This window comes from Vanellus vanellus (assembly GCF_965231255.1).
Source record: "Vanellus vanellus genome assembly, chromosome: 3".
NCBI classification, from domain to species: domain Eukaryota; kingdom Metazoa; phylum Chordata; class Aves; order Charadriiformes; family Charadriidae; genus Vanellus; species Vanellus vanellus.
Window position 1 is genome coordinate 107732262 of NC_138907.1, and position 72089 is coordinate 107804350.

A 72089-nucleotide genomic window follows, 5' to 3' on the forward strand; every position below is an offset into this window, starting at 1 on the left:
GTCATTTTGATGAGAGTTTTTGAATACTCTGTTGCTCTTAGATATTTCACTGATGAAATGGCAATTGATTACGATATAGCAGTTGAGGAAGCATCTCTGTCCTGACAGACTTCCTCCCTTTTTTCAGCTGTTCATGCAATGGGCAGTCTGTTCGGCAAAGCCTGCTCACCAGGAACAAAGTGACTATTATCTGAGTTTTCTGCAAAACAAAGGCTTAGGAAGACTGTAAAGATTCTGTAAGAGATCTGGTTATTTTGGTTCTGTAAATTTTGAAAGAGAGGTAGAGAGGAGCTCTGGACAGGCAAGCTTGCTTTGTAATGTAGATTTACTATCTAGGTATTGACAAATTATATTTCATTTTTTGAATAAAGGATATATGACAAAAATAATCTATTTTCCAAAAAACTAAATACATTATTTGAGATATATTTATTGTGGAATTTTTCTTCACATTCCCCGTCAAAATGTCTTCAAAGAAAACCTGATCCTTCACTTTAATGGCATGTTTACCACTGACTTCAGTGATAGCACAATCAAGTTTATGGTTAAAAGAAAATTGAGAACTACTGATTGCATGTGTATATCTCTCAAAATGTTCTCAAAAGAAAAACAAACAAACAAAAATATCACTCTAAAGCAAAAAGTTCCATTGCTTACTGGAAGCAGTAAATGGCCTGGAAATCAGATAATGTCCAAAGCTAGCTAAGATCTGTCATGCTGTATTTGCAAGCTCTGGTGTCAGATTAACCCCCTGAAAAAGTTTTCCTCGGTACTGAGCAGCCACTCTTGCCATGGAGGTCATCTGAAGCTACAATTAGATTGCATGAAGGATCTTCATGGCATCTGCTGAATGCTGCTATTTCATGTTGCCTAGTAGAGAAAATACCCATGCACGGTTGAATTTATTATTTTGTTCCAAGTTTTAATTTCCCTGAGACAAGAGCTCTCTCATTCCAAATACTAATAGTGACAGAACTAAGACGAGACAAGCAAAAGTTATTACTAATGAAGGATGAATGATATAATCACATTTTTTCAATAAAAAGAGAGCATTTGCTATCACATAGATGTTATAAGTAAATACACATTCCTAATTGTGTTAGTTTGTATTAATCATTTCTTATATAACCAGAAATATCTCATCTTTCAGAACATCTAAAAAGAAACTAGGAAGGTAGACGCATCCTTAAAACTCTTTGGCTATATGAATTGATTGACCTTCTGTATATTTAGGTAACAGGCAAATGTGCTGCCAGTTGCATTCCAGTGTAATAAAGCAGACAATTTATAGAGTTCTATACATGCATCTGACTCAAAATACTGTGTTCCATCTTAATTATTGAGTATATCAAAACATCTAAGAGCAAAGTTTAAACCACTATGCTATTCCATATTATCTTTATGACTATAAATCGTTCCAACGTGTCAGTCAGACTTCCAGCAGTGTTTGCAAGAGGATAATATTTAGTCTTCCCAAGATACAAACTGCCAAAAAAACTTCTGTTTTTTTAACACAATTTATTACTGTAGTAACTTACCAGAATAATTTTGCAAAATCTATCGCTACAGTGGTACTCCTTACTTTAAAAGAGAAAACAAAGGAAAAACAACTTACACACACACACCAATGTGTTTCAATTTACGCATGAAAGAACCAGATATGTCCGCTCTGGAAACTAATTTGGTGAAATAAGAGTGTGCCAGTAAATTGAAGTATTTATAGCTCAGGCCATATGCAATCCATGGGGTTTATTTTGGTCTAGAAATAATGTCATCTCGTGGAAGGGAACTCTCTACCGCACATGTGGGTTGAGACTACTTTGCGTGCAGCAGATGGTGTGTGAACCAAACCAACAAACAGGGAATGGAGGCTTCTGTGCTTCCCTTCAAAAACAGACTAATGCTCAAAACCAAAAGGCTAGAGTGAATGTGGAGTGTTGCGGACCTGTTACTCTTATGAAAGAACACACCTTATGTCAGCGAATAGCATTACTTTTGCAAGAAACAATGCTATTTTACTACATTCAGGGAAAAATATTTACTTGGGCTCATATTTCAATAATTGCGTTAAAGGAATATTACAGTTACAAAGTAAAAAGTGAAAAGGAAAAGTGGGTTTTGCTATTTTGAGCCTTCCCATTTTAATAATGCTTTTTTTTTTTTTTTCTAGTTTCCATGCTACTAAATGGGCTAAGGCCATTCCTTAATGGTCCTATAAAGCATTGACAGATAACTTTAATATAATATTATCTGTTGCTTTCACAGGAAATATATTCAAAGACATGAAAATGGAGACAATTTGAATAATGTTCGAAAGAGAAAAAACAGATTTCGTTTCCAGATTCAGTGACAGGCAGACAGTCATCTGATAGACATCTCCATTTGAGTTAGTCATCTAGGTTCCTTTAGAACAAGCATAGGAAAATAAGCTTTTTTTTTTTTTTATGGTGAAATTCCTTTTGTTATAATCTAGATGTCAAAAACCCCCACCCCAAAATAAAAAAGGTGACTCACCAGCAGTCCTGCAAGTTCTTCTCAGATCACTACTTCAGTTGTAGATGTCTGCAAGATAGACACCTTACATTCGTGGGTTTTGTGCTCTATGCATTTGTCAGTCTGCATAGAAAGTTGATACAATATAAATTTTTAAAATTAAAGAGGTTCTTCTACTCAGACATCTTTATTCTGTCAGCATTTTCTGGCATAGTGTTTTCTGCATCATCTGTATGTAAATCAGTACTGGAAGGCAGAACTGAACATTTAACAGTGCTGACATATTTAGCTATTAAAAATTAATCTCTCTGATGTTAAAGGTGGGGGGAGGAGAAGTGGGTTTCTTGATTAAGGTCTTCTGGCCAGCTCAGAAATTTCAATTATATTTAAATATTCTTTCTCCTCCTCTCCCAGAAGTGGAGGAATGTGAATACAAAATCAGAGGAAAAAAATTTCTACTTAGAGTTATTTGTACATTAAGAAAAATAAAAGCTGACACCTTAATCCCAAAGATAAGGATAATCATATTCATAAACCATTTTTTACACTGCTCAAACAAATTTGTTCATTTACTTCCTTAGTTTTCCTCCTGGTAGTACTCTGCTTCAGCCCTTAGCACAACTAAAATTTATGGGGAAAGCCATTCATTACCTATTACTCTTCACTTCAGAAATGGAGGCAGCTTTGAAGCTTGCTATACTTATTTAAAGAAAGAAAAAAGTACTGGTGAATGTTCAGACAAAAAGGGAGAGGAGGTCTAAGTAGACATTTGCAACCAGAATTTCTTGAGTAACCTGAAAGGAAGCTGGACCCTGACCCTGACCTGCTAGATGCCTCTTCATATATTCAAGAAGGGGATTCCTGATCTGAGAGCTCATTACTTATATGAAGACAAAACCAAAAAAGGGGAAATTATAATAAGCACCAGATATAAATGGATTCTTAATTGTTTCTAAGACAAAAGTACAACAGAGGAGACATTGATACTCAAGTCCACTAATACATTAGTACCAGGTTGCACAGCCTAAAGTGATCATCCACCCAACACAAACTCAGCCCTCACGATGTCCTCTTCTATGTCCACGACAGCCCAGCCTCAGCCAAAGCTCCGTATCTCCTCCTAGCAGCCAAGAGTAGGCAACAGAGAGCGGGCTATTAGCTGACTTGAAAGGCACACCTCCATCCCTATATTCAACACTAGAGAACAAGTGCTAGCATGCAATCATCTACCTTGCTACATTGTTAGACACGCCTGGATTGGGTTTACATGGCAGCAAACAGTTCCCTAGTGCTGTTTAGGAGTTAGACCCAGGAGACTTCCAGGCAGGTAGTTTGGAAATGGTCATTTCATCTTGGAAGCTAAAAGCAGATGCAGACCATTCGGTCCCAGGCTTAAGTCCAGAGGACAGACCTTGGTACATCTCCTGTTACAGGTGCAGCCAATAAATCCAAGCCCTGAGAATCCAGTCAGGTACGTGCTCATGTGAGGGGGAAATCCACAGGGTGTTCTCTTTAATATCTTCAGCATTTAAAGTACTCAATGTAGGATTAGTGGAGCAGAGAGCAAAGGTGCTTTCTAAGCAGGAGAAAGGACACACATAAGGATTCCCATTCACATATTTTGTTGAACTATTTTTTTTTTTTTTAATTAATTACTTCAGGGGCCATTTCTTTGACTTATAGAAAAACAGCCCATTGTAGCACAGACTTTTTGTGTTCTTTATTACTGTGGATACAATAATGATGCTATAAGGATACTTTGCGTAACTTTAAGATCCAAAGAACATGACCTGTGTTTAACTTCCTTGCCTTCTTCTGAGTAGTTCTGCCTCAGGGTATAATGCAAACAGCACTTTGTGTGCAATCAGTCATAATGGACTTCTGACTATATCTACAGAGTCTATGCTCTTGAACTCCAGAAAGTGTCCTAAATGTTTTCCATCCACAAAAATAGTCTCTAGTTCACTCAGACCTCAGATTAATGCTTGAACTCTGGCCCTCTGGGAATATTTGGTCAGCATATAACCCTGCATGGATGTTAAAATTATCTACAGTTTTGGACCTGAGCAAGAATATTTTCAGGTTATGTTGCACTCACATGAGTCATTTTATATACAGTGTGTTAAAATGTTTGCAAATAATAATCTACTGGGTATCTTTCACCTTTTCTGCCCTTTCGAACTTCTTAGCTCCCCTGGTGCTAAGTGCTTGCAAATAATTTTAGTCCTTCTTCTCATAGCCAAAGCCTGGAGCTCTGCAGGCAAAGAGAGAAAGCGCTAACAAATAACAATGTCACCAGAGGAACTCACATGTTTCCTGGGTAAAATGTAAGTCACTAAATGACTTACTTCCAAACACATATTTCTGACCCTGCAGAACTCATTCTGGCTTTGAGAAAGTGCTGTGGAAATGACCTTTTGCCCCCTGAAATAATCCTCCCACCTGTGCAGACACACACACCATCACTTAATCATTTCAGATCTCCAGTTCAGTGCCTTTCAGTGATCACTATTGTGTTTGTACGTGTGTGTGTGTGTATAATTTCAAGGCAACTCCAGACATGCCGCTCTCGAGTATATCCAGACCCATCAAAGCATGGCAGGCATGATCTCAGTAGGCAATACTTTAGCAGTTTGTCTGTCCTCCCTTTGAATTAGTGAGCAGCCCTGGCTTGTGATTGAACATTGCTTGTTAGCTGCTGCCCCTCTTCGCCTCAGGCCCTCACCAGAGACTCCATGGTCCCTGTGTGGAGCAGACAAGTAGGGCAGGGGGTGAGTGGCAGAAGAGCATTTGATAAGAAATCATGAAAAGCCACAAGCTCTGTACCTCTGGGTTCCACGCTTGAGCTAGAAAGTCTGGTATGGACAGGGCTACAAGTGCAGGGAAGGACCATCCTCAGGCCAACCTTGACAGTGGGCAAGGACAGCAATGGAGACAGGTTGTTGAGTGACACACGTAATTTTACTGCCATGGGAAGGATCTGGGTGACGTGATGCTGCACAGATTCCTGACTGCTGCTGTGAAGGACAGGGCATAGACCTTGCCACAGGTTGTTGGCACCCTTACCTGACCCAGGGCACAGGAACCAGTGGTGGTTCACCAGTGCTAGGAAGAGCCACGTGCCTTCCCTCCGCCACTGTGCAGGCTTCTCTGCTCACTCAGATCTTACATTTAATTTATCAACTGTACAAAATGATCACCACCAACAAAGATCTGAAATCAAAAGTGTTTTGTCCTCGGTAAGTCAGGCTCCCTTTGCTGTGAGTTTAACATCTCAAATATTTAATTTTAATTTTAATGAAGTTGTTTTGTTTGATAAAGGTCAGTGCTGTCAAGACAGAAAAATGCTGAAGTTCAAAGTAGCTTGTTTGCTCAAAAGATTGAACTTTTGAATTGATGATATATATTAAAAGCACTTAGTGTACACAGTAAATAAACACTACGATGAAATTCACTAATGTCCCATATATATTAGGGTTCTGAAACAAATCATGGAGGCTTTCAGAAAAAATATCTGTGAGGGTGAGTGGTTTGGGATTATGCATTGCCAATGGTTTGTTTAATCATAAATACTACAACTTAGGGTTCTGTATTATTCTAAATTGCTAGGAGCTAGGAATTAATTTTATAATTTTTATATTCGTAACTTTCTGAGTAAGAGTTTTTATAAAGTAGTTGCTATGGAAGATTATACCTAAAAGTGATAAAGCAACTTTTCCTGTCTTAGGTTTTATAGAAATAGAGGCAGCAGACCCCTCATCCTTACCCTGTGATTTCTGGATCCTTCGTCTACATGGTTAGATGGCTGGATATAACTCTGTCTTCATCTCACAGAATTTCTGCTCTCACCGTCTTAACAAGGATGTTCCTCATTAAAGATGGGACTCATAAAAATCTCTGTGTACCCACATCCGTGCTAGTAGAGTTCTCATCTGAATGAATTGAACCCTTTTGAGCTCTCTCTCCTTTGACGTTTGTTTTTTTTTTATTTTTGGGTTGTTTTCTTTTGTGAGCCTTTTAGAAGTACAAACTTCAAGAATGGTTACAGTGATCCAGTATGAGGATAGATCACCCGTTACACCATTTGTTGCAAGACGTACTGGCAAATGTCCATAAAAATCTGTTGTTTGTGATCCTCAGCCTATTCTATTTTCATTATCATTTTTTTCATGATTTATGCTTGTGTGGAGAAAAATAAAATAAATAAAAAAAAAAAAACCAAACAAAAAAAGTGAGGTGGTGTCTGGTGTTCAATGCCAGAGAAAAAAATCTGATAATGTACCAGGAAAGCAAAGTTATTTTTCTAGTTTACAGCCTAAATATGTTTTTTTTTTTTTGGCATGGGACATACAGGAATTTCTTCTAGAACTCTAAGTGATAAGTAGCAGCCATGAGCAGTATTTTTTACCCCCCTGAGACTTACAGGTAGGAGATGAGACATAATTCCCTTAACTGTAACATGCCTCATTATAATGCTACTCCAGGCTATACTGTAATCTTTTAAGAAAAAAAGGAGGAAATGCTGAGTCAAGTTCTTTTTTGCTATGATAAGTAGCTCTTCTACTCTTCCACGACCAAGAACGGATGACAAATTTGTCTGTGTGAACAAGAAAAAAAAAAAAAAAGTAAATAAAACCTATCTAGTGCTTTTATTGCAAATCTCCTTTGATGTTACCTGCACAGCGCTGCACCATCGATCCTGTTTAAAGTTGCGTCAAAGAATTTCATCTCTGCACCGAGGACGTTTGCTGAGTTTCTTTTTACATGGCAGTTCAGTTACCACTTTAATAAAATAGACAAGTGAAAGAATCTAGGAACATTGGATTTGCCATTCTGGATCAGTGCACTCGCCTATCAAACCCAGCACCCTAACCTCCAGGATATGTAATGAAAATACTGAAGTTACCCTGTAGAAGTTACCTTTATACATGTTCTACAGAGAGAGTGAAAAACAGTGGCTAGTATACTAGAAATCTTACTGCAATTTGTTCTTTTGAAAGTGACTTTTAAAGACAATCAGAAGTGTGTGCCTTGAGCCTCAAACAATATAAAAAAAATAATGATCAACAGAAATGTGTACCTTAATGATTTTTATAGTTTCACAGATAATAAAGACAGTAAGGGCAGTTAAGATCTATCTGGATTGATTTCTTCTGTAAAACATGTTTTAGTTAATTTCTTGGATTATTTACCATTCTAAGTACAATATATCCTTGAGAAAATTTTACAAACAGGTTAAAAATTGTCACTGAAGGTGATCCCACTAAAACTCACGCTAATTATCCTAACCAATATGAAAAGCTATTCTTATTCTTCCTTATTGCTCATCTTAATCTGTCTAATTTCTTTTTCCAGTGACTGGCTCTCATTATAACTTTTCTTTTTCCATTTTTTATCAACATGTATATATAACTCTCTGATAAATTTAATGAATGTAGCTTCTAGAATACTTCACTATAGACCCTGGTTTTCTATATTTTCAGCAGGTACATAGCTCTTTACCAAAATCTTTCCAGGTAGTCAAAAGATTTCTGCGTTCATGAATCCCCCCAAAAGATGCAATATTCTAGAATCAACATTCATATTATTGTTTTCAGGGTTGTTTTTTTTTTTTAATTAGTTGTGCTCATAATCATTTTCAAGTTTGTGAAACTGCTGCTCTTACATCACAATGAAATATTTGCACATCATATGTTGCTATTTGTCTAGCTATATAGCTAGATAAGGGGGTGTGTGCACATATGTACACATGTGTATTTGTGAGTACATACCCTACATTACTCTATTGATTTATAACAAGGTATAGAAAATTTTACTTAAATTAGGTTTCACTTCTGTAATCAAGATGATCTTCAGTGCAGACCTCTCAGTCAGGAGGTCAGCATGAAGTTCTCTGTGATAATTCAGGGTCTTTTCACACTTAGTCATTATATATAGATACTTAATGAAGTTGTCATTACATTATTTATTATTTGAAAATTTCAAGTAACAAATTTTCTAACAGCATGATCTAACCCAGCCTCACAATTAACTTTGTGGTGGGAGGAAGAAGCAGCAAGATCAACTTGGCAGCTCTAGAAAAGTAAAGATCTCTGTGGAAAGGTTTCTGTAGAATAATCATACAGATAAAAAAAAAAAAAAAAAAAAAACAAACCAAATCAAACCAAACCAAAACAACCAAAACCAAAACCAAAAAAGCCCTCTATGGACTCAAATCCTCAATATCTGCAAAACTGTTAACACGTGTATTTTTTGACATTTAATCAGTGACTTCAACAGTAGCATGGCCGTTATTCTCCCTGATGTCTCAGACTTCAGACACAAGAGAACAGTAAAATTGTCCTCAAAGGGCTGATAACAATTTTCCTGGCCAGAAAGCTTCATATCACTTACTTTTGTCTTTTTACATTGAGTTTGGCAGCAGGGGAAATTTATGACAACCTCTGGCTCCTTTAATTCATTTTCAGTGTCAACACTCAAAGTTAAAAATCTTGATTTCAACATCAAGTCTAGAGAACTATTTAGCCACAGATTACCCTCAGTGTTATACCTATAGAAAATTTTCCACTCATGTGAGAAGATATAATTTCACTGGGACTATGTTTTTCCACAGCACTGTGAAATCTAGACTGTGAGGACTGACAAAATATAATTCCATGGGAGAGAAAGACCCCCCAACTTCTAATCAACAATATTTCCTCTGTCTTTCATTCAAAATGTCTCTATTTCTTTACCCTTTTTATACTGAAGAAAGGCACAGCAAGAAATCCTCGGAAATGCATATAAAGCATTAGTATACACTGCAATTCTACTCGTTCATATAGCGTGTTAATGGTTAATGGAGCATTGTTAATTTTTTTTTCTTAAATATTCTGATGTCACTAGATGTTTCCTTTGTATTTTAGGGAGCCTTAGCAGTAATAAAGATAGTAATTCCCTATTAATGTCCTCTGGTTTACCTTAATACTCACTGTTATTCTCAAATTAAAAGATAACTACAGAAATTAAATTCTTAAGATCATTTTTACTCCAAGTCATCTCCATGTAGGTCAGGTATTAACAGACCATTTCTAGGAATAGAGTGTTTATGAGTTAGGGTAAGACACGTGATCTGGTGTTGTCATTATGTTGCCTACGAGTAAGCATAATATTTGTACCATTCCATAAAACTGTAAATATGCCAGTATAAAGCACAAGTTTTTTTTTATAAGTAATTTAAACACATATCATAGCATCGAATTTAATAATCCCTGTTCCACACACAACTTAATAGTATTTAATCAATAATTTAGTGGAGGTTTTTTTGATCTCTGCTCCCAATATACATGTAAGCCACTTTGATAAAATAGGTTATTTGCTATTGACAGCTGTCTGTTCAAGCTTAAATTTAAAATAATATAGGTATTGTTTTCACTGTTTTCATTTGGACCTTTGTTTGTCATAATATGTGTCACTGAATCCTTTATAGATGGAATGGATAAGTCTTTTTTTTGCTATTTTCAGTAAATATACCAGAATTAATGTATCTGAACATAGATAAAGGAAAAAAAGAAAGTCTAATTTCCAATCTTAGAACGAATCTGCAGGTCTTTTGAAAAGTTGAAATAAATGGAATTCTTAGAGAATATGGCAGGTGCATGGGTTTACATTTTATGTTGCTTTATGAAGAAAATTAATTCAAAGATCACTAAATATAAAAAGAATAAGAAAATGTATGGCTTGTTCTTCTATTTTTCTAAATCATACTTCAGAAGAAAATCTTAAAGCTGCATATCCAGTTTTACTACAGAAAGTAGAAGTAACAACTTTGTAGATAAAGCAAGTTTCAGCTATGACTATTTTCTCATATTGAAGACATAATTTAGCATAAATTTATGTGTTTTAATGTATACAATTAATTTAATTCTGTCAAGAATTTTTGATTGAAAAGCAACATTTATGAATCCCTCAAATTTTCAAGCTGTTTATTGTAGAACAATAATGGAGAAATTCGGTGCTTGATTAGCACAGGACAAAATGTTGTAACCAAATATTTATTAGTACAGTTGACTCTGCAAGACTTCAGTATCTTCATCAAGCATTGCTAAACTTTTTTAGTCTGTCCAGGCCGTGAATGCCCACTGAGCTGGCACAGCTGTTTAATTTAGCTAAATGAGCGTGTGTCAGGTAATTTCCTCTGAGGGAGGTAAGACTTTGACGGTAAGCTCAAAATAATGAAACCCAGCATCCTCACGGGTGTTATTATCTTTATATTTCCTTTCCTAAAGTTGAGATGACCCAACCTTTTTTGCCTTACTTGCAAGAGTTTCGAACTAAATAATACCTAGGCAGAACAAGCGGTACCTTGAGTTACTGCGCATCTAGAGTTTCTGCCATAGTGTCACGGTTGAAAGGTGGGCGCACAAGGTGAGCATTTCCCACCTCCACTTCGAGTCCAAAACGGAACATTAGAAAAAAGATGGACGAAGTAATTATTTCCTTTTTTTTTTTCTTTTAAAGCTCAGACATAAAGAACGTTGTGACTGTGCAACAGGAACAAACGAGTTTCAAGCTTTAACACTTCTTATTGTGAAAATCACATAAGCATGCTAGTACTGCAGAACCTCTGACCTCTTACTCCTACTGCTAATTCATTTGGTTTGTCAGGGAAATGGTGAATAACGGATTTAGGGACAACAGCCATTTTTTTTTTTAATTTATTTTTCTGGAAGCAGATAGTTTCATATTGTTTTGTAACCTATCTATATAGTTATGTAGCACGCCTAGTATGCTGGAATACCTTACTCAGCTGGTTAGGCACCACATTTATTCTGCTTCAGCATTAATGGATACATAACGGTAACCAAATACATAGTTTTTAGAGCCTAGTCTGGCAAGTGTCTTAAAATGTTTTGTGTTAACTTCACAAACATCATCTTAATGATGAGAGTCATCTCATGTAACATTCAGTTATTGATTGCATCTCAATCAGTAGTCTAGTTGTCTTCTGTTGACAGCAGGAAGATGTCATTTCCAGAGGCTTACATCTCACTCTCTGCGTGTTATGAATGTCAGCATTGCTTCCAGCAGCTGTCTCCACTGTTATTAAAGGAGCCTATCCTGCATCTATTTCTATTATACAAATAATAGAACCCCTAGTTAATTCTGTATTTCAAGAGCTTGTTTACTTCCTGCTTTAATGGAAACTGTAATGTAGGTAAAGCTGTCTAGTGTGTTTTCCCTGTGTTTTTCCCTGTTAGGTTCTACAAATTCTCCTGCAATGCACAGAGCAAAAAAGTCATCAACCCTTTCCTGTTTGTTGACAGTGATCCAAGATGCCCATTTTATCAACTCTTTATTTACGTTTTTATTCAAGTTTGAACTGTACAAGTTGATCTAGAAAAGCAACAATTTTAACTGGCTCATTTCAGGTCCTTCCAACATATCAGATTTCTTCACTGCTTTTGTCTCAGAGTCTTCCTCTCCAAGCCTCTTCTGACTGTTACTCCTAACCAGATCCATCTTATCTCACGTATTTATAAAGACTTTACCAACTTGTTTCTGCCTTTCACTTCTCTTTCCTTCATCATAAAACCTAAGATCATTCTGTCCCAAGCCCATTAGATCCTTATCTTTTCCTCAGGCTTCCACAGAGGAAGATCCCTACAGGGCTTGCTTTCCTAGCAACTCTTTTTCACTGAGAAGAAGAAAAGCCAATCTAGACCTATTTGCCTTGAGTCAAACCTGTGACAAACTCTCTGACCTGGAACAGTCTTCCACTGGAGAAGACTTAATTTCTAGATATCTTAAAAGGAAGATCATTTGGTAAAAATGCTATCTTTTGTTGTTGTTTGCGGCAATTTTAATATTATCTAAGAAGAAGAAAAGCTATTGTTGTCTTTCAGTGCAAATGAGGTACATTTGTTTCAGCAAAGCCTGCAGAAGAAAAAAGCATAAAGAGAAAACATTGACTTCATTGACTTGTAATATTTAGAACTGCAGTAAGTCAAGTAACTTGGATTTGTAGGTAAGGTTTGACGTGAAACTATTGATCTGAAAATGTTGAATGATCCTGTATTTCCAGTCATTCTTCTCTTATTATTTCTTTACTTTTTCCATCCTTCTGTTCATATTCCAGAATGTCCTGGTAAAACAGGACCAATTTTGTTCAGTAACTTCGCTTCTTAGCTGGGCCTCTTCTAACTACTGAAATTAACAACATATTTTGCAGACAGTGTTCACTCTCTCAGAGTGATAAGACCAATCGTTTATAGCTGATGCCCAGGCGTGGTGTGCAGAGAGGCTCCTGCTTATACTTATTGCTGTAACCCCCAAGGCCAACCGACTTTGTTATTTGCCCCGTTGGAGGGTCGGAAGTAGAAAAGCGTAGTGGGGTCCCACCTGCAGGGAGGAGCAGACAGGACAGGTGACCCAAAACTGACCAACAGGGTATTCCATCCCATCTGCCTCATGCTCAGTATAAAAGCTGAGGGATCAAAGGGTCAGCGCACTTCCTTCAATGGCCGACGTCTGGGGAGGACTCTGTTCGTCTGCCTGTGATCCCGATCCTGAATCCAGATCCGCAATCCTGTTCCCATCCGTCACTGAGTCCAGCCTGGGACTGCCCCAGTGCCAGCCGGTGTCGTGCTTGTCATCTCAGGAGCTTGATACGGTTTTATATATATTTCATTATTTCTTTTTATTTTATTATTAATATTTCATTAAAGTAGTTTAGTTCCTTCTAAACTCATATGTCTCTTCTTCCCTCCTCTGCCTCTCTCTTTGAAGAGGGGTAGAGGGGAGCATCTGTCGGTCCCATCTGGGGTCCTTCAGGTCCCCAGTAGCTGATTTGGTCTAAACCACGACACTGATCTTCTTCTTCTTTGATTTTTCTGCTTTTATTGTACTCCCACTTCAGCATTATCTGGTTGCTAAGCTGCCAAATTGTACAGTGAGTTATTGGTTATATCCTGTAGTCTGAGTTGGACAAGAGGTTGCCAACAGAAAAATGCAAGAGCAAGTGTCTAAATTTGTGTTAATGGGCATAGAGACGCAGCCAGCAATGATGCTGTGCTCTGGGTCCATGCATGAGAATCTGTGAATCCACAAATGATATTTTTTTCAACATATCATTTACTCTGTTTTATAATATCAAGTGGAGATATTAAATGAAATCACATCTAACATAACACTTCCCACACACCAAATACTAACTCTTTTTCTGGCACAGAGTAGATTTTTCAATATTTCTTCATTAATCAATGCAGCAACAGTGTCCCTATTGTTCCGAATGAATTTAAGTTAAATTTTGTGAGATATAGCATCAAATGTTGTATGAAAATCTACATAGATACTACAAGTGCTATATTCTCCACATCTACCATATTTTTGTTATCTGTACATAGACTTATACCCATTTTTTTCTTTTTAGTTACTGATGGCAATCTGGGTTATTTCACTTGCTGCAATGAATTTTTTATCATAGTCAATGTCCCAATATCATGGTTAGGTACAAGACTTATGAAATTAGTGTGCTGAGTTTTCATTAGACTGTTTAGAATTATTTTTTTCAGGTATACCTTGTAAGTATGCAGTCAATCATAGGGTGACTTTTTATTTTCACAAAAATTGCTAGTGAAATACCAGAGAACAGAGACAAAAAAATAATCTTCCTGTGTTCTGTAGCCAATCCAAAACTGTAGAAATGTGGAAAGCAGACAGAGAAAGAAAAGGGTAGAGATGAACGAGATACCACATTGTAACTTTAAAATGTCCCTTGTGTCATACAATTTTGATTTCATATTTCAGTCTTATGGATGCCTATTTTGCAATAGTGTAACTCCAACGATGTGCTCATTCAAATTAGTGTAAATAGCATTGAATGCACATTTCTTCTCAAAATTATGTTCTTGTAATACCCTATGGTTCTGTTTAGTACTCTTTTATTATCAGTCTTTTATGTTAGATTTAATATGCCTGTTGATTCTTTTTTTTTAATATATCTGAGTTTTATCGTATCACAATGTATCTATGTTCTTTATAGCTTTGCATGGGTAGTAAACAAATGTGTGGCAAGATATGTTCTTTAAGAGATGCCTTAAGAACCACCTGAATGCTGTCTTTGGAGCCCATGCTTTTGCTATATATATGCCATAAAGAAAACCGTAATTAAAAAAAAATTATATAGCAAAATATCAATTGAGGTATTGGAAATTATTTCTAATAAAAGGATCACACAGAATGCATTAAAAATAAAAATAAATTTTATCCTAATACCACTGCAAAGATGGCCATTTATCTGAAGATGGTTCATAATAAATGAGAACATCAATGTTTTCAAATGTAGTTTCTCATTCCATATCACAAGCAAGTTTATGCTTTCTGCACCATGAGTCTTTTCTACAGATTATACAGTTAAAAGCAAAAGCATTAAGCAGGAGGAAATAGCTGGTGTACATAATTTTAATGCTTATTTTCACAGAAACAACTAAGAAACTAAAGAGAAGAAAAAAAAAAGCCAAGATATGGAAACATGTGACTGCCTGTAAGCCCATACCAATAGTTTAAAACACCTCTTTGCATCACAAAATCTAGTTTAACGTTCTGTTTTGTGTGGAAATATCTTAGATTCTGTTGGATGGATATGAACACCTTCTCAAACAAAAACCAAACAAAACCCAAAACTAGACACACACCTCCCCCTCTCCCCATTTCTTTCAGCCAGAGAGCTTTAGGCTGGTTTGTTGGCTCTTTTGCCCGAAACTGAAGGGTGACAACAGGGGAAACAGCACGAGGAAAACAAAAGGAATTATTCAAGCTTTCAAGGAAGATCTACCACAAATAGTAATATCTCTTTTGCACAAATTAAATAGATAAAAAATGCTCTTCAGCATTGTGCCTTAATTCTTAGATACATAAGCAGATATGGCCCCTTATTTTTAAAATGTGAAAAAAAATGGTGTGACAAATTCCAGCAGATATAGGGGGTTCAAGCACTTGTCACTACTTTACCATATTTCAAAGCCAGAGAGCTTTTTCAGCTGTTGCTAGTCATTCTTGTCAACCTGATGACCACAGGTCACTATGTGACATTGCTTTGTCTTTGTGGATTCAAGTGATAGCAGGAGCACAAACTGAATCTCAGAGAGTGTGTCCTAGAAACCCTTTTTTTAAAAAGAAGGTTAAACAGATTTCATATTTTGAGTGTACGCTTCTGTTGCTATTTCAAATATACCTGACCCAAAGTCTTTCACGAAGTGACGCGTTGTAAGAATTTTTTTAAATTTACATAACAGGATTAGGATTTGAAGTAAAAGCTGTTTTCATCCAGCTGAATCTCAGAATCAGTTGTCAGCTCTGTACTTAAATATACTTAATTCACAGCGAGAGATTGTTTGCTGGCATATATTGTAAAGTAATATTTTTTCTTGTTATACCTTTTATTCTTGAGGCAATAAAGCACTTAATGAAGATATTTGATTTACTGATAGGGAAGCTAGTCCATTATACAGTTGATTTTAATGAAAAATACATTCCTTTCTGATTGACAATGTTCTCAGAGAGAAGGCCCTGTTTCAAACCGCTGATTTGATCAATGTTAATTACTCAGTTGCATGGCCTGTCTCTCTTCAATGACTACAGAGGGGGACTACCCAACGATGTTCCTCTAACTGAGGTGTCTCAGATAGGTGGCTTAATAAGAGGAGTAAATCTGCGTGAAAATGTTCTCCACAGCATCTGTGAAGATGATTAATGCTTGTTTTGAGTAGCACTTCCAGGTTGACACAAAGGTTTGATCTTCATTTTGTTAAATGAACACGCCACAGGATTACTATATTGCAAGCCTTACTAGTGAGGAACACAAAGATGTTAAGAAACATAAATTGGAGGTTAATCCACAGAAGGGGACTCAATGAAATTCAAGTAAAGTATCCAAAGTTGCAGTCCCACCGCTTTCATCCAGCTGACATTATCTCTGGAGACTCCTATAAGCTCTAAGCGCTCCCGCTTTTTCAAAATAAATGGACATGCTACCATTTTGCTCCCAGACATGCACAGAAACACATCAGGCTTGTCAGGGCTAAGCAATGCAGCTCTTATCTTTGCCTATCTCATTTAAGGACTTCAACACAGTAGATGAACAAAGGACTGCTACAAAACAAACCTCACAAGGCAAGAGCAATCATTACATGATTCCTTTTACGATTAATTACTGTAAAAATACTGAAGTGGTGGATTGTCCCAGCTGTAAACTACGTACTCTCTATGCAAAGCAGATGGAACATAGAAGCAGCAAGTGAAGTTTTTATACAGTAAATATGTGAATTAAATGCTTTTACCACAGCATTCACTGCAAAACAGCAGAAAGAGGCAGGATAATGTCCAGTCAGGTTATAAAATGTGTTTGTTTGTTTCTTTCTGAATAAAAAGCTAACAAGCTAAAAAACCCTTCAGTTTTACTTGTCTCTTCTTTGTATTCTGTCTAATGCAATATTCATTATGGAAAATGCACTCTTGGGAAGAGTTTCTTTATGTTTATTTTAACATTTGGGTGATACAGTTTGCATACTGCAATACTCCCTTTAGGGATCCTCACGTGGTTTTACAGAAAGCTACTAGCACATCCTGTGTCTATTTTAATAACACATGACAAAAAGAAGAGAAGAAGAATACCCAGCCACTCCTTTAATTTTTAAAGATCTAGACAAAGATTATACTAAGCTGGCTGGTGTGAATCCCATTTCCTGATCATTTTACGGCTTTACAACAAGATGGCCATCAGAACTTTTGAAGCAATGGCTGTCCATTTCCTGTTGTGCTGGACTTTAAAAAAGTACATGGAGATTCACTACTAGACAATGAGTTGCAGTCAGGTTATAAAAGAACTAGGCAAGATTTTGTAGGTAAAAGATAGAAGGTGTAAGTATTGGCTGAGGTTTATCACATAGAATCATAGAATGGTTTGGCTTGGAAGGGATTTTAAAGATCATTTAGTCCAACCCCCCCTGCCATGGACAGGAACATCTTTCACTAGCCCAGGTAGCTCAAAGCCTCATCCAACCTGACCTTGAACACTTCCAGAGATGGGGCATCCAAAACTCCTCTGGGCAACCTGTTCCAGTGTCTCACCACCTTCATCGTGAAGAATTGCTTCCTTATATCCAATCTAAGTCTATCTTCTTCCAGTTTAAAACTGTTTCTCCTTCTCCTGTTGCTATACACCTTGGTAAAAAGTCCATCTCAATCTTTCTTTTAAGCCTCTTTTATATACTGAAAGGCCACAATAAGGACTCCCTGGAGCCTTCTCTTCTCAAGGCTGAACCACCCCAACTGTCTCAGCCATTCTACACAGGAGAGCTGTTCCAGCCCTTCGATCATTTTCACAGCTCTCTTCTGGATGCACTGTAACAGGATCATGTCTTTCTTGTACTGAGGACACCAGAGCGAGTAGTGGAGTAGAATCACCTCCCTTGACCTGCTGGCCACGCTTCTTGTATGCAGCCCAGGTGATAGGATCGGCTTTCTGGGCTGCAAGTGCACATTGCTGACTCATATCCAATTTTTCACCCACTGGTATCCCCAAGTCCTTCTGTGCAAGGCTGCTCTCAATCCATTCATCACCCAGTGATGAGTTACTAGGATGGGGATATCGTGGATGAGGTCTGGTCCAAAATCCATCAGAATAAACACAAAACTTCTTTATTTATTTAAAATTATCTTTGGAATAGACCCCATCTCTGGACTGTCTACGCCTCAATCTTTTGACTGGTAAATTCACTGTCATAATAAGGGTTTAATAATTTTTATATCAATGTTGTTTAGAGGTGATCAAATCAAACCTGTATACAGAAACTTCCTATGAAGTCTCTATAGCTGAAAATCATAGAATCATAGAATGGTTTAAGTTGGAAAGGACCTTGAAGATCATCAGGTTCCAACCCCTCTGACATAGGCAGGGACACCTCCCACTAGACCAGGTTGCCCAAGGCCACATCCAGCCTGGCCTTGAACACCTCCAGGGATGGGGCCTCAACAACCTCTCTGGGAAACCTGTTCCAGTGCCTTACCACCCTCAAAGTGAAAAACTTCTTCCTAACGTTTAATCTAAACCTGCCCTCTTCCAGTTTAAAGCCTTTCCCCGTTGTCCTATTGCTACATGCCCGAGGAAAAAGTCCTTCCCCAGCTCTCCTGTAGGTGCCCTTTAGGTACTGGAAGGCCACAATAAGGTCTCCCCAGAGCCTTCTCTTCTCCAGGCTGAACAGCCCCAAGTCTTTCAGCCTCTCCTCATAGGAGAGGTGCTCCAGCCCTCGGATCATCCTCGTAGCTGTCCTCTGGGCGCACTCCAACAGGTCCATGTCCTTCTTACGTTGGGGACTCCAGAGCTGGATGCAGTACTCCAGTTGGGGTCTCACAAGAGTGGAGTAGAGGGGCAGAATCACCTCCTTTGACCTGCTGGCCACACTTATTTTGATGCAGCCCAGGATACGGTTGGCCTTCTGGGCTGCGATTGCACATTGCTGGCTCATGTTGAGCGTGTCATCAATCAGCACCCACAGGTCCTTCTCCTCAGGGCTGCTCTCCAGCCATTCCCCGCCAAGCCTGTATTTGTGCTTGGGATTGCCCTGACCCAGATGTAGGACCTTGCACTTGGCCTTGTTGAACTGCATGAGGTTGGCTTGGGCCCACCTCTGCAGCCTGTCCAGGTCCCTCTGGATGGCATCCCTCCCCTCCAGTGTTTCTACTTCGCCAAACAGCTTGGTGTCATCAGAAAACTTGTTGAGGGTGCACTCAATCCCGCTGTCCATGTCGCCGACAAAGACGTTGAACAGTACAGGCCCCAGTACCGACCCCTGAGGAACACCACTCATCAGTGGTCTCCACTTGAACATCGAGCCGTTGACCGCAACATTTTGAGTGTGACCATCCAGCCAGTTCTTTACCCACCAAGTGGTCCATTTGTCGAATCCATGCCTCTTCAATTTAGAGACCAGGGTATCATGTGGGACAGTGTCAAATGCTTTGCACAAGTCCAAGTAGATGACATCAGGTGATCTTCCCTTATCCACTGCCGCTGTAACCCCTTCGTAGAAGGCCACCAAATTTGTCAGGCGTGACTTGCCCTTGGTGAAGCCATGCTGGCTGTCACCAATCACCTCCTTGTTTTCTGTGTGCCTCAGCAGAGTTTCCAGGAGGATCTGCTCCATGATCTTTCCAGGCACAGAGGTGGCAGTAGACAGTAAATTATCCATGGCCCAGCAATGTGCCCTTGTTGCCAAAAAGGCCAATGGAATCCTGGGCTGCATAGGGAAGAGTGTGGCCAGTAGATCGAGGGAGGTCATTCTCCCCCTCTACTCTGCACTGGTGAGGCCACAACTGGAATACTGTGTCCAGTTTTGGGCTCCCCAGTTCAAGAGGGACAGGGAACTGCTGGAGCGAGTCCAGCGAAGGGCAACTAAGATGATTAAGGGCTTGGAGCATCTGCCTTATGAGGAAAGGCTGAGAGAGCTGGGACTCTTTAGCCTGGAGAAGAGAAGGCTGAGGGGAGACCTTATTATGGCATACAAGTATCTAAAGGGTGGGTTGAAGGAGGATGGAGCCAGGCTCTTTTCAGTGGTTCCCAGTGACAGGACGAGGGGTAATGGGCACAAGTTGGAACACAGGAAGTTCCGTTCAAATACACGGAAACACTTCTTTACGGTGAGGGTGACAGAGCACTGGCACAGGCTGCCCAGGGAGGTTGTGGAGTCCCCTTCCCTGGAGATTTTCAAGACCCGCCTGGATGCAGTCCTGAGTAATGTGCTCTGGCAATCCTGCTTTAGCAGGGGAGTTGGACTAGATGATCTCTAGAGGTCCCTTCCAATTCTGATAATTCTGTGATTCTGTGATTCTGTGATATCTTGATTAAAAATACTTAGTAAACAAAACATTTTGATTCGACAAATTAACATTAATCTACAGCACGTACTAATTCAGAGACCCTAAAGAAGAATCAAAGGCTATAAGAACATCTGAAATTAGAAAGGAGTTGGAGGGTTGTTTTTCTCTTTCCTCCACATGCTCTCAATGAGCATGGATGCCAATTACAAAGGTAACGCTCTGATGTTTAAGGTTGAAAGAGTTTTTCTAATACATACTGCTCAAAGCATTATTCTCTAGAAAACAAATTCCTATGTACCCACTGTGTATAACTCAATCAAGCACTTACTGACAAGGTGCAAAGAGACAGTGTTTTGATGTTTCCTCCCCTGAAATGTATTTTTAAAAGATTTTTTCTCTCTTCCCCTGAAATGTATTTTTAAAAGATTTTTTTCTCTATTTCTTGTCTCTGGCTTTCTTAGGTTTGATGCTTTATCCTTTGCAAAATGTTCCTGCCTTCCTTATTTCTTTTAAATTCCACAGTTATTCCACAGATTTGAGATATTTTCTTTTAATCCTTCTTTTGTTGTCGATCACAGCATGTGGCTTTGATGTGGAAAATGCTCATAGGTCACTTGAAATGTGGTTCAATTAGTATCTTCACTGACCATGTCTTTGTTTATATATGGGCCGGTTTTGGTTCCGTTAGATACGTTCAGCCTTTCTTTCAAAATCCTTACCTTTCCTAACAATGTTACAAGTTCCCCTAACAATGATGGGTTTTTTCATTGCTGTGAAGTCTTTGTGACTGAAATGCAATTTGTGGAACACGTTTGTCTGCCAAAATAACAGCAGACATCTGAAAGTATCAAGGGATATATAATAGGAGACATGGAACTTGCAACTTTACGACACTGCTTCAATCACCCTAGGTCAGCACTGAACAATTTTTAGCCATTTTTTCATGTCCTAAATTGATGGTCTCAGTTCATTTCTTAGACCACATGTGACACAGCATTGTAGTACACTTAACAGTAGGTTCAGTTGAAAAGAATTTTTTCACCAATGATAGAAATAAGAACATGTTTTTCACCAGTATTGTACAAAGCCACAGTGGCTTCACATATAGACTATCATGTCTGGGTTCGGACTTTACACCTTAATACAAGTATCTACTTCTTCTGTAAAAGTTTGGTGTGGTAAAAAGCTCTCTTGCAACTGGGTGAAAAGGTTACGTGTACAGACACACTAAAAAAGTGGCCACAAAAGGTTATTAAAAATCATAAATATGAGTTAAAATACATACATTAGCCTACACTTAACAAATAGTTAATACAGATATTTTTTGTTTTCTGGAAGTAAGAAGAGGATACTTCCCAGGATAATTCATGGTTCATTTGAGTCCCCGTGTAAAGTACCCTAGAACATTAGTGAAGCCAAAGCCATAACAATTTAAACTGAAAGCACATATAGTATCATTTTAATAAGATAAAATATAAGACGATGATTACCTTGTGCATTGAAGACATATATTATGCCTGCAGGATCAAAATGAAAATTCTATTGTCCTAACATGCTGCCATGAGAATTTCTCATACTTTAGTTATTACTCTCTTTTTCTTCCTCAAAAAGTGAAGACATTTACTTATCTGACTGTACGCTATTTTGCTGTATGACAGCCTTTTCCTACTGAATGTATAATAGACAGAAATAACCTCAGCTATCCTTAGGTATTCAAAAGTGAAACATCTGAATCTCAGCTAGGCACCTTTGGATCCCTTTGTGCTCTGAAGCAGGATTCATGCTGCATGATCCAGACACACGTCAGGATGAGATGAATCACCCTATGAACATGCACATTTTTCTCTACTGACTATAAAGTCTTCATTGTCTAACTTTTACATGTATAAGTTAGAAAATATGAATCCACTCTAACTCATTAGTGTGCGTTGTTTGTTGCCATCTTGATAGCCCATTAGTAGGCTTTGCATTATGCTGTTTATTCTACAGCCAAATAAATCAAAACAAATGGTGATATAACTGCACTGAATTTTATAAGGTATCTGGTATTTGCCATTTTCTATATCTCTGCTAGTTGCATCATTTTCTGTCTTCAGAAAGAAAAATCCCCAAACTTTATTTGATGACAGTATTTAGGTATGGCAATCATTTAGCAGGCCATGAGAACAATGTTTCTAAGAAAGGAATACAATGTAGAGCAACTATCGGGCATTCCTCCTTTTCCTTTCTCCCACTCTTCCCTCAGGTTTTTCATGCAAATTGCCTCTTCATAAATATTTCTCAAATATTTCCTTATTCAAAGGAAAAATAATGCATTTTTAAGTCTCTAAAAACAACATACAATTGTTTTCTTCCTCATCGTTCCTTCTGTCCTATATTTGTTACAACAATGTTCTCTGAAGTCACTACCTTAAGAATAAACATTAGTGCTGAAAAGTTGCCTCTTCGACTATGTTTCAGTGCAAGATGTAATGAGACAAAGTTGTACCGTTATCATCTTTATCTTATAATATTTAAAATGAGCTTTGAGAGAGTGAGATTTAGAATGTGAGAGACAGGAGGCATGATGCTTTTGAAATAAGTAGCTATGTTTGTCCTTTTATATGCTGCTATGATTTTACACTTTTACCTTTTATTTCTTACAGGAAAAGCAATTGACTGCCCGAATTAGTGCACGCAGAGCAGACCCAGGAAAGTTTGTACTGAGCTCTGTATCTTTGTTTGCAGAGACAGTGTACCTTGCTCTCAGAACTGAAATGCTTCAGCATGTCCTTTGCATAGAAGAATCTTCAGTTCACTCGAAATTTGAGCTGCGGACCCTGAGCTCTGACACTCAAAAAATATTGAAGCTGAGTAGGAATTCCTAGAAATCCTGCCGTGATAGACCATCCTGGCAGCTAAATGTATGCAAACAGTCCCTTCCTCCAAGCTCTTCCCTACCTGCCTCAGGAAACATTAAAGGTGGCCAGTCTCTCAACTTTGCTTCCAGACCTCTTCAGACTTTCTTTACATTTCTCTACTTATTTAACATCTATGTTCTTTGCCCATTCTACAGCTGTGGGTAAAAACTTCCCCAAACCTCAGACAAGCCATGGAGATTTTAAAACAAGCAGAAGGTTGCTGTTTAATTCGTTATCATCGCCAGCATAAGTCCAGTGCAGAGGAAACAAAGAAATGTGAATTATACCTTCCTGAATTTGCTAGCAAGCTTGAAGGAAAAAGCAGTATGTTTTCCCATACCAGCTCATTGCCAGTGTTTGTTAAATTTTGTACACAAAAATACCTTACTTACTGCTAAGTAAGAAACATCTTACAACACAATCATAAAATATTTCAATAATGTAGACCACTATCCAGCTGAACCCTTAACACTATCCTTCTCATAAAAAAGCCTCACAAGAATGCTATTTTTTGAGCATGTCTTCCAGTTGGGAAATATAATCGATCTATAAAGCAAGCATTAAAGCCATACTTTGACTACAGACTTCATTGGGATGTTAAGTCTATACTGCAATTGTTTACCTTGCTGTTTATGTCTTAGCATTTATTGTCCTTCTTAGGTAGTAAACATATAGTGTGAGGTTATACAGATGTTACTCTACAGAGTGTTGAAATGGTACCTTTTCTAAAATGCATCTTTCATGAAATTGCAAATGACATATTTTCATTAGTTTTAAAAAATTATGTATAAACCTCTAGAGATTTATATGATTACCTGACAACTTCACATATACCCTCTCTATCCCCCTCTGTTTTATACTTTCCTGACATTTCCTATGTGTATTAGGTGACATGTTATTTGTAAACATCATATTTATATTACCACTCTCTTTCAGCACTGACAATTTTCACCCAGAAATATTCTGTCATACAACCCTCAATGTAGATATGTTTACATGTCAGCTAATTCTAAAAACTTGAGGAAGCTCTCAATTACTGTATTACGAAGACACATATTTTATCCTTTTAGAAGACATTGAAAATTAAAATACTATAAACAAAACAGAAAATCCTCTATGAATCCAAGCTGTCACTATTTATATATTGTAGTACCCAGTGGCTTAAGAACCAATTATGATAAATGAGGTAAATATATGTATTAAAAAATCCCAAACAACCTAAAGATCTTAAAATCTGAACAGCTGCATCTAGTGGTTCCTTCAGAAATAACTGTTATTTTACTTGCTCAGAAACATAATCTAGTCATCAGCTTTAAAATATTTTGATAAGTGACTCTATTTTAGATATCTGCTGTAACCTAGGTATAACTGGTCCATTTCGGAAGAATTTTAACTCTTTTAAAAAATGCGAAATATAAATTCTTTTGTGAAGCAAAAATTGCTTTAAATAATTTTAATAATCTAATTCTTGGTTTTATCCTTGTCTGCTAAGCACCTCCATGGTACCTTGGAAAGACAAATTCTTTTTAGAGACAATGGTTAGAAGGGCTTAATAATACAGATGATAACATCTATCACTTTGATCTCTCTCATTCACAAAACAACAACAACAAGTAAACAAACAAACATAACTATTTTTAAAGACTTCACAGACACCCAAAGACTTTGCATATTTCAAAATAATGAATCTTTTTTTCAGGAAATTAGTGACAATTGCCAGAAAGTTTGCTTCATAGCTTGAGTCTGCATAGCGGACAGTGTAAATCCTTGAGTGCGCTTTTGAAACTACAAGTTATATTATTAGAGTTTTCAAAGTTCCTTTTGATTTAAATGGGGCTGGTAGTAATCATAGCTCACTTGACTTTCATGCAGCTACACACAGTATTTTTTTGCTGGAAAATAAAAGCGTCTCTGTGGGAATTTCTACATTTACTTTCTATGTAAATTATAATCATTTTACACAACAAAGTGCGGGCATACGGACACTTCCAGTCTTCAGTGCCTATTCGCAATGTGAAAAGTCCAGAAAAGAGATAGTCAGCCTTGAGGTAATATTATTTCCATCAGAGATTCTTTTCATGGTTTTCTGAAGAAAAGGAATTGTTACCAGGACTGGATTGCTCATAATATTATTGAAAATAATTGCACAGTAAATAAATAATAAAGGTGTTACAATTCTTCATATTCCATTTTATTTTTTCTTGCTATTCTATGTCATGTGTTATGCAGAAGATGCAAATCAGCACTGGGAAAATGATAACAGCAATTTCACTCGTTATTATACATAGTATACTTACAGTAATATGTTTTGAAGGTGACAATAATAGGATTTCAGATATAGTTAATTTCATACTAAAAGAATAGCATGTGCTAAGGAATTTTTTTTCTTGCGAAAGTTAAAACCTAATTACATTTACACTGTGAAGTTTGGGAGCTGTCTTACTGCGCTATAAAAAGAAAACAACAAATCTGTGCTCTATTATGAGCTACACTTCATGTGTCCTTGATAGTGAAATCAATGGAATATGGGCAGAGTTATTTTCCAGCAACAAATGAGTGTTCTAGAAACAGAGAGATAAGACAAATAAAGGGAAGCTATAAAATTCAGTAAGATTTTGAATTTGCACTTCCCTGGAAATGTTCACCTGTATCATATACATGCATAAACATATTTTATCTGCTTTCAGAGGAGTAACAGTCTGCCTCTGTCAGACATTGTGATAAACCATCTCAATTTGAGCCTCTATGCAACACTCTTAAAATATTTAAAAGTGGACTCAGAGTCTTAGACTCAACTCAACCTATTATACAGTGAAGGCTTTTTAGATGGGAATGCTAAGAAACTTTATTATATATTCTCCCATAGCTTCCTTATGCAGGGAAATAACTGGCAGTCTTCTTAACCGTTCAGCTCCTTATACAGTAGTTCAGACACAGATTTCCTCTTTCACTCCCTACATTCTTATTTTAAGTGATCCAGCTTAACATGCTTCAGCTGAAAGTGAAAATGCCTATACATCATATCAAAAAATATTAAATATGTTTTAGATGGAACTGGCTCCGTCAAAGGTAGACAATCTGGGAGTAAACTGTGTTGCACGGTCTGGCCATGAAGGCACACAAGCAGAATAGATAAAGGATCAATACCCTTATATCAGCAAAGAGGCAAGAAGACCTTGCTGGCCAAAGAGCAAATACTTCAAGAAAGAAAGAGTGTGATGTTGTAGGAGCACAAAATATGTAAAACAACGCATTAAGCTTGCCCATCTTTCTCACCATCACTGCATAACTGCTGTGCAAAATTTTTCTGGTGCTGTATTGCCTAGAGACAGGACAGTTTTACATTGCACCAGTGTAATACTATTTACTACATGCAGCAACATACACGCTGCCTTTCGGGGTTATTAGTCTAATTCTCCTCCACAGCAATAGACCAGCAAAATAAAACCAACCCATGCACCTAATCTTCTCCTTTACGTGAGCAGCACGTGTTACAGAAGGAACTTGATTCAACTATAGGCTCTGACTCTTGTGGCCTTTAAGCTGTTGCAAAGCAAAAAGCTGAGATGCATGAGCTCCCTTCCACCTCCCTCGGCAGTTTACAAGAAAGCCAGGCACAGAAAATTAGCATTACGGCCAGCTAATAAAAGGAACATGACTTCTGAACTTCTCCCTTCGCTGCTCTTCCTTTTGGAATAGAGAGAATCTTCAACATGTATGATTCACCACTAGCATCTGCCATTCCACCTGCCTTTCAGGATGCTAAAATGGCTAACAAAGCTCTTTTGTAGGAATAATTCTTCCTGTACCTTTTGACTGGGCAGAAGTTTTGGGCACAGAATTGGGGCCAACAAATTTTTTTGTCTGAGCAATTCAGTGCTCACAACTCCACACTGCTTGTTTTTCTAAGACATCTCAGAGATTTTAAGACTGCCTCCAGTTTGGATTTTTTAAAGTTCTTGAATTTTACTGAAGAAAAGTATCATGCAAATGACAATAAATATAGTTTTTCCAACAGATCAACCTGGCAAAAGGCAGATTTGCTCTAGTGAAACCAAAGAGAATGGTACATACTGGTATTATGAAGGTCACTTTCAACACTGAGAGTCTGGTGATAGCAGCTGAAATGCTCAGCTCCTCTCCACCAGGAGCAGAGCTTGAAATCTCTCAAGGGCTTTCAGTGCCTTCAGCAGCCCATCATGGAGGAGTTCACCAGGTTCTGGAGATGTACTGCATTGTCCACATCACTGTGGGGCTGAGGAACTAAGTTGGCAAGAGAAAGGCAATTTTCCTAATATATAATTAAAATAGTGATTTGGGCTAATCCTTTGGATAAATTGCAGTTTTCTGATTAGCAAATGTATGCAGATATTTTTAAATGCCATTTTGATAGTGCTATGCAAGTAATTGAAAAGCTTGAATCTTCTTTGACCGAGTAAACACCTTCTGCCTGTACACCCAGGATGTAACTGTTATGCTGGAAGGTACAATTCTTCCAGAAAGCGTGTTAATGGATGTATCCAAATCTCACATACAGAAGTGTTTTTCCTCTGCTTTTATACTAGATTAAGAAGCAATTAAATGATTTTTTATTTAATCATAGCAGGAACAATAAGATCCTCTTCCCAAGGTACAGACCACTGTGGCAGTCTAAATGGAAGCTCAGCCATTTAGTCTGAAGGGTTTCCTCTGAGATTTTTTGCAATTGTGATGGCTTTGGCATTGTTTTGATTGCAGTTGACTATCGGAGTATATGTGGGATGAACCAGAAAGCAAGCTGACACTCAGATAAACAGTCTGAGTTCGGTCTTGGGAGAAATGAAATTCCTTTAAGCACAAGACTGTTTGGAAAGACAGTTTAAATTTCTAAACAAGGAAACTTTGGGGTTTTCTTTTTCCTTGAAAAGTATTTGTTATAAGCTCCCTAAGAGTTTCCCTATTCTTCTACGCTAGAAGGCTGTGCTAGAAAGTTTTTCTGCTTGTATTTGCTAGCAGAAGACACTCCTTCCTCCTCAGCCTCTCTGTCAGTGAGTCTTTAAGCACCTCATTTGGTTAACTGGAAGGACATAAAGTTTTGTATTGGATACACTGAAAATAATTCATGTGGATCCCAGCCACTGAAAAAGTGCTCCAAACGCCTACTCAGAACAAGATTATCACTTGAATGAAATGAAAGGCCCGTTGGACATTTACCCACAGGTACTCTGTGATTACCTTTTTAGAAATCAGGTTAAAATGAAAATGAATGAAAGCATTTATTCACAAAATATGTAACATAATGGGACTTTCAAGGACAAAAGTGACAAGGAAGAGAGTAAACATGCTTGATTTACTTTACCAAAGGTCAGTTCCAAAAGACCTTCCCTCACTCCCATTTTCTGACACCGGGTAAGAATATCCCAAGCATTCAACAGCTCCTGTCCTAGTTCATATTCTGCACGCACACCGCAGAGAACCTTCAACTAAGGAAGGATACTATGTTTTGGTGGTCACTGCTTCTTTTCTTGGGGTTCATTAAAATTCAACTTTTCTTTTTCCCAATCAGGCCTCAACCTACACAGTAGGCTGTTTGGATCCTCTCTTTGTGGACTTCTTCAGAAGTTCTAATGACGCATTGGGAGGCAGATTAGAATATTTTGCATGCGTATTTGAACTATTGGCAAATCACTAGCCATAAAGAGAAAAAACATGGAAGAATAGAATACCTTTTCCCAGTCAGTAAGCTAACACGTAAATAATAGCATAAACTCTTCAACGTAAAATTGTAAACTGATAACCATGGTTTCTGCAAGTATAAAATGGGATGACTTCCTGTGATCTTTACCTTTGCTTTGGAGTGAGAATATACTTACATTTCTTTGGAGTGAGAATAGACTTACATCGAATCTCCAACCATACTTAAGATCTGTCATAACTATCAGGAAAATATAAATCTTCAAATAAATTCTATTTAAATAACTTTTTGCACCAAATAAATACCTGACATGCTATTAGATTCTCTTGCTATTAAAAATGATGTGGCAAGACCTTGAACATTGTCCAAGTCCTTGGAGTTAAGGAATAGAGTGTTCTGGGTCTGTGTTTCTGGAGTGATCCTCTGTACTTAAAGAATAAAGAAGAAATAGCATTAGTAAAGCAGTTTAAAAGAACGTTAGTGTCCTGGTTTGGGGTAAAACAGAACCAATTTTGTTCAGTGACTTCGCTTCTTGGCTGGGCCTCTTCTGGCAACTGAAGTTGACTGCATGTTGTGCAGAAAATGTTCACTCTCTCAGAGTGATAAGATCAATGTTTAGAGCTGATGCCCAGGCGTGGTGTGCAGAGAGGCTCCTGCTTATACTTGTTGCTATAACCCCCAAGGCCAACCAACTTTGTTATTTGCCACGTTGGAGGGTCGGAAGCGGAAAAGCATAGTGGGGTCCCACCTGCAGGGAGGAGCGGACAGGACAGGTGACCCAAAACTGACCAACAGGGTATTCCATCCCATCTGCCTCATGCTCAGTATAAAAGCTGAGGGATCAAAGGGTCATGGGCTCTTCCTTCAATGGCCAACGTCTGAGAAGGACTCTGTTCGTCTGCCTGTGATCTCGATCCTGACTCCAGATCCGGAATCCAGTTCCCGTCCGTCACTGAGTCCAGCCTGGGACTGCCCCAGTGCCAGCCAGTGACGTGATTGTCATCTCGGGAGCTTGATACGGTTTTGTATATATTTTTCATTATTTCTTTTTATTTTATTATTAATATTTCATTAAAGTAGTTTAGTTTCTTCTAAACTCATAAGTCTCTTTTTCCTCCTCTGCCTCTCTCTTTGAAGAGGGGTAGAGGGGAGCATCTGTCGGTCCCGTCTGGGGTCCCTCAGGTCCCCAGTGGTGGATTTGGCCTAAACCACAACAGTTAGCAAATCTGGTTGGGAAAACACTGTAGAGACCAGCTTAAGCGCGAGTTGAATGAGCTGGCAATTGAAATATTCACTGTGCCCTTTTTCTTTCACTTAGGCACTAACTCCATTCCACCCTACAACTGCCTTTCAGCCAATTTACACATCCAAGTCAAAGCCAAATAATGTTTTTATTTAAATAGAAGATTACTCAGAGGAGAAATTTCTCTTGAAGTTAAGCAAGTGCTTTTAGATTTATAAGATACTTGGGTTTTACATCAGAATTCTACAGTGGTTGATCTCCTTGCATAAGTGACATGATCTTTTAATTAGATTAGATTTCCGGTAAAAGACAACAAAAGACTCAGATGTACTTCCGCTGCCTCATAAGCAAACATTTGTTTGCTGTCGGACAGGGATCTTGTTGCAATCAGTTGCACCCAGATGGAATGAAACAAAGAACTGTGAATTACTGTGAGTATGCAGTGCTCAGCATAAGAAATTTCTGTAAGGGTCTCTTGCTGCATGCTGATTGCTTATGCTTTATGCTGCACAAACACAAGACCAGAAGCATCTGCTACTGTTTCAGACCTTTTGCTTATGTATGAACCAGTGATGTTGTTTGCACTTATAACGTTTGCACAACTGACAGAAGAAGGCACTACTCAGGTTCATAAATGTAAACAGGGAAGATAGAATCTCAGGTTAGCCATGACACTTGATAAGCGGCATCAGCTTTGTGAAATCAAAATTGGTCTGAATACATTAACTAATGATTTCTGTGTTTAGACTTATTCGTTGATTAATTTGCTTTTATCTGTTTGGTCTCTTTGTCCGTTTTCACTGTGAGGGCTATAGATAAACATACTCATTGTTTTCCAGGTAGGAACCATCTTCACTAATTTTAGCTCTCTACAATTTAAATGGTTAGTTGAACATAATTATTTAGACCTCTGTTGTAAGTAGAGGAGACAGTTAACTGTAGAGGGTGATTTAGTCCACTCGAAGTGAAAATTTATGTTTGGATGGGGTGCACTTTCCTCAGAATATGTCTCTGTCTCTCCTTTGATTAGAAAGGTAGTATCGTTCATCAACTTGGTTGCCTAACATGGAGACAGCACATCTGGATAAGATAAATACCATCCTGTGTCTCTGTATGATCAATCACTATGGAACACTTTTCCTGCTTATCTCCTGGTAGATTAGTTCTGATCAGTAATTAGGGTGCAGGTGCAAGATCATGCTTCCCATTTTTTTCCTACTTGTTTCTTCTAATGCTTTTTTCTTTCATCCAATGTGTGATCAAAGCAGATGAAGGTTTATTCCAGGAATGGAACTTGACATGTCAAGCTAAGGCTTGTGTTTTGCTTCAGGATCTCCTATCAGCTCACAAATAGCTTCTCCTTCCTCATTGAATTTCATGTCTGTAGTTACAGTTTTATTTCAAATGTCTTGTAAAACATGCATTAGAAATCATTATTATATAAATCATAAATAAAAACCCACATAAGGAATTTAAAAGACTTTAGATGAAATAATATTTGCACAATTTTGCAGGTTAATCTGCTGATTTCTAGTGCTCTCACCATTATATGTCTTTGGGGTATTTGATCTGAGGACAATAACATATGAGCTATGCTGAATTTCTAGTAAATCAGTACTTGAAAACAATTTATATTCTAAAAACTAGTTAAGTTATAAGTTCATCAAAACAACATTTTGATTTGTCATTTATTAGTGTTGATTTGCCATTTATGGGTATTCTGTCAAGGAAAATTGAAATGTGTAGTTTTATCTAAAAATTAGATCTATAGTAAGATAATAAATATGTTTAAATATCTATAAACTCAAATGTCTGTGCAGGAAAACTATTTTCATTTTTTTTTAAAGACCATTATTTTTGTATGAATGAGCCAGACACACATGGAATATTTCTCCAATATGTATGAAATCAAGTTTTCTGGAAAATCATGAGGATGGAAACTAAAAACACAGAATCAGTTGTGGAAAAATATTTACATTTTGTTGCTTACTAGTGTGCGCTTCCAAAATTTTTAGCATAAATGTACTATTCTTATGACTTATATTACCTGCTCCAATATAGCAGCACACTAGTTTCACGTGGAATGATCAGTGTCAGAAATGTAGCACTCTTGCACTTAGTGCGGTGTGTAGTATTTTGGCTTATTTTTCTTTCTATGTCCTATTTTTAATGCATCTGTGTTGCTTTCCAATCGTTGCCACAAATTAGTTCTTCTTTTGTCTGGCAGCGTTGTTGGTGCTCTTCTGCAACCAAAGAATCCCAAGGGACTCTTTCTTGCTTGCACAACCCTAGTCAGGGCTTTAAAAAAAAAAAAAAAAAAATCCCACAAAGATCTCACAAAAACCCCCAGAGACCTCACAGGGTGAAAGTAGAAGAGATCTCCCAGAAATAAATAAAATTATAAAAATAGCTCTTTTGTTTTGAAAGTGTCTATCTAGAACAGACATTAAGCACACAGTTGAAGACAAAGTACTGGTAGCCTTTCTACTCTGCCCTTAGATGACTCTTTCAGTGTAGTCACAAATATTAAACTGAACACAGAATGTTAATGAAAGCTGAGTATTTTTTAGGCCTCAAGTAGACCATTTCACAATTCTTTTCTAATTTCTTGGAATTTCAAACAGTAAAAGAAATCTTATGAAGACAGAGCGTTTGATTTAAATGTAGTTTTCTAAGTCTAATCTATCCATTTCACGCTCTCCCTTTATAGATGATAAAGAAAACTAGACCATGCACCGACCATGAATGGATTCACAGATAATATGGAGAAGGGGCCGATTCCATTTCCTGAGGATACTAAGCTTTTCAGGGTAGTAAATTTGAGGGCTGACTAAGAAGAACTGTGAAAAGGACCTTTGAACATTGAGTAACTGATAGAAAAATTTAATGTAGATTGAATGCAAAACGATGTGAATGGGGAAAAAGAGTCAACTTCATCCATACAGTGATGGTCCAGAGATCTCAGGAATGAAACCTTGGCATTACAATTGGTAATTGTATTAAAATACTAGTTCGGTGCTCAGTAGTGGCCAGAAAAGCATACTAAATGCTAGGGATGATTAGGAGAGGAATAGTTAAAAAGAAAAACCCAAACCAAAAAAAAAACCCCAAAACAATATTTTTACTCAACATGCTTTGAAATAATAAAGATCAATTATGTTCAGTGTAATGACTACGTTTTTTTCAGCTTATCACTGGAGGAACCAACAGAATTAACACTAATCCTCTGGAAAGGAAAAACTGTCTTTTGCAATAAACCTAGAATTGGCATCCAGTCTTAGGTTTTCCTGAAATAATGGACTCCATGACCATGACATTTAGGTCATTGCTCAGCAATGAATGCAAGAGTTTCACCTGGCAAGGTGGTTTCTGAAACCATTTTGAAATATTTAATCAAAAGTTTGGAAATGTAAAAATTTGCCATCTCTGGTGAGTAATTCTAGCCCTTTCTGAATGGACGAATGATTATATCTTTATCAATTTCTACTTTCTAGGTTTGTGTGGCTTTGGCAGTGTGCATTAGGACTTCCATTTGGTGGCACAAAGTGAAACGTATGTCTGGAAAGGCTCAGCAGAGCACTCAAGGAACTGTCAGCACTGAATAGCTCCATGTGCCTTTGCCTTCAAATTAATAGGTTGCATTTACAGAAACCTGTTTGGAGAGGAGATAGGAGTCTTTCCCTTCCCATTCCCATCTCCATAAGTACTCGAACACAGGCTTTATATTTTTCTCTGATAGACTGTCTGAGCGAAGGGAGAGAGAGAGGCTAAAGAAAGGGCAGCTGATGCAAAAACAAAGGGGAAAATGGCATCACCGCTAGCAAAGTTAGGAGCTACAATGCGGAGGTAAGCAGAGATTTTCCCTTAACCCGAAACCCTAACAAAGTCTGATGGGCTTCAGGAGAGGAGAGAATGAGGAATGGAAAAGTTATCCAAAACAGATCATAGCAGAACCTAAAGGGCATTGTTCCAGGGACCTCAGAGGTAACCATATGAGTACAAATATGCTGGCTGGTCCTGCCACTACTCTGTTGCCCATGTAGACAGGCCCAGGAAAGCTGGAAGGAATGCACCTGGAAAGAACCTCTTGTATGCATACGGCTCGTGCTGTGTAAGAGCAAGATCCCTGTTGGGACCGGGTGTCATGACTTCACTTCTAACGTGTGTATAATAGCACAGACCAAGAACTAACCATAAGTTCCTCATGTGGGTTACAAAGGTAGGTTCATCAACAAGAACCAAATGACAAGAAACACTAGAACAAGATTCAGCCAATACTGTAACAATATCTGTGTGTGTATATACATATGAGGGAAAATGAAAACATATCATGTATATTGCTGTCACTCAAAAGCTTTATATAAGTTCCTCATTATCACAGTTTTTGCCACATTTCCACTCACTATCAAAAATGCGTATTCATTTTCTCTTTCTTGTTCCACAGGATAGAATATACTTATATTATTCCATTATGTGCTTTGAATCAATACTATTTATATGGAACAGTAGTCTCCACTCAGAATGTTGTTTCTTTGATATGTGAATCCTCTGTGCTTGAAAGCTCAATGTTGAGGGGTATCTCTGGGCTTAACTATGATTTGCAAATTTATAATGTAAATAAAATCACAGTGTGTAGTTATACAACACATGCTCAAATTACAGGTTAAAAACTATTTATCTCAGATACTTTATGTGCCCATACATTGCTTATAAAATGTATTTTTCCCTTATTACATGAGATGCTATAGTGTCTGTTCACTGACTGTGTTATCCATAAAATAGAAAAGTTCTTATGATACTAAAGCAACACCTCCAAATGTCAAATGTCAGAATATAAAGCAAATGTAGACAAATTCTGGCAAAAAGCATAGTCACCCCGAAGAATGTAATTCAGATGAAGCTTCTGCATTGAAACAAAAACGACTGTAAAACATGAGTTATTGTTTTGCACTAATCTTTTCAGCTCTAATCACCCACAGCAATGATAGGTGGCAGATGAAGATGTAGTGGAGTGGAACTAAGTGGATATAGCTCTCTCGTTGATCCTGTTTGGTATGGTACGCTTGTCCAGGATTTCTCAATGCCAAACAGCCCATTTACAGTAGTAATAGTTTTGAATGTGCTGCATGGCTCCCAGAAATCCTGGGCAACTGTCCATTGCATGTACTGCAAATCTGCAGTACATTTGATCTGTTCTCTGCAAATGTGTAATAGACAACCTGTGCACACTGTCTAGCTGTGCAGTATTTATCAGTGAACAGGACATACGCCCATATGGGTTACCCAGACATACAGGCATCTTAAAACATGTTCTTCCATGCCATGTGCTCAAATCTATAGCCAAGGATAAGGGTACTCCTGTTCTGGGTGGCCAGCACACATACAAAATCATAAGAGGCAAGAGAATGTGTTTTGTTCAGCCTTAAGAAGTTATCTAGTTTGTTGTTGTCTTCATCTACCAAATAGAAGGGCACAGAAAACAGAGCTGGATTTTTCTCCAAGGCACACAGTAGCAGGAGAAATAGTAAAAACCCCATCTTGGAGCAAGAAAAATTCCTGATAGATGTAAGGAACGACTTCACCATGAAGATGGTAAAATACTCAAATGGTCAAATGCTGGAAAAGGCTGCCAATAGGGGTTGTGGAATTTCCATCATTGGAGATGCTCAAAGCTCAGCTGGACAATGCCCTGAGCAACCAGACCCATTGAGCCTGCTTCAAGCAGGAGGTTGAACTGGGTGACCTCCAGAGGTCCTTTTCAACCTACATGATTCTGTAATTCTAAAATCTGTCTGAAAGAGACTGAAATTGACTTCTATTGCCAATGGTCTGAAAGTCACCCTCTGTCACCTTGTCACCTAGATGTTGTCTTTGCTATTGCTTAGCATAAAATAAATGCAATATAAAGCAAGCGTCTGTTTATCCCTTTCCCTTCCAACAAGACAATAATTTATTTCAGAGGCTCACTTCATCCTGATAATCACCCCAGTGCTATATTTCTCTTCTTTCCTTGGTTATTTACAAGCTCAAAAACCCGTGTCGGATTTGAGGTTACTTGTTCAAATAAAATCTATTGCGTTAGAATTACAGCGATCTACAGTCCTTATAATTTTAGAGTTGATTTGTATTTAATTGATTATGTTTGTATAAGTTAGCATAGAAAGAATGATTTGAATTAGAAATTTTAGGAAAGCAGTCCTTTTTTATTGATCTGGAATTGTCTGCTGGAATTTTTTCCTAATATCCTGATTCATTCAAGTTATTAAAAATATATTTATTCATTTTAAATAGTAAGAATGCACATATACTGAGAGTCCTAATAAATCTACAGGTTAGTACTAGCAGAACTTAACTCATTGGTTTGCCTTCAATGATATAGCTTTTGCACCCTCTTTAAGTAGTACAGAATCATTTTGGCCCCTCGAAGCGTAATTGAGCAGTAGAACATAGATTATAAGGGCATTTTGGGGCACACAGCTCCCAGTGATTTTCAATAGAAAATTATAGCTCTGTGTTTCTGATTAAATGAACACCAACATTTAGAATCAGGATTTGGATGAAAATACAGGGATCAGTTCACTTAGAATGTATTCTCTCCAATTATTCTCCAGTAGCCTTTTTCTTTTCCTTAACACAAATGCCAAATGATTCATTCAGTAAAGCGTTAGTGATAACTGAGCGTAGAAAATAAATATCTTTGTACCCATGGTTCTATTTTTCCTTCTGTACGACACTTTTGTGAACAATGGTTGTTGATAGTAGCTTACACGCCTTTCCCAAGATAAACAGAATAGATTCAGAGGTTTTGCTTCAGCTCATGACATTTGGGAAATTAGTCTTAGGTCAACATTGCTAGATTAACAATTATGTATGATGGTACCACTTTTTTATTTATCTTTCTACTCAGAAAATACACCACAGCAAAGGAGAGGAAAATGCCCAGAGATTCCTCTCTGTTCTCGGGGAATATTCTGCTGCTTTAAGGCAGACGCAAACGTTGGTAGAAGCCTATACCTGCACGTATAACAGCAGAAGACATCACGCATTCTGTGCCTGTGGTACTCCTGGGGTAAGTTGCTACCTAACAATCACATCCCATCTCATCACGTGCTTTTTTTTTTTTTTTTTTTCAGAATCTTTGTCACATGTTCCTCACTGACATATTTAACAAGGTAACTTCAAAATTATAAGTGACCAATAAAGGAGTCAGCAGTCAGTCTAACAAATACAATTGTTTCTAAGTTTTTCTGTAATAAGATCTGATTTGGATCCTGGTACAGGTTCTTTTTACAAAGCTCTGGGTCCAGATAAATTTTGTTAACCCTTGAATTACCAAGCAAGCTCAACTTAGCCAGAATATTAAGGCAGCAGGTAGCATTTGCTAGGGATGCATACAGCTTTTGTCAATGTTGTGCTACTATCTCACAGTTGCAGTTGTGGCAGCCAAAAATATGTCCAAGCAATGACTCCAAGTGCCACAGGAAACCTCATTGAAAGAACTCAGTAGCCGTGCTTTTGCTTTTGTTTTAGTCTAGAGCTGGTGCTAAAATCGGTTTGTTTTTTCATGCTGTATGCATATTTAGCAGCTGCACCCTGTCAGTTCGAACAGCTCCTCAGGAGTTGTCCATTCGTTTTGTAGGTTTGGATCAGAAAATGTTCCAGCTGTAAATAATCAAGCTGGCATCCTGTCTGGCAGATAGGCCGTACTGTCAAATACATTCTACTGTTGCCTCATAGAACTAGAACCTGTTCTCAGCCCTGTGTGAAGCTCAGCAGCTGCTGGGCCTATGCTAATATGCCTGGGCACGTTGAGACATTTGGCCATAGGCTGTCGCCCTGCCCACAGGACAGGAAGAGCACATTATGGTTTTGTGTATTGTCTGGAAAGGTGCCCCAAATGGGCAGTTGAGACTTGGCACCGAAAAGCTCAGGCCATCTTGCCTCAACCACGGTCATGTAATTTAGTGACACTTTTCTGCAAGGTTTTTATTTCTGGTTGAGTAGACTCAATGCCTACTGGAATCAGAGAAGCAGTGCGGAAGCACAAATGCTCACTTAAATAGCCATTAAAATGATGTTTGGATAGCAAATCTTTTAGCTTATTATTAATTATCAGCATGATGTGATTTATTCTGAATTTGTACAGCTATAAGCCCTATGAACCAGAGTAATGGAGCTGAATCCTATTGTATTAGTTCATATATAAAAATCAGGAAAAAAAAAAGTGAAAAAACCCACGTGGTTTCTGTTTCAGCTACCTACAATCCAAGGGCAAGGACAGTTGCAATGCAAGGACAAAACAGAGTATAGAGAAACTGGAAAAGAAGGTAACAGAGAGAAAACAGAAAAGTTTATAGGAGGTTTAAAAAAAAAGTTTATAAGAGGGGGAGAAAAAAAATCTCTGTTTCTTAGATCCGCTCAGGAACACATGCAACCAAATGCATATCATGATCTAAGTAAGCAACATGCCTGGCCTCTTAGCAAAGCTTATCAGGTTAAGCAACATCCTGTACTTACTGGCTAAACATCCTTAAGGCTGCCCTCATACACGGTGAGCTTTGAGTCAGGATGGAGCTTGAACCTCTTTACACTGCCCATAAACATTATTTATATTTAACATGAAAGGTCATAATCTCAGCAGTGTAGTTATCAAAAAGCAGATGAGAGGAGGATTTAAAAAAATAATGAAGTAACTCTGCAGATATCTAGAAGAATTTTCAGAGGTCAAAGAAGCTTCTTTGAAAGTCTAACAAGATTTTCATAGAATCATAGAATTGTCTAGGTTGGAATATACCTTTGGGATCATCGAGTCCAACCATCTACCCTACTCTACAAAGTTCTCCCCTAAACCATATTCCCCAACATCACATCTAAACATCTCTTAAACACATCCAGGGATGGTGACTCAACCACCTCCCTGGGCAGTCTATTCCAATGCCCGACCACTCTTTCTGTGAAAAATTCTTTCCTAATGTTCAGTCTAAATCTACCTTGTTGGAGCTTGAAGCCATTCCCTCTTGTTCTGTCATTAATTACCTGTGAGAAGAGATCAGCACCAACCTCCCTACAGTGTCCTTTCAAATAGTTGTAGAGAGTGATGAGGTCTCCCCTCAGCCTCCTCCTCCTCAAACTAAATAGTCCCAGCTCCTTCAATCGCTCTTCATATGATTTGTTTGCTAGGCCCTTCACCAGCTTCGTTGGTGAAGGGAGAGGTTCAGGGTATTGGCCAGGGGTAGGAAATGGCCATTTATGGTAATGACTGGAAGGTTAACTTGCCCAGGAGTAAATCATGAAGGACCAGGAAAGCAAAGACGAATAGTTAATCTCTGGAAGACAAGGGAACTGGTGGAGGCATGAATGGAGAGGGGATGGAGAGACTTTGCAATATAGGAAAAGTGTAGAAGACCAGTGAAAAAGTTGTTACAGTAACTGAGAGGGAAGATCCCAGGAGCTTGCTTGAAAGATTTATCAGTGGTTATCTCAATAGGATGGATAATTTTTATTAGGCTGGCAGTAAACTCTTATCTAGCTTCAACTGTATAAATTCCTGACTCTTACCGAGATGTTGCCAAGACTGAACATTTAGTCACCGCGGTGGTTTGCAAAGTTGGACGTAGTAGCTATCACAGTATTTTCAGATTGTACTCTAAAACACGTAGCCAGTTTGGTGGTTTGACTGCCAAGGCTTGAGCTTCCATGTGTTATCTACTGGCAGCACATGTAAAGATTATCTCCTGGATCTGTGAGCATGGCCTCTGCCCCTAGGGCAGAGTCATTTTGGGATGAACTTGCTCAGCAAAACAATGGCTGAAGCAGAGATTCACATACACACAACCAGGTCACCAATAGCTTTGTTGGGTGAGGCTATCGGCAGCACACAAGGCAGAGCACAGGATGATTAAGTAGGGATCCTAGTAGCATCACCATCACCTTCTTCTAAGGGAAAAAAGAAAACATTGAGAAAAGATCAAGAATGAAAGAAAAAATAAAAAAGAAAAAATATCAGTCAAACAAAAGAGTCCCTACAAAAACCCAAATAATATACGAGAGTCCTTGAATGGTAAATGGGGAAAAGGTGGATTTCCTGACACTCTGTTTTCTTTTCCAGGGCTGTCTCCATGTGAATGAGTGACTAACTCTGTAACCAGCATAATTTAACAAATTTTTTCCTTAAACAGACTTTAATGCAATGATGGGGGAATCTCATTATTTGGAAGTTACTTTGAATGGCTTTTTGCTCATCTCACCTTGAAGTTCACCTGCAAGCACTTCCTTTCTTGGTTAAATCAGGCAGCAGACATGGGAGTTTTCACTCTTTACTGCCATTTTCTAGTCCCAAATAAAGCATGCTCATAGTTTAACCCAGATAATTTAAATATGTGGTATTTTTTTTAAAGAGTATTACTGGTTTTCAGAGTGTACAGTGTAACAAGGTTTGGTGTGAAATCCACTAGTCGTACTGTAATATATGTAAATAATAATAATAATAGCAAGCTGAAATAATAATAGTATTAATAATAATAGTAATAGTAGTAGTAATAATAATAATAATTCCAGACAACACTGGTATTAAACTATGGGAAGTGATGAGAGAATTGAGTCCACATTATATATCTGTAAAATTTATTGATAGCTAAAATAGTCACCAGGCAGTTCTGTAGCTTAATAACTCAAATTTTCAGCAGAAATTTCTACTCCATTCCCTTGACGTCGTTTCCTATCTGATATCCCCCCATACCCAGCAGGTCCATGCAGTTTAATTTCCTTAGTAAATCCACTCTGTATTTCAGCTTAGCTGCTAAATAAAGACAATACAGAAACTTTTCTTCCTCCATCTTTTTTTTTTCCCCATAACATCCTTTCAGGGAGGGGATTACTGTGAGGGGATCCTTCATTATTTAACCAACAGAGATGTGATAAAAGAGACAGAAAGAAAAAAAAAAAGAATAAAATATTTGTAGAAATTTTAAGTATTTTCAATAAAACATCTCTCATTTGTGATCCTCTAATTCGAAGAATCCTGCAGATATTTACAAAATGCCCAAAATTTTTCAGAGAATCATTTGGATGACAGTAATTCTCCTTCTACATCAGGACAGTACAAAGGTCTGTGCACCATTTAGCTCCCACTCCAACTAAGAAAACGGAGTATTAACACGACTTCAGTGACGCATAGCTTTGTGCAAGTCCTCTGCAGAGGTTGAGGTTCACCCTAAGGGAAGGTTAGGTAGTACATTGTGTATTTAAATAAATGGTTTAGTTTGAAAATTCTCAGAACAAAAACACTACAGGCAATTCTGTGCAGGAACATGTTAAATTTTACTCCTGAACTGGCTCTCTGATAATGAAATACCTACCAGATTTGCATCTCTTTATAATCACCGAGCCATTTCTGCATAGTGAATGGACATACAAACCTCCAGCCTTCTTTCTAAATCAAAGGATACATTTTATATGCCTGTAGGTTTTACACATAACGGTGAGAAAGGATTACTTATGCTTTGCAGTGGGAGTCCCCAGCCTGTTGCCTTTGATTTATTTGAGTTTTATATATAACTCCTTGTTTAGATTGATACCTCTGTCTTGAACATTGGATATATTCCTGTAGGTCACTGTGTATACCACCGGCAAAATAACAAAAATGGAAGTCTTAGCCTTTCTGATGCCAATTCATGATCTGTTTGCCCACTTATACTGCAGTTATTGTTTCAGCTGTTTCATTTATCATATCAGTCTGGCAACTCAAAAGAAGAATATAGAATAATTCAGAGAAATGTCAGTAGAAATAGTTTGATGCATTCAACTGCTATTACTGTTCCTTTTATTCTTCTGCATCGTCTTCTGTGTGAAGAGCATATACAGTTTTAGCTGCTGCCTGTCCTCATCTGCATTTCATTGTCTTGATTCTGTGCAAATCCAAGTTAAAGCAAGTTTCAGCATGAATTTGCAACTCTTTCACATTTTGTTTCTGAGAAGGTTATAATGTGAATTTCACTCTTTCAGTGTCAATAATAATCTGCTTTCCCATAAAAGAATGGGAAAAATAAAGTGTTATATTTTACTTTTTTCCTCTTTCTTTCTCAAGACCAGAAAATAAAGTAAAACATAACACTTTAACTTGCCCATTTTTCTTTTCATGGGGAAATACAAATGCTCTTTGGTATCAATCTATGACTTCCAGAAGCTAGAATGGTGCCAACAAACTCATTTTCATGTGATGCCCTCAAACAGGAAATCGATCTCTTCCAAAACTAATGATAGATATCTCTGATTAAGAACAGGTGGCTGTGAGTAGTAAAATGATATTGCAATTATCAACATTTTAGCTGTAAATGAAACATGGAGAGGGGTGAATTTTACTCCCTGATATTGGGGACTGGATTCCTTATGACTGTTGCACCCCTAGGAGTACAGCCTGGTCTTTCCTATTACTTCCCTCTTTGAGCCACGAAGACAGTAGTTTAATCCCTTTTTACCCTAATCTTCTCAAGGTTAAATAAACCCAGTTCCCTCAGTCTCTTTTCATATGTAATATGTTCCAGCTTCCTAATCATCTTAGTGGTCCTTTGCTAGACTTGATCCACTTCATCATTACTGGACCAAAACTGGACACAGAATCCCAAAGGCAGCTTAACAGCTTAACAGAGGGAAATAATCCCTTGCTTTAACTCACTGGTTATGCTCATGGCAGTGAAGTTTGGCCTTCATCACTGCAAGGGCACATTGCTGACTCTTGTCCACCAGAACTCCCAGGCCCTTTTCCCAGGTCAGTAAGTTCCCAGTCTGCAGTGATGTAGAGGGCTATTTCATCCCCAGTGCAAGACTTCATTCTTGAACTTCACAAGTTTCCTCTTCGCACATTCCTCCAGCTCTTCAGGCCATCCAGTAGTCCTGGTCTCCAGTGTACCAGCCCAGTCTGGTGCTGTCCACAAACTTGACACTTGCAAATGCCTGGCGCTCTTGGTCGGCATGCTTCTGAAATCTTTCTGAGCATGTTCGGGTGCACACAGATGTTGAAAGATTTTCAGGATGAGCAGGAGCCATATGAATAATTCTCTTCTGCACAAGCACTTGATTCTGTCTCATTCATAACCTGGCAGCTTATGTCTTGTGCTTAAACTCCCTGTACCTCACTTCCTTAGGGGTAAAAAAAGAGATTATAGAAATAATGGAATGTTGTAAAGAGAATTACTTTCCAAAATTAATTAATTAATTAATTAATGTCCAAAACATCAAAATTACCATCAAATGAGAAATAACAATATCTGCCTCTGACAGCTATCATCTGAATGGGCAATTGAGCTAAACTGGGCACCTGATTTGTTCTAAAAGCATCAGAAAAAAAGGAAGAGACATTCAGTGCAGTTAAAAGTAACGGACTGATTTGCGAAGGCCTTTTATTGCATGAAAGGTAGCCTGAAAGACAATGCAGGGAATCTGACAAAACTCCCTGCAACAGACTTGACTTTGCCTGAGAAAATGTTTACAGAAATATCACTGATTTGCTTTGTCTAGGAATACACATGAACGAATGGCAGTCCAGCTGAAGAAGAGAAGCACTGATACCTCTTATTATTGGAGTCCTGTAGGTGTCCTTCCAGTATCTCTGTGCCATGTTTGTTGTTATTCTTCCTTCGTCTCTTACATAAATTTATATAAAATACTGATTTTATACAGAATTCCTCATTTCTCTCTAAAAGGTAATATCCTATATGAAAATATAGTTTTTGCTGACAAGTTTTGAAAATATGCAAAAAAAGAGTAGCTCATATGCTAGTACAAGCATAGAGTACAGCTGTTTTTTCTGTGTTGGCTGAAAATTCTGTCTCTTCTGATATTGCAACTTCAATTTTCCTGTAACATTTCACTACAATAAATCTTTTTAAAAATTAAAATCTGTTTCACTGATATGAATTAACACAGAAGCTAATAATCTGTTGATAGTGATTGTCCAACTGATTGATAATACTACAATATTACAAATGGTTGAAATTTCATTTATTAGACCATATAATCTGTAGGGCTCAATCAATTCTATTGATTTGCCCATTTTTGCCATACTTGTAAACTGCCCATATATTAAAGACTTCTCTGTATTTTACTTATTCAAAGTTACTTTTTAGAATACATTTAGTAATTAATTCTTGGTCTCTGGCTTATTCATGAGTGATTCAAAGACAACATTGTGCTGTACTTTGTACATTGTACTTTGAAATGTTTACTGTTGATTAGTTAGTTTTGAATGAAACTGTCAGCTCTAACAGCAAACTATCATCAAGAACTTTATGAAAACTTTAAAATGCTCTGATAAAACAAATTTATATAAAAATTAGATCTACTGATAGTTTACCTCTGTCTTTGTAAGAATATTCAGTACATTTGTGTCATCCATTCAGACTTTTTCCCTCTTTGGAACCTGGTTTCACAATAATATCGAACAATTAAAATCATAAATTCTTACACGCTTTCTATAAAATTACTTCAGTGAAAGAAAAGAAAAACATTCAGAGATATGTCTGCATTTACAGGGTATGTGTTTTTGCTGTAGGACAACAGAAAATTTCAAAGCAGTTTTGTTATTCACGACCAAAGCTTCAACCTAGACCTAAATTGATGAACAGGGGATTTCAGGAAAGAGGGAATTTAATATATGTTTGTGGTGTTCTTATAAGAAAGTTTAATAAGAAAAGCCACTTTTTATTTCATGTCAACCGGTGTAGTGTTTTATCCAGCACAAGGAAGTGAACCTGCTGTTTTAAGAAATCTTTTCAGATTCCCTCTGCTGGACTTTTAACATTTGTTAAATTGATGAAGGCCACTCAAGGAGCTTTTAATCAGTCTTGCAAATTTCTAGCAGAGTGTAAGTCTAATAAGCTCAGACTTGCATCCTAAATCAAATTTTTTCTATACAGTTGCAAAATCTCCAAGGAAAGTTTCTAGCACAATCAGTTCTAAATAAATTATGAGACACCTGGCTGTCTAACAAGGAAATTAAAACACAAGACAGAAAATCTGTAACTTTGCAACTACTAAAATGGTAACTTCAGTGTCAAGGGTGGCAGGAAGTAAAAATGTGCAGTCTAGGAAGTCAAACTCTAAACAGAAATATTTATAATTTATTTTAGGTTTATTAAATTAAGAGGGCATTAAACAGCATTATTTTATCATACCTATCAGTAAATATCAGTTGGTGACTAAATGTGTCACTTTGCTTGTTTCTGTGTTGAATTCCAGGGAAACCTTGAAGGCATCTTTTTTTTTTTTTTTTTTTAATTTCTCTTAATACCTATTTTTATGGCTATTGGCCATTTGCACTTGCCATTGACATTAGCACTCAACATTGGTCCCTGCATAGAGCTTATGTGACAAGGTGTTGGCAGTGAGGGGGCTGCGGAGGTGGCCCCTGTGAGAAGAGACACGGGGCTGCCCTGTGCCAGACACAGCCACTTCAAGCTAGCTCCAAAACGGACCCACTGCTGATCAAAGCTGAGCCCATCAACAGTGCTGGTGGGCACCTCTGTGAAAACACATTTAAGCTGTACAGCAGCTGGGAGAGAGAAGTGAGAAAAAAGTGAGAGAAACAACTCTGCAGACAACAAGGTCAGTGAAGGAGGGGAGGAGGTCCTCCAGGTCCCAGAGCAGAGATTCCCCTGCAGCTCGTGAAGAAGACTATGGTGAACCAGGCTGTCGCCTGCAGCCCATGGAGGACTATGTCAGAGCAGATATCCCCACTGCAGCCCGTGGACGATCCCACACGGGGGCAAGTGGATGTGGCTAGAAGGAAACTGCAGCTCCTGGAGAGCCCATGGTGGAGATGAAGTGTTATAAACTGAACACAACCCCCATTCCCCATCTCCCTGTGCTGCTCAGGGGAAGGAGGAAGAAGAGTTGGGAAAGAAGGAGAGAAGATGAGCCTGGGAAGAAGAGTGGGGATGGAGGGAAGGTAGTTTTAGATTTGCTTGTGCCGCTCACTATCCTACTCTATTTTTAATTGGCAAAAAATTAAATTAGTTTCCCCAAAGTTGAGTCTGTTTTGCCTGTGACGGCAACTTGAGAACAATGTCTCTGTCCTTATCCTGACCCGTGAGGTTTTTTGTCTTATTTTCTTCCCCTGTCCTGCTGAGGAGGGGGAGTGAGAGACCAGTTTGGTGGGTACCTGACAGCCAGCCAAGGCTAACCTACCACATTCTTGAACAGAATTTGGTGTGTAAGTACTAAATATAGCATCTTTATAAAGCTTGATAGGTTGCATATTGTTTTTCAATTTATTTGCTCTAAATGGGCTATGATCTTTCCAGAAAGAAAGTGTTACCTAGAACAGGGAGCTCTGTAGAAGAGAAGAGGATGCTCCTGCAATTATCACGTTACCCTTAGACTCAGAAACCTAGAAAAAAACATTTTCTTCTTTGATGGTATTGGCAAAGTACTATGGATTACGGAGAAAATGATGGATTCGATTGTGAAAAATAAGGTATCTCTGTACCTTTGAGAAGAAAGTATGCCAGGCACATGAAATTACTGGATATTACTGAATATTCAGTAAAGTATTGACAGAAGAATAGATAAGGGACCAGCTGGGCTTTTTTACTTTTTTTTTTTTATTTCTTCTTTAGGTTCTTCTCACTTAAAAAAAATTTAAAAACTAATACTTGCCAGAGTAGCTCAAAAATGTCAGGTTGTATTTAAAAAGCAAAATTTCTAGAAATTTAGTGTCAAAAGTAAAAGTCCATTACTGGAATTTTCTCCTAAACTTAATTTTCTTATCATACATGATAAAGAAATACAGCCTTTGCTATAGATGCCTAAGGACAGTTCTCTCCTCTGCAATGGTATTTGGAGCATTTGGAATTTACATTTACATTGCAAATACTATTTGCAATGGTATTTGGATTTTTTTACTTTCTTTGATTTTATCCAAATAGCTATTCCACAGTCTCTAGCATGCTTTGTTTTCTGAAGTACAGAGATCATTTCCTTATTTTCACAATCAGATCCATCACTCCCTCCAAATTCCTAGAAATAGAAGCTTCATCTTTTGACTTTCCAGCAGGACCTCTAACTTCCTCCAGGTGGACATAACTTCCTGTATTGCCCGCTGTGTCATAGAATCATAGAATCATAGAATTGTCTAGTTTGGAAGAGACCTTTAAGATCATCAAGTCCAACCATCAACCTAACATGGCCAAACCACCACTAAAGCATGTCCCTAAGCACCATGTCTACCTGTCTTTTAAATATCTCCAGGGACAGCGACTCCACCATTTCCCTGGGCAGCCTGTTCCAATGCTTGACAACCCTTTCCGTGAAGAACTTTTTCCTAATATCCAATCTAAACCTCCCCTGGTGTAACCTGAGGTTATTTCCTCTTGTCCTATCGCTTGTTACTATCAAGAAGAGGTCGACTCCCACCTCTGTAGAACCTCCTTTCAGGTAGCTGTAGAGACCGATAAGTGTCAGTAGGAAATATGTAAGAAGAAGGAATATCCTGTTACCCCCCAGGTCAGGAAACTAAAAGATAGGCAGAAAAAAACATATTAGGCTTTTTTGCTTCCTGTAAAACTAGTTCAGATATGTGAGGGTGCTGGCTATTTACATAAGTAGATAAATAAATAAATATTTAGACTGTCCAGAATCAGCCCAAATTTTCTGGTATGGTCAGTTAAGTACTAGAATCAGTTATACATAGCCCTGAGTCTCAAGCCATGTACTTTGCATATTAGGGTGGAATTTTTTAATGTCTTTATATGTATTATCAAAGGTGCTCAGGAAATTTGACTTTACTGAGCATTGGCTATGTTTTTATTACTTTCATTGTATTTTGAAATGGTAGCCTATGTTCAATCATAAAAATAACAAAGTGAACAGGGGGTTGAACTTGAGGATTTCCTGGGGCCCATTCCAATCTAAGCTATTGTATGATTCTGAGATTTTGCTAAAGTGATGGATGGAAAGAAAAGAACTCATAGATCACAAGTCTGTAAAGCCTGTGACACACGTTGTCAAGAGCACAAATTTTGAATGCGAAAGCCATCTGCAGAGGCTTGTGATAGCTCCAGTTCTTTATGGTTTGATGGTGAGGGGATTTTGAAACTAGTCATTGGAAAAGGTTGAGAGAACAGATCTAGAGTAACCTCCTGAGTGATGAGCTAATCTCTTTTTGTTCCTTGCTATTGATGGTACTTTAACACTTCTTACTGTGGGCAAGACAATGCCATCAATTTTTAAGCAGAAGTCCTCATTAATATAAATGGTTTTTTCTACTTACCAAGAGATAAGACCCTGAGTTTTCACTCTCCCTTCACTATCCTTCTTTCTTGTTTTATCCCCCCTACTAAACAGACCTGAATCTTTTTCCCTAATATTCTACTTCCATTTACTTTCTGCTTTAACCAACTACTTGCTTCATCTCAAATCCATCACCTTGATAGTTGCAACTGTCCTCCCTGAAGCAGTAGTATACTGAAATCTGTACTTCTCATGGACCATTCCTCTTACTTTTTTTCTTCCCTTCCGAGATTTAATTCTCAGCTCCACCAGTTCTGCTAATTTCTTCAATGGAATATGTAGTAGAAATACTTGGTTTCCCCTATTCATGGAATTAAACTCTTGTCCAAGTTACCTGATTATTCTTCACCATAGATAAAACAAAGTATTCCATATTAGTAAATTTTAAACATACTTACTTAAATTATTATTTGCATATTTTCATTTTATTTATACTCAGTTTTTAGCAAGATGCTCAAATTTGGTGGAAAATATCTGAAGTGGGATTTTATTGATACCATGGAAAATTATGATGAAATGCTAGTTACAGCTCTGCTGCAGAAGTCATTTACCACAGCAGTAGAAAACTAAAATAAAAGTTGTAGCAGAAATGAGAAAGTATGGCACTTTAAGGAATCTCTTCATATGCACCGTAAGCATAAAGATTATATTAGAAACATGTTTTGACTTCTGAATGAAGCTTTACAAGAGTACTCAAGGCATTTGAATAAATGTTTGAGATTAATACTTATTAGAACATTCAAGAATATAGTCCTTACTGTCACGCCCGCCTGTTCTGTGATTCTGCTCTCATCACTTCCATCAGTCCACCTGCTTGTCATACCCTTTCTCTCTCCCCTGCTAATCATCCACTTTTGGAACCTTATGATATAATGTTACTTCCTAGTTCCAGGATTTTCTTATAATTGTGCCTGCTCATTACTTGAAAAATCATCAGAGAATTTGACTTCTAGCTGACATGCAACCAATAACTACTATGGTTATGTAAATGAAGATTGTTCAGAGGCTTATACATGGAGTACATATTAATTACATTTACACTGGTCCAGATATCTCTGACATCCAGGCAAGCACCTGTCAAAATGTCAAGTCTCATTTCCAAACCAGAGGAGGTGCTAAGTCTTCTCATTAAAAAGGTTGCGAGAAGGATTTTGTATTCCATTTACTTTAAAAATTTGTAGGACCTTACTGCACATTTTGGAGTTGGAGAGCTGAAAAACATTGCTCATGAAGTTGGAAGGATGACCTTGGTTCTATCTTTCATCGGTCCCATGCCCCGTACTATAGGAATTACAGGTGACCTCACATGTCAACAATCTAACTTCAAGGAGCAAGTCACTCTGTGGAGTAGCATCGCAGTGAGAATTATTCTTTAGCAACTCTAGAAGTGCTGAGATGGTGCTGTCTTACTCTAAGTAGAAATCTGCATTGACATAAATGAGTATTTCTGACTACAAATCAATACTAATATTTGACCTTCAGTCTTCTCTCTGCTTTCATAGTGTTTATTTTTTCTTTCTCCTGGCAGATACAGACTGGTTTTATAGGTTGCCATTGGTCTCCTGTTTTGAGGCCACATCACCAGTTTCCCCCTATGTCTAATCTTCCCCTCATTTTCTTTATTTTCTATCCTAAATTGGTCCATTGCAAACTTGTGTTAGTCTTCCAAGACCTGACTAAAAATCTTATTTAAATAGGTTGTAATTAAACACAGTCAATTTAACAAGTTAAACTCCCACACATTTCAGATGTTTCTTTTTTATTGTAAAATATTATTTACTATTGTCAAAGCTATAATACCAGTTTTCCAAATTTAATTTATTAATAACAAATTTATTAGTGCACAAGTACTAATGAAGGGATCAAAGCAAAAAAAAAAAATTAAAAATCAGTGATCAAGGAAAAAAAAAAATCAGTAATGTCCTGATACAATTTCTTAATGGTGAACTAAAAAATAGACTTACTAGTGAGTTCTCATCAGTCCTTTCAGTAATATAAAATGGTTGTCTTAAAAAGGGGATTCAACATCATGGATTTTACTCAGTGCCTGGTGCTCAAATCAGATCTAAAAATTGGGGTTTTTTGCATTGAGCAGTAGCATGTCTGGAGTTTCCAGAGAACAAGTGGAGTCATTACATGGGGCAGAGGATAGGGACACAACTTTCTATTCTGTGGTTGGGCTATAACTGTTGAAGAATGGCAAAAAGCTTGACAAGCAATTCCCAAGTAAAAATGAGGCAGTGAACAAAGTTTGTAACTGCTGGTTATTCAGGTCTTCTAGCACGGCTGAAATTTGAGATTTGATCCTGGGAGCCATCAAAGAACTTCACTAGGCACCAAATCAGTTTCTAAAACTTTCTTGCTTGACTAGTACAAAATAGTTAATGCAATCAGCACTTGGAGGTGGGGAGTTCCCAGCATTAAAATCTGGTAAGCACGACTCACAGTTCACACTGTTGAAGACAGATTATCTTAAGTACTGTTAATAGGTAACTCAGAATTAATATGTAGGCATATATTTTTCTCACATTATTTAAAAGATGTCATACATTATTACACTGAATCTAGAATTTTAAAACTGTTGTCCAAAGTCTGAAATTGAAGCTGGTGATAAATAAAAAATTATATGTGAAGAGAAGATACTCTTTTAAATAGTGTTGTTTCTTTTTGTTATCAGGTGAGAGAAGACTTTTTTAAGAGTGTGTTCAATTAGCCTATGTGGTACACTTAATCAATCAAAAGACCTGAAACTCAATTAAAGTATTATTATTCCAAACAATGAGTACAATTAATCTCACTTAACTTTAACTATCTGAAATGTATTTAATTCTTGTGACCTGCATAATGTATCTATCCTAGTAGGAGACAAAATTACTTCTGAGTGCCCATTTCTCTATGCTGACTGTAAACAAAGACTAGAGTGATTCCCTTAAATGTTGAGATTTACTGTAGCAGTTTCCTTTTTTGTAACAAATCGATATTATTAAGATGAATATATTTCTCCTCTTTCTTACATTTTGTTATTGCTTTATACCTTTTATTAACATCAGCTCTTTAAGGCCTTTTAGGAGACAATGACACAAATTAGATAGTTCTAGAAACTCCAGTATGGATACCCATATAAGTTGGATTAAAGCTGAGATGAGCGTTTCAATTTCTGCGTTGCCTGTGATATGCTAGCAAACCTACCTTCCTCATTGCACATAAATTAGAAACTGGGGGTTAGCAAGATAATTTCTTCCTTCCTTTCTGTACAGTACTTTATCTAGCCAACTTAAAAATAAAGCAATCCTCCAACAAACATTCTTCTTTACCTTGATTTCTATTTTACAGAACTTCAAAATGTCCTTTAATTGCCAGCAAGGAAGAATGCATGCCCTTCTAAAACATAATCATCATAACATGAAAAAAATGTTTAATTTCTCCTCATTATTTCATTGTTTTCCATTTTTCTCCCCAATTTAACACTTCCGCTGGAGAAAAAAAAGAGCATTTTTACAGAGTAGCAATGCAGACCGATTCTATTTGTATCTATCTGTATACTTCTTGCAATGTATGCCACTCTTCATTTACAATTCCCTATATATGGTACTTCCAAATACCATTAACAAAAGACTGGTCATTACATCAACCACTGTAATATTGCTATGATGGAAGTTTAATGTGTCATGATCAAACTCATTTTTAGATACAAGTTAAAATTAAAAACAGATCTCTATAGGCAAGCTCTTGAAAGCTCTTGAAAATAAATAAAAAAAAAGGTATATATTTATCAGATGGTTTCATCATATTAGTGTGCCCTCATGCTAAAGAAACTATTGAAAGTAGATGGCAGGACAAGATTTTTCTATGTTGCTGACCAGCATGTACCAAAATCACTTTTGTTTTTTTGGTTTTTTTTTGTTTTGTTTTTTTAAGGAAACTCCTTAAAGAATTGAAAACTGTAAAAACAAGAGTCATTACACAGCATTGAGAATATAAATTAGGAATGGTCTAAAATCCAAAGGCAAAAGCAATATCGTACTCAGACTCCCATGCAGTTAATGAAAAGACTACTAATACAGAAGCTAAACCATAATTTACTGTTGGATGTACCGTCAAGGGAATAAAAAAAAGGAGTTATCTTAAAATAGTATTTCAGGGCAAGAGGCATTGTCAAACTGTATAACATTAGGGCTAACAAAGGCAGATGATTAATCTGACGTATCTGATATTCAAACTGCTTTGTAGAGCATTGATTGACCTACAGTGGCTAAGGTACACTAAATGGTAAGAGAAAACCACAGAAGGAGGTGATGTGTAAAACTGACTTATTTCTAATTCGGCCTCTGAATTCATCCCATCTGAACTGGGAACCTGATTGCCTAACAATCCCTGTGTTCCTGGGGGGAATTCACCTCTTTCCCTTCCTTGGACCTACGGAGAACCGAGGAAAGAACTTACCTCCTAACTTAGGTGCTTCAATACCTTCAAAAAACCTGCCAGACATAATTATATTCTATTTCTATTCTCTGTCTGCAGTGATATCACAAAATTACTCTAACTCTGAACAGAACTGAACAGACAGTTTCCACCTGTCTTTGAATGGCCACAAGAGCTGGGTAATGCACGTGATTTACATACTGATAAATCACAAAGGAATTTTTCATGTATGTGTATTTTTCCTTGCCCAGATGAGGATTTCAGTGGAACTAAAGTGAATAATAAAAGAGGATGATAGAAATATATTGCAGTCAGTGTTAAAAATGTACAGATTTTTCAAGTGCCATAGTCCGACCTGGCTTCCAAAAGTAGTTTTCAATCAATAAATGATTATTTCTAGTATTATTTTTCAGCTTGCAGCCAAAAATGTTTTATACATTAAAAAAAACCCTACACATTAATTTGCAGCTATGCAGGTTGTTTCCAGTGAGTGTCAAACCTCAATATAACCTATGGTATATATTGTATATTGTCACTGGAACTAATCAGGTTTTTTAAGACAAATTAAATAAGAACAGTTCAAAGACTTCACTCTACCACAGCTTATCATTTCACACCTTCTCTGTTCCACTACTGCTCCCAATTTATGTTTTTAGAAATTTCGATTTGTACTCTTGAACAGGCACAATTCTGTAAATATGCCGAGTCTATGTATGTGTTCTTGCAAAGTATACTTATAACTATAATTAGTTATAGTTGTTATATGTATACTTCTTACAATATATTATATTAGTTAAGTCCAATACATAAAACAATATATTATATTAGTTAAGTCCAATAAACCAGATTAATTTTAAGATGGCTTTCCTTTGCCAGGACAGAGAAAAAAACAACTGGAACACGCTGGGGAATTTTATCTTTTATACAGAAAGATTTACATGTGTTCAGCTTCCATATTTATGATTTTCTAAGAGAAAAATGCATAAGACTATACAGATGCAACTATATAGGTATAGTATACCTATAGTATACCTACATAGTATGAATACTCTGTAGGTATACAATGGGTACACATACTATAGGTAGTGGATGCAGGACAGCAAATGTTTGTGATAGCTTCAGTATGACTGTTAAGGACAAAACTAAGGTCAACTGTTGCTTCCTATGCAAGATAAACTAATTTTAACTTACTAATTCATTTTGACTATTAACTACTTTTTACACTTACATCAAGGGTAACAGAGAGACTATAAGTGGAGCAGGTCATAATCCAAGTCTCGGAAATCTAAGGAACAGTGAAGTCATCAGATGTGCTCAGTTTGAAATCATGCACCGCCGATAAAGAAATGTTTTGCTTCTTTTGAATCTTTATTTCCAAGTAGTAAATCTTTCAAGTTTCTGGGCTCCTTCTTTTTCATGTTAAAAATCTCGAGCAGCAGACAGGAAGAGTGTATTTAACTACTTATTGTCAAATATGTAAGGTTTAAGTAACAGAAAAGGATTATTTTAGTGCTTTGAAGACTTACTCCCTAACTTCCACTGCTAATTTTAAAAATAATATCTTAAGTATCTATTGTTCTTGAGGCCGTACAAATGTTCTGGAGGGGACAGCTCCTGCTCTGAACCTACAAATATTATTCACAATAATGAGGGATTGCCACGAAAAAGTCAGAACAAAACCCCAATTAGTTGTATAATCATCACACACGGAATCTACAATGGAAATGTCATTGTATCGTCATATGTTGTTGCTGATGCACCTGCTGGTTCAGGAAAAGTCTTCTTTGTTTCCCTATCATGGTTGCTTTTATGTTTACAGTTCTTCTAACTGTGAACTGTATGGGCCAAGTATTTCAATGAAAACTGATGACCTGACATAAAGAACATTTTTTGTAAGAACATGAAATAAGGCAGGAAATAATTTATCTTACCAACCACTGAGGAAATATCCAAGTAGTAATAAGCACACAATTTTTGTCCCAATTATCTTATGACAGAACTTTTTTTTTTAATAACTTACACAAAAACCTATATTTTGAAAAATGTTTAACTTTATTTAAAAAAAAAAAAAAAGTCTTGCAGCTAAACAGCAAAATCCCACAGGCTAATTCTTCTCTAAAGCAGGCTAATAGTCTAAGAAGGAAGCCTTCCATCACTGGCAAGTCTTCCATGACTTCTAGCATAATATTAAAAAAGAAGGTACCGTGGGAATTGTCTCTGGCTGTAAGACTAACCCCAAAAAGAGAAAAGGATCCATGAAGCATCAGACTACAACTCCCAGAAATGCTTTGGCAGCAATTCAGAATTATTTCCTTTGTGCTACAAGTGGTTTTGCTTGTTACTTAATCTAACCTTTGATTTCATCTGTAGCTAAACTTGAAAAACACAGGAGCTTTAGATGCAGTTTCTACCACCCCTTCCTCTGATTTTCATTCTTTCTTCTGCTTCATTTCCATAAGTATATGAACTTGATCAAAGCTGTATGGAAAGATAAGGAAATATACACCTGTACAGTATTCCTAATAGGCCTTTGTTGCCTTTCGCATGCTTCAGGGGAAAATCAGTAGGACCCAATAACTTCTCTGAGTTACTCTAAGGCACTAAATTTGCACATTCTGCTTTGAAAAGCTTTTAAATAAATTGGACTTTGCATCGGGTATAATTCACAAAACAAATCAGGTAAGAGCTATATTACTGGATGTAACCTTATATAGTTTTTTTATTCAATATATGTATCAGCTTATAAAATGGCAATAGTAGCTCTGTCAAAAAGTAGTATGAAGTATATGATAAGAACTGAGAAAAAGAAGGAGGAATCTTAAAACTATCATGGCCTCAGTATTTTGTTAAATAGTTCTTATCCCGGAGATGAAAATCACAAGTATACATAGAGACTGGAAATCTTTGAATTACAGTAAATCTGCACAGATACTCATGTCACAGACAATATTTTTTGTCCTTTTTTGTATATTACTGTGCGTTGTCTCCCTTCAAAGGAGTATAGCTGAGCAACAGGGCGAAGACTAGTTTTTTGCTGTGTGTTGGCTGGGGCACCCTGGGCAAGGAGACTGACTGTTCTTTGAGATGAAATGCAAGAAACTCCTGGAGGGCTAGTGTGATACCTCCTTAGGAGGGACCTTGAGCAAGTGCTGACTGACTGTGAAGCACTGCAAATAGGCAGGGAGCTGACATGAAGTCAGTCTGTACCATGAAAAATAAGGGCTGTTCTTACAAGGCTTAGGAGCTCTGTAGATTCTGTAGCAAACCAAATAAAATCCCTCCTGAAAGTTTCTGAACTGAAATGAAGCTCAGAAAGAAAAGGATTCTGCAAGGTTTTGTAGAATCTATGGAAGTTTCTCCATAAATTAATCTAAAACAGGCAGTGCAATATGAGGGTTTGAGAGAACTTTAATTTATCTGAAGTGGTTCTTCATTCATTACTGTCAACATGGAATGCCTAAGGACCTAGGTAAAGAACAGGGATTCTGGTTTGCCTGATTGTTTACTGCACTACTTTTTTTCTTTTTTTCAACATTTTAAGGTTTTACATCTCTAGGTTTTATGTCTGTGATTCTTTCACGGGTTCTGTGGTCAGTTATGCAAGATAAATGCAGAATGGTAAAATTAAGAATGAAAATAATAGTGTGTTTCAAGGAAATGGAATATAAAACATGACAAGCTACTTAAATATATAAAAAGCCAAGAGCTCTGTCAGGAATTACTTGAGCCATTAAAGGATGAGTGGGAAGTTAGTGACAGATACTGTAGCTGACAGCATGGAAGAATTCTTTGCTTCACTATTCACACAAATAAATGGAGGGTCAAATCCCACAGAGTGAGGAACAGTAAATTTTCCTGTAGAGAGAATTAAAAACTGTGGAAGAGGGCAAGTTTAGAGGGTTTATGTCTGTACCAGAGCAGATAGTTCAAAGTAGTCTATTAAATGTGGTAAAGGTATTGAACCTATATACCTTATAGCTGTGAATGATGATGGAAATAGCAGGGGATCCAGGAAAGGCACCATACAGGCTTTTGAAAGTGTGTAAACAGCTAGGGAAAGTAGCATCACAGAACCTCTGATCCTCCGTCAGATTGTCCCTGCCAAGAGAACAGCAGTACAAATGGGGAGAGATGGGAACAGGGTGGAAGAATTTCTCATCCTACTGGGCACTCTGAGCAGAGCCTAAAATAGGTCCCATCATTTACACTGATGAGAGGACAGAAACGTTCTTGTTGAGGAACAAACAAAGAGGTTTGAAGGACATTAAAGCCAAAATAGTCTGAAGAGGGAGGAAGCTCCCTCCGCCACCCAGAGCACCCCTGCAACTGTGGTCCCCAAAGGCCTGCCTGTATAATTCCTCCCTCCCTCTTTAATTCAATCACTGCGGAAACCCCACTGTTGCTGTGAAATTCTGTGCTGACAGTGAGGAAATTCCCTAGAGTTCTGCTGTGGCTGGCATTCTTTCCCTTTCAGCTCAGTAGAAGAATAAAAAACTACAAGAAATGAAGCAAAAAATGCCTAAGAAGAGCAACTGACTCCCTGATGTGGACCAAGAGAGTCTGGGAGGGATTGTGGGGTGGTCCTTAACTTGCACCCTGTAGTCTCATAGCGGGCTTCATTTGGCGTTTGCATTGGGAACTGGAGAACTCTGAGAGCTGTACCGTCCTCTCTGTCACTCTGCTGCTTCTCCTGACGGCCTTTATTGGTTAATGTGTATCTCATGATACCGCTTTTGCCTACCCATTTCTCCCAGCTATCCCAGCTCAAAGGGGTGGCTCAAAGGGATGCTCAGTACCATCCAGTTCTGATTTCAGGTGGGACACGAGACGTGGTTATGTATGCATGAAATGACATTGTTTTGTGCTGTTTATCTTTTCCTACTTCATACTGTTAGGCAAACTCTCATTGAAATCAGAGGGAATTTCTATTTGAATACAGCTTTCCAAACAGAGTTATTTTCAATTCTTGCTGTAGCTGAGACAATGAAAATAAGCTTTGTCTTTTATGTTATAGTCTTAGTATAGTGACACAAGCTGAGGATGTTCCTGGGATGGTGCTGTAATAGTATTGCCTAAAGGTCTCACATTTAATATGCAATTTTAACTTAATAAGAAATATTTACATCCCCTCTTTGCATTTTGCTCCAAGATTTCTTTCTTATATTTTCCTCTTACATTATATATTGTGTTATATATTAAACTATGTTTGCCAGCCATTGGCATGTCTTCCCAAGTACTGTAAACATTTATCTGAATGTGTCACACCCTGTTATTAACTTATGGTTAGGGTTATAGCCATTACTGATCTGCTCAAAATCAAACATCTGTTTAATTGATTGCAAAACTAATGCTTCATTATCTAATAATGTTGTTATTTCATTTAATTTGTTTTTGTTATGGCTTTTGATAATGTACTTTCAGTTTTCTATAAAACTGTCTTTTAATTCCATATCATCGTAAAAAAAATGATTAAGTTTCTAACCATATGGGACAATTCCTACAGCTTTTGAAATATTTTAATGTTATTACTGTAATTCATAATGTGTTTAATAATGTAATTGTGAATAAAAAAAATCTCTCTTGTTAAAAATAATTGAAAACACAGTGGGGACCTTTTAAAGGAATTGTCTTAATTAAGGAATCAGACATGACAGTGCATTTCTGTTCATGTATTTTACACTCTGTGGATTATAAAAGTCCCTCGGTTTTCAGTCTGGTAATATTAAATTGAGCTTAAAACAAATGGGCAGAGTGCATGGCCTGTATTGATTGCCTTACTAAAGAAAATAGTTTCATCCCCTGAGAATGTGCCCAGCCGCATGTTCTTATTCCCATACTTTTCTTGGTCTCATTCCTATTCCTGTTCTTTCACAGTTTCAGATAAGTGCATTGCTTTCTAGTAACTTACATTTTATACATTTTGCCTTCCGCTCTCCGATGAATAAAAATAATTTGGGGAATGTATTTTAAAGAAGACAGGCAGCTAGCGTGAATAACCGATGTCAGTGAAACTACGCTGATTTGTGTGCAACAATGATCCACTCTGGTTACTGTTCAGGCGGGACTCAGTCTGGGAGAGGCAAGTAAACCCAAAGTTCCTTCTGGGAAAACTGTGGACCAACCTGTCTTTCTGCCAACAGAACATGTCCCATTTCCATTCCATCATGTCTAAAAAGAAAAGCAAAGCAATGCTATATAGTTAAAATGGAAAAGCTGCTCATAAGGGTACAGCATGAACTGGTTAGAAATGTGTTTTGCTGTAAGGAGTTATTTTTGTTTTCTTTTAGGAGAAATCAATATGTTGGGGAGAAAAAAAGGTGTGAATTTCTCTTAAACAGGAGCACAGGAAGTTCTGTCTGCATAAAAGGAAAAACTTTTTTACTGATACGCTGACCAAGTACTGGTTCGGGTTACCCAGAGAGGTTGTGGAGGTATCCTTGGAGATATTCAAAAGTTTTCTGCACTTGGTCCTGGACAAACGGCTTGAGCAAGAGGTTGAACAAGATGACCTCCAGAGATCCCTTCCGACATCAACCATTCTGTGTTTCTGTGAAATATTTATGGTCTGAAATTCTAATAGATTTTTATGTTTTGATCTATAATGGGTAATTTTAAAATTATATTGTTTTTTAATTCTATGTGGGCAGCTTGTTCTTTTTATCCAGACTAAATTTGTACCTGAGGAACTGTTCTTTAAAACAAAGTGAGTTAAAATATATTTCATATTAATTTTTTTAGGAGTGAAGGAAGTCAATAATTAAATCCCTCTGGTTGCTCTAAACGGAATTAATTTTTTTTTCTTAGCTACTAAAGTCTGTGTAAGGTGACAAACACCAAATCACTGTCTGTTCAGTGTAGCCTGCATTAGCAAATATGCTATTCAAAACCAATACCCAGTAGACAGAAGTTCTCTCTGTATACCAAAAAAATAGTGTGAAATATAAACAAAGTGTGAGTTCTGAAATATATTAAATGGGATGGAACTGACAAATCGATCCATACAAATTCTAATTGCTTTGTCTGTGAGAGCTGAAAATATTTCTTATATATCTGGTTTTTAGTTAAGGGAATCTTAGCTTTTTGTCAGACAGTAAGAAGTGAGCAACTGAAGAGCAATGAAGATGAATTTTTCATCACCTCCTGATGCTGAGAAAAAAATGTGTAACTTGCGGTGAAGTTTTGTGCACTCAGTGGACTGAGAATACCAGCTCCTCAACTTTGGCTAAATGGTGTAAATTACGTAAGGGCCATCTTGTTCATTATCAGAAGAGAATATCTTAGGTCTAAGTTAAAATGCAATTCATCTATATTGAAAAGACATTAAATGTGTCCCTGTGTCAACTGAGAAGAAAATCCTTCTGCACTCTCAAATGTTGCTCTTAGTAATGATGTCATTATGAAAATGCATTTACAAAAAAATTCCTTTTCTTATGGTGATTCTCCAAGAAGACTCTGAGAATCAGTAGGAACACCTGAGACTGAATGTCATGTTTCAGTTTTGCTACAAATATTCAAGATAAAGCAAGACCGGTGTAGGGAGGAATAAATGACAGTGAAATGATGAAAATATGGAGAACTTACCGTGCCGATTACTTTAATTCATTCCACCACAACAACAGCAGAGATTATTCATAGAAGCCAGTTGGAATCCATTTATGAAAGCTTTTGAGTACTCATCTAAATCATAAACAATTTAATATGCATCATATGGTTCGTTGCTTAAAATCTGAATACTCTAACAAATCCTCAAATCCTTTTTGTAGGTCTCCTTAAGTCTTATTATCATGATACACACATATTGAATGGCATTCTGAAGTTTTATGTCAAACTTCTCTTGGTATTTAAGTGTTTCCCAGCAATGATTGTTACTAATGTCACAATACCAACCTTTCTAGTAATTCTCAGTAAAGTATATGAACATTATAGAATGTCTAAGGGTAATTACTTATGTTAGTCAAAAGCATTATAAAAGGATAATATTTTCCAGAATTTTCAGGAACAGTATGTTCGTATTTGGTTCTTTTTAAAAGTTAACTAGAAAAGCGCTATCATTTATCTCTCCTTAAAAAGGATGCTACTTTATTCCAAAGATTATCCCTGCCTTGTCAGAAGAAAGAAGGTGCCAGATACAAGTTCCTTTATCACAAAATACAGTTATATCCCCCACCTCCCTCTTAAAAATAGCAAATTGAGATCATAGAATCATAGAATCCTAGAATGGTTTAGGTTGGAAAGGACCTTGAAGATCATCGAGTTCCAACCCCCCTGCCAAAGGCAGGGACACCTCCCACTAGACCAGGCTGCCCAAGGCCACATCCAGCCTGGCCTTGAACACCTCCAGGGATGGGGCCTCAACAACCTCTCTGGGCAACCTGTTCCAGTGCCTCACCACCATCCAAGTGAAAAGCTTCTTCCTTAATGTTTAACGTGAACCTGCCCTCTTCTACTTTAAAGCCATTCCGCCTCATCGCTACATGCCCTAGTAAAAAGTCTTTCCCCAGCTCTCCTTGTAGGCCCCCTTTAGGTACTGGAAGGCCACAATAAGATCTCCCCGGAGCCTTCTCTTCTCCAGACTGAACAGCCCCAACTCTCTCAGCCTCTCCTCATAGGAGAGGTGCTCCAGCCCTCGGATCATCCTCATGGCTCTCCTCTGGACATGCTCCAGCAGGTCCATGTCCTTCTTATGTTGGGGACTCCAGAGCCAGATGCAGTACTCCATGCAGAGGGGCAGAATCACCTCCTTTGACCTGCTGGCCACACTTCTGATGCAGCCCAGGATATGGTTGGCCTTCTGGGCTGCGATCGCACATTGCTGGCTCATGTTGAGCTTCTCGTCAATCAGCACCCCCAGGTCCTTCTCCTCAGGGCTGCTCTCCAGCCATTCCCCGCCGAGCCTGCATTTGTGCTTGGGATTGCCCGGACCCAGATGTAAGACGTTGCACTTGGCTTTGTTGAACTGCATGAGGTTGGCTTGGGCCCACCTCTGCATCATATCCAGGTCCCTCTGGATGGCATCCCTGCTCTCCAGCGTGTCTACCTTGCCAAACAGCTTGGTATCATTGGCAAACTTGCTGAGGGTGCACTTGACCCCACTGTCCATGGTGCCGATAAAGATGTTGAACAGTACAGGCCCCAGTACCGATCCCTGTGGAATGCCACTCATCACTGCTCTCCATTTGGACATCGAGTTCCCTGGGTTTTCCTTATTTCCCTTTTTGAAAATAGGGGTTATGTTTCCCCTGTTCGAGTCGGCAGGAACCTTGCCAGACCTCCACGGCTTCTCAAATATGATGGCTAGTTACTTAGCAACTTCATCTGCCAGTTCCCTCAGGACTCACGGATGTATCTCATCAGGTCCCATGGACTTGTGCACCTTCAGATTCCTCTGGTGGTCTTGCACTTGATCTTCACCTACAGCGGGCGGGTCTCCATTTTCCCAATCCTTGCTTTTGCATTCTGTGTTATGGGCAGTGCGGCTGTGGTCTTTGCCAGTGAAGACTGAGGCAAAAAACTCATTGAGTACGTCAGCTCTGTCTCTGTCCCGGGTAACCAGTTCTTGCGTTTCCTTCCGGAGAGAACCCACATCTTCCCTAGTCTTTCTTTTCTCTCTGACATACTTAAAGAAGGATTTTGTGTTTGTCTTAATGTCCCTGGCCAGATTTAGTTCTATCTTGGCTTTAGCTTGTCTAACCTGATCCCTGGCTGCTTGAATGATTCCTCTGTATTCCTCCCAGGCTACCCACCCCTGTTTCCACTCCCTTTAGGCCTCCTTTTTCCTTTTGGTCACGTCCAGGAGATCCTTGTTCACCCATGCAGGCCTGGCTTTTCTGCCTGCCCTCCTCTTTGTAGGGATGCATCGCTCCTGAGCTTGGAGGAGGTGATCCTTGAATATTAACCAACTTTCTCGGACCCCCCCTTCCCTCCATCATTTCATCCCATGGCACCACACCAAGCAGATTCTTCAAGAGGCCAAAGTCAGCTCTTCCAAAGTCCAGGGTCGTCAGCCTGCTGTGCACCTTCCTTGCTGCCTCAAGGATCTCAAACTCGACCATTTCATGGTCACTACAGCTCAGATAAGGGCTGAGATAAGGCAATAAAGTCGATCTGATAAAATACCAAGTTGTGATCAACTTGCTGCTGATACTGTATTTCATGGCACACAGTTATCAATATCCTATGCCCTCTGCAGCACTATGACATTCAGAATTACGGATCTAAGAAGGTTGTGCTCTGTCTCAGTGAATAGCTGTAAACCGTGCTGAGATTCAGTGTTATGTTTTGATGTTTACAAATCAGACTCTCCTCAGAGATACCACCAGAATACATCACGGACAGTGATCTAGGAAACAAATTATGAAAACCTAACTGACTGAAAGAGGTCATTTCTTTATCACAGTGCTACTAAGACACAGTTATACTTGTACTTAGCAGATTTGAAAGTTAAGAGTTCTGAACCAGTAGCTAATATGCATTCCATCTAGTTAAAACATGTTGTGGTCACTTGCACAAAACACCTAAGATGTCTAAAAATGTCAGCCATAAGCAGGCAAATAATACCGCATACACAGGATAGTGACCAAAGAAAAAGACTGAACTGTGCTGTTATGTGGAGTGCTGGTTTGAATTTATTAAGTTTTAATATTCAAGCTGTCACTTAATAGGAAAACTGTCCATTGCATTTGACACAGAAAAAAAAATATCTAATTTATTAATATAAATTACATACAGAGGTACATCTTACCATATCTGATATGCCATTTATTTACAGGTTATGAAACAACTTTCTCTTAACAGAAAAGGCTAAAGAAGAAAACATCACGATAAACACGATAAATACCACAAGTGCAGTAGCATATCCAATAAATATACCCTCTGTCATCAGGGATGACGAACTTTTAGTGGTTGAACACTTTATTGTCTCTACAGATATGCTAATTAAGTCACAACTGTTAGAGATACTTGCCCTTAATAGCATAACACTTGAAAGTACTGCATGCTGTACTGATACAGAATAAACACTGAGATGAACCACATTCAACTACAGGAAAACAATCTCTAAAATATGATTAGCAAACCTGGAAATTGTAGGCAAATAAAAGTAGATCAAAACTGATAGATGATATAGGCACCTCTACCCAAAGCAATCAACATCTTTTAAAATGCATAAATGGATTTCAGCTATTCAAAACATTGTTAAGACTTAATCAGAGGTCAAAATGCCTATTTACAGTTTACTTCTTCATGAGTCTGTGGAGTTAATACAATTATGTTTATCAACAAGTATGCAGCGCTAATTTCAGTTGCAAAATCCGCAATGCCATATTATGCTACAAAAATGTCACTGTGGACTTCATTTATATCTTATAAATATTCCTGATATATGTATGGATACATGTATATTTTATATTAAAACATACAAAACATCCTTCATCTTAGCAACTGAAATTGTATATGCAAGCAAAATGCATATGTAAAAATACAAAAGTTTGCAAATATTTCAAGTTTACAATGGCCATAAGTATGCATAGAACTTTTATGTTATGCTAATCCAGTAAGTATAGGAATTATTTGAATAAAATCTTTAAAATTGTAGATCTTGACTCAGAGAGTTATTTTTTTAAGGAAGAAATCCTCAAACTCTGATCATATAATTGTATAATCATGATGCCATTCTTTTTTTGTGTCATTTTAAAAAGATTATAAGTGTTAGATCTATTAAGTCATGTGACTGTATGAAATTTAAAGTTCAGTAATTTTACCATCAAACCTATAAAATGCTAACTTAAATCTTCTCCGGTGCTTTCTGGAGACAGATGAATATTGTTGAAACATATTCACAAGACAACATTGAAATTTAAATTGTGATTTCATTTCAGTCCTAATGAGTAGGAAGAAGTAAGACCCCAAAAGGAATCTTCAAGATCCAAAAATGCTTTTCCCTGTGTTCTAAAGCCTAAAGTACCTGCAAAATCAGTGGATTTTTTTCTAAAATTTTAGATTTTTTGTTTCTTTAGTTTTTTTCCTAAAACTCATTTTAATTTTCTCTTTCTTCCTTTCTTTCTTCCTTTTTTGTAGACATCTTCAAAGCTGCCTTGAAATCCTTTTTCTCTTTTTACTTTCTCCTAGCTTCTTCAGTGCTGCCTTCTCTCTCTAGCAGACAATATATTCATGAAGGTAATACTGAATTACTGCAGCACTCATACTGATACTTCTGTAAACTCCACGTGGGTGGAAATCTACTTCTGCCTAGAGCATCACTGACTTCACGGGACGACAAAGCTGTAATATGCTAAGCAAAACAGAAGCATTGCCAATGTGCAGCATTTCCTTAGGCTTTCTGAAAAATGAGGACAAAACCTGGTGTCTGAGCTTCATTTGTAATAAATGAGGCTCATAAGCTTTCTTTTCTAGATGTGTGTTAATGGAGGATAAGATGCATAGAGTCACCCTTGCATTTTTTATTGCATGGCATTTCTAGCCCCAGGCTGCCATAAATTTATACAGGCTTGTATGAAATAGTTGCCTTCGGTACTTTGAAGTTCTGAGAACCAAATAAAGCAAACCGTATGATGGCTCAGAAACACCCAGATTCTTCAAAAGGTGTCATTTCATGGCATAGAATAGCATATTTTTACTGTGCTAATTTTTTATCAAATATGACAAGCTCTTTTACACTGTTTGAAGATTTTAAAGAAGACTCAGCCCCTTGCAAAAATGTACTCTTGCAGTAACAGTAAATTATTTCAAAATTAATCTGTGAAGCACCTGCTAGTAGATACATTTATGTTCTAGATGTTCTTACACTGCTGTAATTATAGTCAGTTGTCTTTAAAGGGGAATATAACATGACTTCTTTCCAGCATTTTTCCTAGAATTGAATTTGATATTAAATCTCATCTAAAGAAATGCTAATTTTCTTAAAATTCCAGAAAGGGGTACATGTAGTTCTTTTAAAATGAATACACAGAAATCGTAATAGGGCACATCAGGAAGAAAATTACTAGTTTTGAAAAAAAGAAAAAAAAATACCTTTGATAGAATCACATTTTAGACCATTTGCTGTGTTCCTGTGGTGTAGCACAAACTTTTCTATACAAAGAAACCTGTAATAAAGAGCTTTAAATACCAGGAAAGGAAAGCTCCAATTCAAATAGAAAAATGCCTTAATAACTTTCCTGGTTATAATTAAAAGGAGTTTTGTTCAACTCACTGTCCACAGTCCATGTAATTATCTCCTGAAATAACATTTCAATAGAGTTGAACTACATAAGAAAGCTTCTTTACTGTGATAATTAACAAGGTTAAATGTCATTTCTGTAGCACAGAAAAATTATTGTTTAAATACATCCCTAGTAAGATTGAATCAAACCAAGAGAAATAACCAGCAATAGAAGCATTTATTTTATATGTTCTAATTTCCATGTAAAACAAAAAAGCTCTACATATTTCATAGGGGATTTTTATAATCACATGTACTCAAAATAACAAAAAAAATAGTGTTAATATAAGAAAAATGAAAATAAACAATGTTTTTCAGTAACGATTTTTTTTTGTCTGTGTGCTGTATTTAAGACTATATACAAATTAATGTCACATAAAAATGAAAATGCTGATGCTACGTACGGCAGATAAACTGTGAATAGAGATTGCTTTTCGTCCTACAGTTTGAAGTATTATATTGTCAAATGAGTTCACATCATTCTTTTATTTTAGGTCTTAACATTCTTTGATGACTCCTGTTAAAAGTTCTTTCAGACATCCTCTGGTTACGCAAGTAACTTCCATTTTGAGGTGAAACTATTTTCCGCAAAATTAAAATTCTGGCCCAGTACCACTGCTGCTTTTTCATTCCCACATCCATTTATTAACCATTCATCTTTTTTTGAGTCTGGGTCAAAAATATAACCCTGATCTCCTGTGATATTTCATGAAAGCTATCTTTAATTAGAGTTATATGGCAATTTTTTTAAAATTATGTAATATTTTGTGGAATAAAAATAAGGTTTGACTTTATTATGATACTATGGCATAGTTTGTAGCCTTCAATATACAGGTAAGTCCTAAATGTTTGACTAGCATTGTTTGTATATGGGTAAACACATATAGGACCTTCCCTGGATCAAGGTCAGTTCCTCAATACTTTACAGAATTAAATGCAAATTTCTAAGTTGGATTTCTTAATCTGTAATACCTAAAACATTACATGAACTGCAGGACAATGGGTATGTTTTCACACATTGCTGGATGTTTATGTATATGCATGACCAACAGACAGCATTTAAAAAAAAACCTCAACCCTTTGGAGTAAATTCCATTAATTCCTCAGTATCTTCTATTCCAATTGAGCCTCATAGTCAAACCTATGTAGCAACTCTCTGTAATAGCAGCAACTGGCCGCCTCAAAAAGCAACTAGAACAGAACTAACTTTTAGACTGTATTGTTACTGGAGATGGGCTTTCCCTTCCTCATACCATCTGCAAACAAAGTTTACATGGTATCGTTTCAAGTGTAATCTACTGAATTGCACATCAGTACTGAGACACCTAAATTATCTGAACTACTTCTGAACAGAACAGAATATAAAATTCAAACACTTTATTTATATATTGTCCTATACTGTCATAGTATGAAAGAAAAATAAGGAAATTTTGTTTAATATATTCATTAATTACCTGGATGAGGGGACAGAGTGTATCCTCAGCAAGTTCGCTGATGATACCAAACTGGGTGGGGTGGCTGACACCCCAGAGGGCCGTGCTGCCATCCAGCGTGACCTGGACAGGCTGGAGAGCTGAGCAGAGAAGAACCTAATGAGGTTCAACAAAAGCAAGTGCAGGGTCCTGCACCTGGGGAGGAAGAATGCTAGGCACCAGTATAGGTTAGGGGCGGACCTACTGGGAAGTAGCTCAGAGGAGAAGGATCTGGGGGTCGTGGTAGACAGTAAATTATCCATGGCCCAGCAATGTGCCCTTGTTGCCAAAAAGGCCAATGGAATCCTGGGCTGCATAGGGAAGAGTGTGGCCAGTAGGTCGAAGGAGGTCATTCTCCCTCTCTGCACTGATGAGGCCACAACTGGAATACTGTGTCCAGTAAAGGGTGGGTTGAAGGAGGATGGAGCCAGGCTCTTTTCAATGGTTCCAAGTAACAGCACGAGGGGTAACGGGCACAAGTTAGAACACAGGAAGTTCCATTCAAATACACGGAAAAACTTCTTTCCTGTGAGGGTGACAGAGCACTGGCACAGGCTGCCCAGGGAGGTTGTGGAGTCCCCTTCTCTGGAGATTTTCAAGACCCGCCTGGATGCAGTCCTGAGTAATGTGCTCTGGCAATCCTGCTTTGGCAGGGGAGTTGGACTAGATGATCTCTAGAGGTCCCTTCCAACTCTGAAAATTCTGTGATTCCGTGATTCTGTGAAATGTAAGGAGCTGAAAAGTAGAGAACGATAAAATATATGCTTTTTAGCTGTTATGTTTTTTTCTTAAGTCTTACTATCACATTCTATTTAATACTGTTGACTCTTTTAGTCCACTCAAAATCATATTCTTTATCTTCTATCCTAGTAGCTGGCAGATGGCAAGTGAATGTAGCTACACCTGGAGTTCAAAGCTGCTGATGCCTGATTATTGTTGCACAGAGATGGTTAATAAAGTTATGACTGCCACATGGTCTTGGTTAGTTTTACGAAGTTCAAATAGCACTTTGATTATTAACCAGTAAAGTGGAATCCAAGTCCACTCCTAAGAAAAAGGGGCTTTTACCTTGTTGGAGAAACAAAAAAACATTTTCTTTCATATTTTTAAGACTTTTAAATTATTTTATCCTTTTCTGTGGGGGCAAAAGTATATTCCATCTTCTCTAACTCAGGGTTATAAAACTACGATCTGTGTGTGTGACACTGACCTGTAATTGGGGTCAGGGATGCTATAAAGTCATCTGAAAAGTAAAACCAGTGGGGGAACATGAGAAGAACTTATATATTCAGTCTGGAAGAATTGAGACAAAAAAGAGGAAAAAAGTATCCACAAAAATAGAAAAGGGTGATATAGGGATTCTATTACAAGGTTTAGATACTTCTGTTACTGAAAGGCCGATAACAGAAACATTAATACAAAGGTACAGCCAGCTGCATTTAGATTACATATTCTTGAGGGTGGAGGGTATGTGTGTGGAAATCTCTGCATTAGTGCATTGGGCAGCTAAACAAGTGAGCAAAAGATCATTTAGAAACTTTCGCTATATATGCAAGTGCACATCGTACATATTCTGAAATGAATCAAATTAATTCTGTAACAATGCAGGAGGATGGACAAAGTACCTCTATTTTATCTCAAAGTATGTTCTCTTATTTTCCACGTGGAACCTGACCTAACTTTCATTTTTGTGTAATAATAAAAAAAAGATGAAAAGTTCTTTCATTTGTTTTGTAAATTCTGAAGTGGACGCTTCAGCTATTACAAAAAGATGCACACACACTACAAAATAGATATAGATAGAAGATACCGGGTGAGAACAGAATCACAATGTATCTACCATTCCAGACTTTGTTACTCTCATTGCGTCCCAAATCCCAACTTCCCGCTCTGCTGGCTAGATCTTTGTAGCACAGCTGTTCAGTTCCTGGCAATTTTGAGAAGTGTTACAGGAGAGCATGAAAGAACTCAACAGTAGTACGTAACAGTATATTTCTGATAAGAAACCAAAGACTTTTTTCCAAAGCCTGGGTTGGAAAACAAAGTTCTGAGTGATGAACTCTAAGGGAAAACCTAGTAAGCCAACTTGAATGAGTCAGCTAATCTAAGTCATTGTGTAATTGAAGTTTGAGAAGGGACTATTTCCGTAAGCCAAATTCCTGAAAAATGAGGACTCCTCTGTTCAATCCACATATCCACTTACTGAGGTGGGTGATAATAAAAATTTCTTTTTAGATTTGAAAAACTCTCTACTGCATGCGTGATCTTTCCCAAAGTGAAAAAGTCATCTAGCTTCAAACTGATACAAATGCCAGTCTTTCCCTCACCCTGAAACAGCAGCGACTCTAAACTTGGCTTGCAGCTATCTGTGAAATTCTGAGTTTGCTCAAGCCACACAATGTTAAAAACATAAAACTGATGCCAGTGTCACGGAGCAGGTGTAAAGTCTGATCAAAACATTATGTCATCTAAGGACTGTTACCTCTGCAGTGTTATTCCTCGTGGCCAGAGGATCACTGACCTAGAGAAACGACGGGTGTACCCTTACAAAGCGATCCTGGAAACAGGTAGTAGCCCAGACAGACACACTGTGCTACTTTAGCCATGAAATGAATGAAATGTTCATTGTCACTGACAGTGTACGCCCATCTCCTTACCAGTAAGAGAAGAAACTTGGTCACTGCTACAGATATGGAAGAAATACATGTTCTCACTGGAAGTCTCAAGTGAAAATTGAAATTTAGTATTTGTGGAGGGAGGTGTTTCCTGAAAAGTGGCAGGCATCTTTTAGGAATTTCCATTGTGTAACAGGTGATAATATACAGGTATTTTTAGTCATTGTAATAAACTATCTATACTTAGGGTCCAAAGGAGAACAAAAAATATTAATATCCTTGAATACTCTGAGTTCAGTGCCTTTTTGAAAAGAATCTCTTTTCAACGACACCAGAACAGTCATGAGCAAAACGAAAGCATTTTGCAATGAAACACAGAATGGGAAATTTAACAACATAGTGTTATTTCTTCACATCGGCCAAAAAAGAGACTGCTCTCCTCCTTTTAACTATGGAAGTAGCTGTCATTCTAGGGACTGGGCCTGCAAGGTGCTGTGTACCATGAGCTTGGTGATAGGCCTGTTCAATACAGAGGCAGAAGCAGGGAAGGAGTCATGTGCTGAGACTGTTTATTACAGTGGGTTTGTCAGATTTAATGAAAACAAACAGCAGTATACGAATGAGTTGAAAAGTCAGAGATTCTGCCTTCTGATAATTAGAGTAAGACTCTAACAAAAGCATTTCTGTGTTCACACCAAATTCTTACAATCATTTTTAATTTAGTTTGCAGGACTAGAGAGATAGCTCTTCACATAAATGTTACGTGTAATTGAAATGAAAACGGTAAATAATGTAATTGTAAATTTGGTAAGTTTGGGGAAAAATCGATTTACTTCAGACTGCAATAACAGAACATGATGTATTGTTTTATCAATATTCTTACAAAAATGACAAAAATTATACCTTTGGCATATGTCCTTTCAGTAAGGATGGTGGCAGCTAGGAATTAGTCTATACCACCATTTAAAAAAAAAAAATTAGCTATATTGTCTACCAGATGTGTCCTATACTAGAATCTGTTGCATATTAGATCATTTATTATTAGGTCGGTTATTTAAGGGTTTTAATTTTGACACATTACTTCTCAAGCTGATGCAGAGCTAAACAATTAATTAAAATTTGTGCAATATCTCTGTCACACAGTGACCCAGGCACTGGCCGCCATCTGTGATGTCATGAAATGCTCTGAAGAATTAGATAAGAATGCCAGCATCATGAATGGAAAATTACTGTAAAAACTGGTTAATCTTTTAAAAAATTCACCCTTTACACTATTTGTGTACTTTTAAAAATAGACAGTTTGCCTAAAGAAATCAATGTCCTTTTTCGTTCTCCAGGGATATCAATTGTATCTTTTTCTGCCATTCTTGATAGATTTTTTTATGAGAACAGAATCAAAACTAAAATGTCTCATCTGTTTCGTTTTTGGTGTTCTTTTTCCAACACTGCTAGATGGAGCTGAGCTAGGTCTGACTAGAAACAAGAGTTTAAGCTATTTGTTGTTTATCACACACATTATTTATAAGGCATTCATCTATAGCTCAGATACAGAAGGTAGGCATGTCTTGCATCTTGTCAAAATGCCACACACTCTGTCAATTACATGAGATCTCATACCTTTTGCGAAGGAACCGATCACATACCTGAAACCGGTACATCGTCATCCTGACAGTTCAACTGGGGAACAGTTATATTCAATGATGGCTGCTATCACAGTATCTGCTTTGAATACATGCAAACACACACAGAGGAAATCCTCTAAAACTAACCTGCAGTCATGACCTGAGCCATATGATGACTTATGCTTGCTTCTCAGCTAAGAGCCAGAAATGAAATACCAATCAAAGAATATTTGTCCCAGGGATTAACAGCTCATAAAATGTTTTAAAAATGTTTTATATTTTTAGCCT